The sequence below is a fragment of the Aristolochia californica genome, unplaced genomic scaffold (assembly GCF_029961685.1).
Source record: "Aristolochia californica isolate CCGP_79_NKW_82.1479 unplaced genomic scaffold, dmAriCali1.0.hap1 SCAF_16, whole genome shotgun sequence".
NCBI lineage: Eukaryota > Viridiplantae > Streptophyta > Magnoliopsida > Piperales > Aristolochiaceae > Aristolochia > Aristolochia californica.
Genome location: NW_027181837.1, coordinates 419331 through 488841, shown reverse-complemented (window position 1 = coordinate 488841; position 69511 = coordinate 419331). Strand labels below are relative to the sequence as shown.

General features: G+C 39.6%; 8 protein-coding genes across 8 annotated transcripts in view; 7 read left to right on the top strand and 1 right to left on the bottom strand.

Moving 5' to 3' along the window:
• The window catches only part of LOC137953590 (protein TUNICAMYCIN INDUCED 1), an 8725-nt gene extending 157 nt beyond the window's left edge, over positions 1-8568 (top strand). The window contains exons 1-3 of the mRNA XM_068801028.1: positions 1-12; positions 92-433; positions 7596-8568. The exon at positions 1-12 is cut by the window's left edge and continues 157 nt beyond it. Coding sequence (XP_068657129.1) covers positions 1-12; positions 92-433; positions 7596-8396 — 1155 coding nt within the window. The 3' untranslated portion in view covers positions 8397-8568. The remainder of the gene's footprint in view (positions 13-91; positions 434-7595) is intronic.
• Positions 8569-14897: 6329 nt separating this feature from the next.
• On the top strand, positions 14898-16542 carry LOC137953306 (aquaporin PIP1-2-like). The gene is made up of 3 exons (XM_068800639.1): positions 14898-15070; positions 15187-15289; positions 15477-16542. The coding sequence occupies exons 1-3, from the start codon at positions 14988-14990 to the stop codon at positions 16296-16298; spliced, it is 1008 nt and encodes a 335-aa protein (XP_068656740.1). The 5' UTR covers positions 14898-14987; the 3' UTR covers positions 16299-16542.
• Positions 16543-18319: 1777 nt separating this feature from the next.
• Positions 18320-20809, top strand: LOC137953470 (hexokinase-1-like). The gene is made up of 8 exons (XM_068800883.1): positions 18320-18543; positions 18623-18773; positions 19127-19201; positions 19271-19426; positions 19582-19680; positions 19773-19903; positions 20273-20347; positions 20494-20809. The coding sequence occupies exons 1-8, from the start codon at positions 18320-18322 to the stop codon at positions 20807-20809; spliced, it is 1227 nt and encodes a 408-aa protein (XP_068656984.1).
• Positions 20810-22205: 1396 nt separating this feature from the next.
• LOC137952531 (leucine-rich repeat receptor-like serine/threonine-protein kinase BAM1) lies at positions 22206-25970 on the top strand. The gene is made up of 2 exons (XM_068799608.1): positions 22206-24867; positions 25330-25970. The coding sequence occupies exons 1-2, from the start codon at positions 22263-22265 to the stop codon at positions 25773-25775; spliced, it is 3051 nt and encodes a 1016-aa protein (XP_068655709.1). The 5' UTR covers positions 22206-22262; the 3' UTR covers positions 25776-25970.
• Positions 25971-33474: 7504 nt separating this feature from the next.
• On the bottom strand, positions 33475-37182 carry LOC137952943 (malate dehydrogenase, glyoxysomal). Its single transcript, XM_068800073.1, has 9 exons — positions 36883-37182; positions 35265-35480; positions 34861-35175; positions 34575-34664; positions 34379-34462; positions 34235-34270; positions 34046-34135; positions 33839-33933; positions 33475-33742 (listed from the first exon to the last, which is right to left on the bottom strand). The coding sequence occupies exons 1-9, from the start codon at positions 36952-36954 to the stop codon at positions 33670-33672; spliced, it is 1071 nt and encodes a 356-aa protein (XP_068656174.1). The 5' UTR covers positions 36955-37182; the 3' UTR covers positions 33475-33669.
• Positions 37183-41842: 4660 nt separating this feature from the next.
• On the top strand, positions 41843-47636 carry LOC137953684 (pre-mRNA cleavage factor Im 25 kDa subunit 2-like). The gene is made up of 7 exons (XM_068801150.1): positions 41843-42061; positions 43248-43293; positions 45957-46050; positions 46171-46244; positions 46782-46868; positions 46943-47053; positions 47133-47636. Exons 1-7 carry the CDS (start codon positions 41940-41942, stop codon positions 47202-47204), a joined length of 606 nt encoding a protein of 201 aa, XP_068657251.1. The 5' UTR covers positions 41843-41939; the 3' UTR covers positions 47205-47636.
• A 6525-nt stretch (positions 47637-54161) lies between these two features.
• Positions 54162-57434, top strand: LOC137953284 (receptor-like protein kinase 7). The gene is made up of 2 exons (XM_068800608.1): positions 54162-56748; positions 56875-57434. The coding sequence occupies exons 1-2, from the start codon at positions 54198-54200 to the stop codon at positions 57264-57266; spliced, it is 2943 nt and encodes a 980-aa protein (XP_068656709.1). The 5' UTR covers positions 54162-54197; the 3' UTR covers positions 57267-57434.
• Positions 57435-64580: 7146 nt separating this feature from the next.
• On the top strand, positions 64581-67708 carry LOC137953285 (receptor protein-tyrosine kinase CEPR1). The gene is made up of 2 exons (XM_068800609.1): positions 64581-67071; positions 67205-67708. The coding sequence occupies exons 1-2, from the start codon at positions 64581-64583 to the stop codon at positions 67555-67557; spliced, it is 2844 nt and encodes a 947-aa protein (XP_068656710.1). The 3' UTR covers positions 67558-67708.
• Positions 67709-69511: the final 1803 nt, after the last annotated feature.

Here is a 69511-nt window from a genome sequence, read left to right as displayed (position 1 = left end):
AAGGCGATTGCTGTAAGCTATTTCACCAAAACTTGTCATAGCTTCTTTATTTTCGGTAATTAACTCTATTTTTTTTTTGCTGTGGTTTTAGGATCTTAAAGATGCTATTGTGAAGCTGTTGGGGTTTCAATCGGAGGATTTGAAGGTGAGCGGCTTTGATGTCAGGGATGCGTTGGTGGGCCAAACCCTGGCTTACGAGTTTGATATTGAAATCGGGAATAAGAAGTACCCCTTTAAACTTTTGGAGGATGTGAATCGGTGGGAATATGTGCACCTGCCAATCTTTCGAGTTGAGGAATCGATTGAGCAGAATGGCTTGGTGAAGATTGGGGAGTCAGATGAGAGAGTGGGGCCGGTGTTAGCGCCGTTTCAACTTGCTGGACCGATGGAGCTCTGGATTCAAGATGGAGATGATATGAGAGTTTCCATACCGGTTAGTTTTACTTATTTCTATGACTTTTATTGTTCTTGAATTAATTTCTGCAGTCTTAGCTATTCTTTCTTTTGAAATTGCGGAATACCAGTTGTAGTAGGCAGGCCGGAATTTAGGTGTTTAGCTATAGTCATTTGATTTAAAAAATTTGTACCATCTATCCCTCAACTCTCAACGCAACCACGAGGAGTTTTCCTTTCCCCTTTCTTTCCTCCTTAATGGTAAAAGCAATTCCCTTTGTAAGCAAGGTTTATAATTTCAATTCATAGCAGTGTGAAACATATACATAGAGGCAAACCATTAGCATACGAGGACGATTTTGTGGCTTGGACCTTTGGCTCAATGGTCTTGTGGGGGTTTCTATTGTGAGTAGCCACTTGACCAAGTATTGCGTCCTCCGGGGCTTACCCCTTTGGTGCTCCTCTCGGTTTGCAATAATATACTTTACTTTGTTTACAAAAATAGTTGATACATCCATTGGTGCCCTTGGGTCAACTATTCTCTCCGGGTCCGGGTCTTCAAAATAAGGTTTAAGGTTTGATACATGAAAAACATTGTGGAACTTAAACCTTTTCGGCAGCTGCAATTTGTAGGCTAGGTTGCCCACACGTTCAATGATAGGAAAGAGGCCTTCATATTTCTTCAAAGGACCTCTGTTTTTGCTTCTTAGGTGACGAAATTGTTCAGGTCTTAGTTTCAGAAGGACCTGGTCACCTACCTTGAAAGAAGATGCCCTCTTCTTCAAATTAACATACTTCTCCATTTTTTTAGCTGCCTTGTGTAGTAAGACTCGCGCCAATTTTGTTTTGTCTTTCCATCTCTTCGCCAGTTGATGGGCTGCTGGACTCTTCTGTGAGGTATCTTGAATGAGTCCCATATGCGCTAAGGGCTGTTGTCCTGTTGCCAACTCAAAACGACTATGCCCTGTGGATTCGGATTTCTGCAAGTTGTATGAGAACTGGGCCACGTTCAACAAGTCTGGCTAATTCCTTTGATTAGCTGCAACATAGTGGCGCAAATATTGCTCCAACAAAGCGTTTATGCGCTCAGTTTGGTCGTTAGTCTGAGGATGAAAACTAGTGGAAAAATTAAGAGTAGTTCCCAATAATTTAAATAACTCAGTCCAGAATTTTCCTGTGAACTTGGGGTCACGATCACTTATGATCATCGTGGGCACGCCCCAATGCTTCACCACCTGTACCATGAGTGCTCGAGCAGCCTCCTCCGCTGTACAATCACTTGGCACTGCTACGAATGTTTCGTACTTCGTAAAACGGTCCACCACTACCATGATAGACCCTAGCCCGTCTTTCTTGCACAAACTAGAAATGAAGTCCATTGAAATAGACTCCCACGGCCGTTTTGGAATGAGCAAAGGCTGTAACAAGCCTCTGGGCTTTCTTTGTTCGATCTTATCATGTTGACAGATAAGACATGTGCGCACAAATTCCTCCAAATTGCTCTCCAGGCCAATAATATTTGCCAGAGAGCAAGGTCAAGATCCTTCTTTGACTTGGATGTCCTGCCCACAAAGAATCATGGCATTCCCTCAAGAGGTCACGCAGTAAGTTGTCATACTTTGGCACATAGAGTCTATTACCTTTGGTCTTGAGCAGTCCGTCCTCAAGCCAAAATCGTCTTGTTTCGCCTAATGCAGCGGCTTGCACAATGCCATAGGCCTGGGCATCTTGGCAAAGACCAGTACGAATTCTGTCAAGAATAGTGGCAATGACCTGGGTTATGGCCGAAAGAGCCTGCAAACGAAAAAAAACATCTGTTTCGGTTGCAAAAACCTCACCGTAAGTGTTTTCCGCGCGCACGCTCGCCTACTTCTCACTGTGCGTGCCTGAGTCTGCACGCCCGCATGTGCCCCTGCGCGTGCCGTGCACGTATCCGTCTCGCGCAGCGGATACCGCATCGCGCGTGAAGGGCCTGCCGCATCGCGCTTGAAGGGCTTGCCGCCTGCCACATCTCAAGTTGGGGTTGTCGAGCATTGTTCGCATAGCGCCATGCGCTCCTCTGCCTCTTCCGCGGGTGCACATCTCGTTTCTATGCGCGCTCTAGCAATGTTTTTTGGTGTCTTGCACTGTATGTGCGCCGATACCCTTTTGCCCTTCTCTCCATCAAAAGGCGTAGCAGAACCCATCTTTCTGCTTAAGGCATCTGCAACAGCATTGACTTTCCCCGCCTTGTACATCATCTCAAAGTCAAACTCGGCCAAGAAGTCTTGCCACCGAGCTTGCTTCGGGCTAAGCTTTTTCTACGTCAAGAAGTAGCTAGTAGCAACATTATCAGTTTTTACAATAAACTTGGGAGCCTAATAGATAGTGCCTCCAAGTACGTAAACAATGTATTACAACAGTCATTTCCCTTTCTTGAATAGTATATCGTTGCTCAGTTTCATTGAGTTTCCTACTCTCATAGGTGGCAGGGCATTCTTCTTGCTCCAACACTCCCTCCAATGGCAAAATTTGAGGCATCCGTGTGCACCTCAAATGGCTTGCTAAAGTCAGCAAGTTGCAGCACCGGTTCAGCCATCACGGAGTCTTTGAGTCGCTGAAAGGACTGTTGGCATCTTTTCGTCCAATGCCAAGAATTGTCCTTCTTGAAAAGGTCAATCAAGGGGGTGGCAAGTGCTGAAAACCCATTGATGAATCTCTTGTAATAATTAGCAAGACCAAGGAAACTTCTTAGTTCACGCACCTTAGTGAGAGTTAGCCAATCCCTTATGGCCTCGACCTTTTTGTTGTCCATCCAAATCCGTCTTCCCCCTATCCAATGTCCAAGAAAGGACACTTCTTGCAGCCCAAATGAACACTTCTCTTTCTTTACATACAACTAGTTCTTTTTTAAAGTACGAAAAACCTTGCGAAGGTGCTCTTTGTGCTCCTCCAAGTCTTTGTTGTACACCACTATATCATCCAAGTATACTACTACAAAATGGTCCAAGTACTCGGAAAATACCTCGTTCATAAGAGTGCAGAAAGTGGTAGGTGCATTAGTCAAGCCGAAAGGCATAACCATGAACTCATAGGCCCCATACCTGGTCACACAGGTCGTCTTCCTCTCATCTCCTATGGCTATTCGAACTTGATAGTATCCACTACGCAAGTCTAGCTTAAAGAAGACCATTGCCTCCCTTAATTGATCAAATAGGTCAGCAATAAGTGGAATGGGGTATTTGTTTTTAACAGTTACCTTGTTGAGCGCCTTATAATCGATGCATAGCCTCATGCTTCCATCCTTCTTTGTTTGAAACAAAACAGGAGCTCCATAGGGTGCCTTACTTGGTTTGATGAACCCAACGTCCAACAATTCACTGAGTTGCTTGCGCAATTCATCCAACTCCTTGGGCGCCATTCTATATGGTGCTTTGGCTGGCTTCTTTGTTCCTGGTTCTAATTCAATGCAATGGTCCACCCTTCTCCTAGGTGGCAATCAGGCAGGAAGTTGTTCCAGCATGACGTCCTTGAACTCATGCAAAATAGTTTGACTCTCCTTGGGGGTGGGCGTGGACTCCACCTGTTCAACAGCACAAAGAGATGCTATGTAGGTAGAGCGACCTTACTTATGTCTTTTCTTAAGCTGGAGGGCCAAAATCATTAAGTCCTTGTTGTTTACATCTTTGGCGTCAATATCAGAAATGGTACAAGGACCTCTTTCGTCTACAATCCCCACCAAACCCAAATACGGCATAATAAAAGCCTTACAAACTGAAAAGAATTCCATGCCCAATATTACATTAAAATCGTCCATGGGGACAATAGTGAAGTTTAGAGAGCCAACCCACTTGCCTATCACAACAGGGACGTCCTTGGCAACTCCTTGGACCTCACGAGCCGTAGAATTAATAGCTTTCATCTTGCTGCCATCCTTCTCCCCTCGAAGCCTTAGGCACCTAGCTTCCTCTTCAGATAGAAAGTTGTGTGGTGTTAGTGTCCACCATTGCCTTCACTAGGCATCCAGCAAGTGTTGAGCTAATAAAGAGAAGTTCTCTAAGAGGTCTTACCGGAAGTGGAGGGTCTCATTCTCCCCTTGAACGAACAACATTCAGCAATGTTAAAGAGCCCATTCTAGGCTCAGTTCCACCATCCCCAAGTTCGGTTTGGGCAGCATTGAGGAGACGCTTCTTTGGGTAGTCCCTTGCGAAGTGTTCTCCATCACAAATGAAGCACCGAACCTTTTTCTTTGCTTTGTCCGTCTTCTTCTTCTCTTATGGCTTGGCCTTGACCTCTTTTGACCAAGACTTCTTCTCATCTTTATCCTTCTTTTTAAAATTATTCTTAACAGCACCATTGTCCTTAGTATTGTTCTTATTAACCGAATCATGCTTCCTTTCATATTCGGTTAATTTTTCAGCAATAGCCAATGCTGAAGTTAGTGTTTTCACCTTTCTCCTTCTCAATTCCTGCTCAGCCCATGGACGAAGGCCAACAAGAAAAGGGAGGAGTCGGTCTTCATCCAACATATTGGAGATGCATAGCATTAGCAAAGTAAAACACTACACATATTCTCGAATGGTACCTTTTTGAGATAGTGCCCGTAATTCCTTCCTTGCTTGGTACTCTACGTCCTCCAGAAAGAATTGTCTTCGTAGCTCTCTCTTGAAGTCGTCCCAAGTTTGGACAGGCTCTTCTCTCCCTTGCTTATATCTCCCATACGCCTCCTCTAGCAAAGAATTGCATCATCGGAAAGGAACATGGCAGCAGTACTAACCTTCGTTTGATCGTTGGTGAGCTTGCTAGCATGGAAGTATTGCTTCACTTGCCATAGAAAATTATCTATGACCTTTGTGTCTCTCTTTCCGGTAAAAGACTTTGGCTCAGGCACCTTGATCTTTGCTTGTGCGTAAACAACCCCTCCATTTGCCAAGGTTTGTTCGCACAAGGAGAGTATTGCACGCAGCTCTTCAGAGAGGTCTTTGACGTCCTTCCCCAATTGTTCCATCTCCACCCTCATGACGGCAATGGCTGAATGGACCTTCTTCAAATCCTCTCAGCCAATTCGGAGTTGGCTGATGCTCCTCAATAGTTCTTTGAACGAACTTCTCCCAGTTCATACAAAGATTTTCAACGCTGTCCAAACGATGCTCAAGAGTTGTAAAACGAAAGTTAACGTCACTTACTTGTTCTTTGCCTCTTGAAGCATTTTCTCCACTTGTGGAAGCCTTTGATTGCAACGTACGCTCTGATACCAGTTTGTCACGGGCTTAGACGAGCCTAAACTCCTTTAGGCTGGCAAAAATTCTAAACCTCGTGTGGCATGCTTTCAATCCTTCGAAAATAGTACAAGCTCCTTCCTTAAATCGTCGTCACAATGCTCCTTCCCCCCCAAGTCGAACAACAGTATAAAAATAAAGGAAACCAAGAGGATTAGAGGGGGAGAATACCTTGTATTGAAGACTTAAAATACAATGTTGGCCGTCCAAATGGGAAGACCAGAGTCTCTTTATAATTCTATCCCTCGCGTGCTATACAAGCTTTCTCTACAAGATGGTGAATGATCCACAAGGGTCGAATGCCTTGGTATTTATAGGCTTCGATCCCCCCCCTTGGATCTCTCCCTTCCATCCAATGAGAAGAGAGCCTCTTCCCAATCAAATCCCTTGATCCTCTCCCCATTCAAATCCCTTGATTTGCTCCTCTTGGACTCAATCTTGTATGTGGATGTCCTAGGTGTCTCCATTTGTGTGCCCACCCAATCAACACTCAAATCACACTTAAAATGAGTCCTAGTTGGCATAGGGGACGTCTGGGAGTGGCCAAAGAAGAATTTCCCCTGAAATGGCAACCTCCCAGATTTTGCCACTTTGCATGCGCACGCATGCACGCGTTGCAGAACCAGCATGGTAACCCCAACTGCGTTGGGCGCCCGCGCTGTTGCTTCATGCGCTTGTGCGCGCAACCCCTTTCGCTAATGCGCCCTCTGCCTGGGCCGTGCGCACACGCTCGTTCTGCTTGTTGTGTGCCGCGCGTGCGTCTGTTGCAGTTACAGTTTATGTCTCTGTCGACTGCTGGGGTTGTTGCTGCTTGGCCATCCATTTGGCATGCTCAAGTATGTCATCTTCCTCTACAGCTGATGTCGGGCCGGCCATATGCATGTGCCCCTCTGGGCCGTGTCATTGCACTTGGCTTTGGTCGTCGCTGCTGTTGTTGTGCACTGGACTTGCACAATCTTCGTCCTTGGTGTCTGACCACACCATGGTTTTATCCTCCATCTCAGTAGGGTTCTAAAAGTGGATAAATTAGGTGTAGGCCCACATACGAGTAATACCATATAAAGTTAAGGGTCATCCCAAAATGACGAACAACTTAGGAAACCTCTTTTCCAACTAATAAACTCAAGATATTTATACTCACTAATCCATGTGGGACTATTCCTTAACAAAAAAAAAAAAAATTTAAAAAGGGAACCGATTTTTTAAGATGGTCTTCTCCACCTGAAAAGGGTTAGATTAGCCAACATTACTGGGGTCAGATTTTCTTACTGTGGATCTTGGGCTCAATAGAAGTTTCTGTTCAATCAGTTTGGATTATTGTCTTATTATTGTAACCTTGTGTCTTTTCCTGACTATTCTTTACTAACTGTAACTTATTATGGACCAAGGCAGCCTTGGGTTTGCATTTTAGTTCTTCTGTTACTTAAACGAGGGGAAAAAACAATAGTTTGGTCAGATCAGATCTCAATGGGTTTATAGATAGTTTCTTTTGTCAACCTCTGGGCTAAAATTGCCATTGCCTTGCTCGAAGCTTTTTCCTATGTATGACTGCATGCGTAGTCCAATGCTTTTTTTTACCTACTTTTTGGCGGTCTTTGTTTTTCCTAGCTGCATCTGTTTTTATGGGCGTAGCTTCTATAATGGTTGTTTGTGTACATTAAAAAACTTTCTTTATTATATTTTAGTGACAAAACACATGGCAAACTTTCGAGAAGGAATTTTCTGGATATCTTTTCTTCTTGTAAAAATGCAGTAAGTTGTTTATGTTGCCCTGTTAAATCACCATTTTCAACCAAGCCCAACTCCCCTATTGTATAGTAAAGGAAATCATACTTTAGTATCAGAAGGACATTAACCTTTAATTGTTTTTCTTTACTTACCTGTACCAGTGTTAGCAAGGCAATGCTGAGGTAATTGATTATCACATTTATGTGACTTTTGCAGCATGATGTGGATGCTGGGGTTGTGAAGAAAGTAATGTTAGCTGAGGGTACCACAGTCACAGTCAAGGGTGCAAGGTCTGTTAGTATGCGACATCCCCTTGATCTCCCTCTCCCTCTCAACCGGACCCAGAACAACCTTGCTTCCGGCCTCCTAACTCTAGCGAACCATCTCCGTCTTACATCCCTGACTCAAGACAAGACCCTGCTCTCTCTCCGCATTGTTGGTCCCACCTCACTTGCTTCTCCTTCTTCTTCCCCTTCCAAGCTGAAACTCAAGCGTCTAGCCCCTGGCCTTGTTGAACTTTCCAAAACCAATCCTGCTACCCCGGCCGTCCCTATTGCAGAGGAAGATGAAGATACAATCCTTACCCCTGATCGTTTCACCACCTTGTGGCCTCTAGCATCCATCAATGGCTCTAATCCAAACCTCCAGGGCTTCGAGAAGCTGCTATATTCTGTTCTGGGAGACCAGGCAAAGAAAACAGGGTCCTTCCGGTTGGTAAAAGCAGAGGTTTCAGCTCAAACTTCAGTGAAGATGGGTTTCAGGGTGGAGAGGAGGATCAAAGAAGAGGAGATGGATTGGAGCCGGTATCCAGAGTGGAAGACGAAGCCAGAGACTATGAAGATGTACTTCGAGGTACTGGGGAAGGTGGAAGGAAATAAGGTGATCCCTGAGAGAGTGATGGAGGTACCGGACCCCGTTCGGGTTGAGGACACTGTTGCAACTAATTTACTTACAGGGAACCAGACCATGTCTACCCTTCCCATTGTTCATCCCCCGCCTAACTACTTCACCTTGTGAAAAATGGTCTTTCCAAAGTGAAAATTTTGTTAAAATTGTTTGGAAGCACCAAAACTGGTGTTTCCTGGCTCTGGGTAGTGGCCGATGTTATTGTTGTATTGGTAATGTGAATAGAAGTGCAAATAACAAATTGAACAGATTAAAATCGCAAAATTTTAACTCTTTAAGATTATTCTTTAACGATCGTTGACAATTTGTTGCTCATTTAAGTATGAAATCATGCTCCCCTACTAAATTCATGGGACTAGGGACATTTTAAGTTTTTAGTAGAAGAACCTCATGCCTTTAGTATGCGCAATAAAAAATATAATATAAAATACTTGTTTGTGTTAGTGTGTATTATGTAAAGTGCAGTATAAAGTATTTGTTTTAGTTAGTGTTTACAATAGAAAGTACGGTGTAAAGTGTAGATAAATTATTTATTAATAAAACATTTTGATATATATGATTTTAGAAAATTAAATTAATATTAGTTAATAAATTAAATATATTAAATATAATGATTAAACAAATACTTACTTTTATACTATTAAAATTGTAATTTTTTAATATCTAAATATGAAATAGTTATATAAAAAAGTTATTATAAAATATTTATTAACTTAATATCTATTTTTAATATCAAAATAATATTAATTTATTAACTTAATATATAAAATTAAAATATTGACACAAATACTTACTTTTATAATATTAAAAAACTTAATGCAATTATTATATTATAAGTGTTTAAATTCTCACTCTTAAACTAACGTATATGTGTAGTTATATTTGTTTAAATTCATTACCTAGCGTACTACGCAAACAACATAATAATAAAAATAAAAATAACACAAATATAACGCAATCACCTATTTAATATAAAAAAACCTACAACTGTACATATAAAAAACAACCAAAAAAATATTTAATACCATTAAAACATAATAGTCAATAATTTTGCCACATCTGTACGCTCGATAGTATTCCATAAAGATAAGTGTCTTTGGTTAAATAATTCTCTTTTATCTGTAGGAGTATTATCTCCAAACTCTTGCAAGTGATAATGAGACCTTCGATATGGAGCGAAAAACCCTGGAAGATTTGCATATCCAGCATCTACCAAATAATATTTGCCTACAATAATATATATATTATTAACTAATAAAAATAATGATAAATTTAAATAGACCATAGAGTGAAGTGATATTTACCTTCAGGAACACAAAGTTGATCTCATATGGTTAATGTTAACTTCAATAAACGTGAATCAGCTGTTGATCCCCAATCCAGCAAATATATAAGTGAAATGCATGTCAAATATACATGTTGCCATTACGTTCTGTGAGAGGCAACCCTTCCTGTTCTGGAATCTTGTTTGTTGATCAAACAGGATATGCGCTTAAATATGAGTAGCATCGATGACACCAATACAATCCTAATAAAAAAATTATTAATACAAATATATATTTGATATTAACTGAAAATTATTCATCAAACGATTTTATATTTACCTTAAAGTAAGGATAATATATATAATTATACAAGATCTTTGAATGATTATGTCTTGAAAGTCGCTTAGATGTAATCAAATTGTAGTTTGACAATAACTTCTAACACCTTATTCAAATACGTACTAATGGTCCAATTTGATCTTTCAAACATCTATGAGGTAACACTTTATGATTGTAATTGACCAATAGTGAGACAAAAATATGCAAGTTGTTCTTCCACAGATATTGTCCTTGTATCAAATAAGAGTCCTCTATTTTTCAAGATTTGAGCCAACTTGAGAAAAATAATTTGATTCATCCTATATACTTTTCAAAATTTATTAGGTGATCTTTTTAATGCTTTCTTTACATATCGTAGACCACCCATATGATAAGAACGTTGTACTCGCCTATTATGATTATTTAAGTATAAACTGACAAGGGCAAGTACAACTGTGTAAGCTGAAATACAAATAAATATTTTTTCCCTATCTAGTAGATTATCTATGGGTACCTGCAATACTAGATATTCAATAATGAAAACATGGTTCAAACACATTCAATAATCTATGTCTGAACATGTTAACACAACCTATACCATTAAAGAAGTCTCAACATCTATGTATTGAACACAAACAATAAATAATTTTCAACCATTTTGTCATACAAAAAACACATTTAATTTTTACTCACATTTTTTCATACTACATACACATTCACTATTTACCACAAATACTCAATAAACAACGTCATTCATACAAAATCAAATGTGTCTCGTAAATATAGGTTAAAATTGTCAACATATGTGTAAGTCTATTATATTGCATTGAAGTTACACATCAGCCAATCATACTGATCTTCTTGTGTCATCTTGATTAAAATATCCTTCTTATCTTTAGTGTCGAACAACTGTGGGGCTAGGGGAGGCATTGAGCCGAGCTGAGCCCGAACCTACCTATATTCGAGTTGAGCTTGATTTAAATATTTCGAACTCGAGCTCAAGTCGAGCCTAGCCTCGAGCCTAAAATTGTTATCGAGCTCGAGCCCAATAATTTTAACCGAGTTCGAGCCGAGCTCGAGCTTCAACATTCATTTAAAATTTTTCAAAAATTACATGTCTCGAGTTTGAGCTCCAACATACATTGAAAATTTTTCAAAAAATATATGTCAAATAAATAGTATATAAAATTATACATATATTTTACATAAAATTGGGCATGACCTCTACTTAAAATTGAGCATAAGTGTGGCATCGAATCCAGCTGAGTCTAAACCTTCCTATGTTCGAGCCGAGTTTGATTTAATGATTTTGAGCTCGAGCTGACCTAGCCTTAAGCCTAAAATTATGATCAAGCTCGAGCCTAATAATTTTAACCAAGTTCGAGTTCGAGTTCTAGCCGAGTTCGAAGTTAACCTACATTTAATACTCTACATAAAATATATGTCAAATAATGTATATATAAAATTATGCATACATTTAAAAAAAAAGAATGATAGGGGAGGTTCGGGATTGAATCTCGATAATGGATTAGAACTTACTAATATTAATCTTTTTTACCCAAAATATTGTCTAGCTTATTTTGTAATTTTTGAATTTGGCCATAAATTTATTATGACCTCCTTAGTGCCCCTCATTGAAAATTTATATTCTAGGAAAAACTAGAAATATTTTTCCTAGAATACATATTTAAAAAAAAAATTAAATAAAATCCTATTACTATTAGAGATTTACTGGAAAATTAAAAGAAATATTTTAAAATTTTCTTAGGAAAGTTAAAGGGACCTCTTATTGCCTTTCCTAAGGAAATAAATAAAAATTAATAATTAATCTAATATATTACTATACTTATCGATACAATTTTAATCAAATAAAATATCAACACAAAATTGCTATGAAAATTGCCTCATGCTAAAAGTATTATATCATCAACTGTCAAATACTTATTCAAAATTTTTTTATACGGTTTTCTAGCCCATCTTGGCAAGAAAATCTTACTTAGAAAATTATATGATTTTTAACAAGAATTTCTAATTAGAAAAATATTTTCAAAAACCATGAGGCATTAATGGTCCCTATATTTCTACTAAAAATGTATTTTCAACATTTATTGAAAAAACCACTAATAGTCTCTTGAAACGTATTTCTACTAAAATGTATTTTCAATTTCTTCAAGAACCATAAGGAAGGGACAAAGAGTTTTTTTTTCTTTTTAGTTGTTTATGATCTCGCACGTGTGACTTTCACACATGCAAAATCGACTTCGGGGGGGTGGCGGCGGGGATGTAGCGGCCGGCCAGAGCGCCCCCTTCCTCCCCTCCCCCCCCCCTCCCGTGGTCCCGATCCCGTGACTCGCCCGTTAACGAGCCAACTAGCGAGCTTTCAAGCTGAACCTTGATTCAGTCGAGCTTGGCACATTAACTCAAACAAGTTGATTTCGGATCTCAAACTCAAGAGATACCGAATCGAACCAATCCGGCACCGAGCCGCTCGCAAGTCGGCTCGGTCGGAAGCCACCCCTATGTGGGGCACGAAATTTGACTTATCTGGGCAAGTTAGGTAATGCCTCGATAGCTTCGAACCATGAAAGTTGTGCATCGGCATGTATGGGACTAAAGATCCTCGAAAGGGTTGATGACATACTGTTAATGGTATCAACGGCCATTTTAACATTGTCAGCTAATGGTTCAGATCTCTTCCTACACAGAGTAGCAGAAATTTTATCCTCAACATTTCTTGGTGATTTGCTTCTCGGAGGAGCCTCACTATAGAGTTAGATATTGGGATATCCCTAATTGCATCATCTTCATCTATGTCATCAATCATTGACCCTTCAACAATATTTGGAAGGTTTTCTTTTGACTCAACACTTGTTTGACTTGTTGTCCCCATGACAATAGAATTTTCAACAACTAGAACTATTTTTTCATATAGTGGACAACCTTCCCGCCTATGCTTATCGGCTTTTCTATACGCCTACATGAAAATTTATCGCTTAAAATACTTAAAATCTTGATTAATAATGCAAGAAACATAACATTATATGTCACATTTACAAACTTTATGTAATCTTGCCACATTGTTTTACTTGTGGTGACTTTCTGTGTTGTTGGATCCCATCCAAAGCCGCTAGTGATGAGGCATATTGTCACAATCTTATAGGTATTTTTCCAAGTCCGCATGCGGTTTTTCAATTGTTCATTTGTGTTTTAGTTAATTGTGTCCAAATTAAACATATTGTCACATTCATTGAAAACTTCATGTTTCCAGACTCCATTGGATAGACTTGCTCCATAAGCAAATCAAGCATTTTATTGTCTTCCTCACACATCCATGTGTTATATGTTCTCTTTAAAGTTTCATCCATACTGCCTTTACCTTTCCTCCTTCCAGTCATCTAATGCTCATAAAAATTAGACAATGAATCAAACATAATTTGTAAGTGCTGAAAAAGGAAAGGAGATGAAGGAAAGGTTTCTAGTATGTGGTTTGTAACCGAAAGAATGCATCATGGTTTTTAGTCTATGGTGGGACACAATCATTTGGAGAAGCTGAAATGCACTTAATAATTCTGCATTTTTTTGTTTCTCCACTGATCACCTTTGATACAAAATGAGATTGTGATCTTGACTGTATCTATAGCATCTCATGGTTGGACCTTATTGGTCTTGCCTACTGAATATGGAAGTACTAAGTGGACCATAAAAGGACAGTGCAATTTAATTCCAGACAAATCTAGTCAAGTTCCTACTTGATAGGGTTAGTCTTCACTTAGATGCTAATTTGCAAATTGCACATGATCCAATTTGCAAATCAACTAAAGAGATAAAGAAAGGATGAAAGGGCCCTAGGGGAAGAAAGAGAATATGATGAAAGCTGGAAAACCAAAAAAGCTAGAAAGAATCGAAGAATTTGGAAGAGTCTCTACAATCAGAGTATGTAGAATTAGTGCCAACTTACTCTGATTTTTCAAAATATTGCTTATATATATTCTCTCGTATTATCATCCAAAATTGCTCTCCATAGATAATTCGAAAAGATAAAATTTGGATTAAATTAGTGGGTCAGACATGATTGATATGAAATTTGACAAGTTCCCACTCTTCAACATCAAGTTGCAGCGGCTGCGTATTAACGTTTCGACCTAGACTGAGATAGACATTAATGGCGTCAACCAAAGTAGCTCAGTGAATTCTACTGGTACTTCAATGGAGCTGAGGCAGTTGGATCGGGAAGACTTCGAATTCAATTCAGCACAATAAAACGATCCCAGAAGCTACTTCTTCTTTAATCACAACAGCCTTTTATGCCCTACGTACAGCCAGAAAGTCAACCTCGTCGCCAAGAGGTCCCATGGCCAATAATGGCGGAGTTCGCAGGCTAAGCTTCACTCATCTCTACGTTTACCAGAGACATATCGTGTCTCTGCTGTTATGTGCCATATGCCACGTATCTCGACGATTATCCATCTTCCTTGCGTTCACCGCCTCATGTTATACATCTTGCTTTCTGCTTTAAGATCAGATTACTGGATGACATTTTAAGCGAAAGTACGATCATGAAAACTAAACTTAGAATCTCACATTAAGGAACAACATCACATTACATATATATTCCAAGAAAACAACAAGTAAATGAAAACTATCGTATATGCTAAGATTCATCCAACAAAGTTCCTGGTTTTGGCTTATACGTTTTCACTACAGAGTTTTCTATTGAGTTCTGAATTCAATCTACAGAGCTTTTACCCGTTTTCTGTAGTGAGGTAACTCCAAGAGCAACATGTGGCTGTTCAGGGCATTTAATTTTATATATAAAGCTGAGATTTTGAAGGGATTCTCACCAGACCGTCTTCCGGAAGCGAAAAGGCTCTACAAAGATACAGGGTCGCCATTAAATTGGGCTGATGGGTAGCTGTTGAAAAGAATACGTCTTGTCAAAATTCGGAAAATATCAGATGAGAAGTTAGATGGGGCGCATTATTTTTTGGTGACCTTTCTCCTCCTCTATATCTCTAGTTATATCTCTAGTTATCTATATGAACTCCAGTTCAACCATACAAGGGTACCAGTTAGTGGGAGGGAGACAGAGAGAGAGAGAGAACAAAATAAAAAAGCTGCAATGGCTGACACTTTTACAGGTCTGACAGATGAAGAAAACCCACATGGTGGAAGCCGAGTTCTGCCTTTCTCTACCACATCAAGGCACTGATTTACTCTATTCTTCTCTAATCTCGTTCTGGTTCAGGTTTCTGGCTTTTGTGTCATATTATCAAACACTGAAGTGTTTATTTTGCCAAATCTTCTTCTTTGTTTTTTAGATTCGAAGCTGCAGGGAAGAGAGAAGAGGCGAGTAAAGGTCCCGCTAATTGCAGGCAATTGCTATATGAGAGGTTGGGGTTAGAAGAACTTGTGTCTTTGTCGGTAGGTTCTTGGATAGAATTACAAAAAAATGCCATGGTGTTTCTCTGCTGAACTTCAATTTTCGATTATCGCGTAAACTAAGTATTAAGAAAAATTGGAGCGTACATGCAAAGAGAGTTACGGTTTTTATGAACAGTTTTACCCCGGTTGTCTTCGACTAATTCCAGTTGCGGATTCAATTTCTCAGGTGTGGCGAGCGTCTCTGGCGGAGGTCCTCGGCACGGCTGTTCTCGTCTTTCTCATCGACACCATTGTCATCTCCTCCTTCCAGACCGACACAAAAACCCCGAACGTGCTCATCTCATTTCTCATCTTCCTCTCTATTACGATACTACTACTGGCAACAGCACCGATGTCCGGAGGCCACATAAACCCAATCGTCACCTTCTCCGCCGCCCTCTTGGGTCTAATCTCCCCCACTCGAGCCAGCGTTTACATCATGGCCCAGTGCTGCGGAGGAGTGCTGGGCGCGCTAGGGCTCAAGGCCGTGGTAGGCCACACCATAGAGCAGGCCTTCTTGGTTGGTGGGTGCACTCTCAGGGTGGTGGCTCAGGGCCCAGAGGGAGCCGTGTCCGTGGGAGTCGAAACCAGTCAGGGCCTCTGGCTGGAGATCATCTGCACCTTTATCTTCCTCTATGGTTCCATCTGGATAGCATTTGACAAACGACAGGCCCGAGCTCATGGTCCAGTCATCGTGTGCTCCATTGTCGGTGCCGTGCTGGGGCTCCTTGTATTTATCTCCTTAACAGTGACGAACCAGAAGGGATACTCAGGCGCAGGGATAAACCCAGCAAGATGCATAGGGCCCGCGCTCGTTCGTGGGGGTCACCTCTGGGATGATCATTGGGTTTACTGGGTCGGGCCTGCGATCGGCTGTGCGATCTTCTATTTGTACATTAAGATCTCTCCTCCAGAACATTTCCACGCAGATTACGACTTCAAGTATGATTTTATCACCACAGTGAAGACAATCCTTTGCTCGAGGACTCCTCACAGGTCTTCGATTTAGGTCTACCACCCCTAAACGAATGGGTCGTGTGGGGGGTGGGCACATAAAGAAATATTAACTTAGATTAAAAAGGCCATGGATATTACTTAGTAAGGGAAAATATGTTGCATTTTAATTAATACATGTAGAGACATTATTGTCTAATCTATGTGGTTGAGGAGAATTTACTATTTTCCTTGTTGGTTGGAAATCATAAATGTTACTTGTTAGCAGTGTCATTATCTATGTGAATTGATTTTAATTAGACTTGTCCCCTATCTAGCTTAGTGGGTATAGTTTTAAAATCCTCATTTCACCTAATTTTGATGATAACAAACAAGTCCAGACCCTCACCTAGGAATTCTTTTGCACTCAAATAGGCTTTCCATCCTAGCTAGACCCCATGGCTGAGTTCTAGTTGCCAACTATGCTCTATGGCTTAGACCCATACAAGGCTTCTCAATTCCCAGCAAAGATCTCTGGCCTAGATCATAATATGGGATTCAACACCTCAAAATCTTTGTCTATCAATGGTGTTGAGGGGCACTTGCCCTACAATTTCCAAAGTATAAGCACCAATTCTATGTTCTCAATCTGTGTGGGTACAACTCAAATAGTCTTTAATCGACCTACGTTTAAGTTTCACAAGGTGGGCATGCTTGACGAAGAAGCGAAAGAGAGAGAGAGAGAGAGCACGTTGAGAGAAAAGAAATGAGAGAGATCAATGTGTTGTTCTTCTTAATTATAAACTAGTTCTAGTTTCCTAGTTTACCCGAAGCCCAAGATATAACTTGTAAAAAATAAAATAAAGAGACAAAACATAGCTAGAAAACATCGTCGCTCGTTATAGTTTTTCCCTTGAGTTTGTTTCATTTGTGGGATTTGTCTTGTATGAGGTTCACCTTAGACTCTATGAAACTTATAAGACTTGTTTTGCATGAGACGTGTCTTAGACCCCTTTTATGATTTCTTCAATAGATTTCAAGTAGAAAGCTCAAATTGGTTAAAATTTTGGGGACAAACTTAAGGTAGCCCAATGTTTGTTTAATTTCAAATTTAGCTCCAAGTGGTAATTTGAATATTAGCAACTGGTTAAGTCACCCTTAACAAAGATCTATTAAAGATTTCAAAGTACATGTAACAACTTGGATCTTCAAAAACTCAATCACCACTCATGAATGCTTTATTTATGCAAAACCCAATTTTTTTTCTTCCTAGAATGTTCATTGTGATCTCAATGTAGGTGTCCAATCAATTGAAAACCATTAGAAAATACTTAAAATCTTTCCTTGAGTTATTAATCACATAGATAGGTCACTTACACATTTTGAAGACCTTCAAGAGTTTCTTTTACAATGTTTTGCACAACATTGTTCGAACATTTACATTTGCCTGAACATTCATTCTCCCTAGGGGAGTACAATGGTCTCTTCACTCATCACTTGGGTCACTTATTAAGGAACCTTTTAATCTACCAGGTTTTAGAGGTTTAATGCGACAAACTTGGGAATTTTTAGACTTGTATCCCTATGTTTTGTAACCATTTAATGTTTTTTATTAATTTTTTTTTTGCATTTTCATTATTTCTAATTTGATGATGTTTCATGATGGTTTATTTCTTGAAAGAAATCCTAGTAAATTTATGGGAGATGTGGCCATGCCATATAAGAGGATGTGTTTCAAGATCATCAAAGCAACAAGGCGGTCCAGAAACCCTAAGGCTTGAATAGTTCTCTTGTTCTTGCATGAAAATTGCTTGCTTCGTTAGTGAGTTTCGATTAACATACGTGTAATTCCAATGGCCTAACAAAACTAACGAGAGAGAGAGAGAGAGAGAGAGAGAGGAGCATAGACGGTTGGAAAGAAGTGAGTTACTGATGCCCCAACTCCGTGTTTAACTCTTCCTGATCCGATAATTGTGAAATCTCCACGATCTTTGAGATTTACAGAGAAAGAGAGCACCAAGGAACGAGCAAACTGATTCAATTCAGGGAAGAAAGAGAATGAGGAAAGGCGTGGTAGTTGCCGGAGCACTGTCGGTGATGGCTCTGGTGGCATTACTAGTGCACCAGGAGCTGAAGAGGACGCGGCAATGGAGACGAGCCAACCGATTCGTGAAGAAGTTCACTAAGCAGGGTGCTACTCCAGTGAAAAAGCTATGGCAGCTCGCTGACGCCATGGCCTTCCACATGCAGATCGGGCTCGCTTCGAATGATAGCAGTGGCCTCCAGATGATTGTCACGGACATCGATTCACTTCCAACTGGGTACCCTTTGATCTAACCACTTGCTTTGCGGTTTTTTTTTTTTTTTTTTTCAAACGTTATTGAATGGCTATTATTGCAGAGATGAAGAAGGATTGTTCTACGGACTTGATCTGGGAAGGACAGATCTCCGCCTCTCTCGTGTAAAGATGGGAGGAAAGGACTCTCGTGTAATTAACCAAGAAGTCAAGGCGGTTCCAATTCCGGCTAGTTTAATGGTTGGCTCTTTGAAGGTGTAGTCCTATCTTATCTGATTATTCCACCGTGCATTCTGTGATCCGTCTTCTAGACTCTAAAAATGGAGAAACGAATTTGTGTTTGAAGGATTTGTTCGACTTCATTGCTGGCGAGCTCCTAAATTTTCTATCAACGGAAGACGAGAGCTTCCATGTCCCATCTGGAAGACAGAAGCAACTCGGTTTTGCAGTATCATTTCCTGTCTACCAAGACTCCAACAGAACTGTCATTCAGTGGAGCAAGGGTTTCCCACTCAAGGACACAGTTAAGGGAAACTCGTAACATTCGAATCCAGTAATGCCATTTCGTGTCTCAATTATGACTCTGCTAACCCTTTGAATGGAAACAGGAGGGGAAGGATATGGTAGAAGAAATCAACAAGGCCCTACAGAACAAGGGTGTGCATCTGCATGTATCTGAACTGGTAATCACTTCTTTCATTCACTTCTTTCACCTTCTTTGCTAGCTTGAGGTTAATAATCTTTGAAAGCAGGTGAACGACACTGTTGCCACTTTGGCCAGCGGAAGATACTTTGGCTTTAATGCTGTCGCTGCTGTTATCCTTGGAATGGGCACTAATGCCTCCTATGTAGAAGACGCACTCAGTATTCCCAAGTGTGAAGGGCCGCTCCCTCTCTCCGGTGAGATGGTTAGTAATCTTTCAATTATCTGCAGTGGTGATTATGTCTCTCGATTTACAGAAACCTCTCCTTGATTCCTCGATTCTCTTTGCAAATCAGAATTCTAATCAGAATTCAACTGGGATCAAAGATAACGTCGATTAAACTTTTCTGTGCTTTGCAGGTTATCAATATCGAGTGGGGAAATTTTCACTCTGGGGACCTCCCAATCACAGAATTTGATATTTCGTTGGATGTAGAGAGCTTGAATCCTGGTGAACAGGTAATTTTGTTGTTCACCCTAACTTTTGTGTTACTAATGCTTAAACAGTTTTTCATTTAGTATCTTAATTAAGCTTCTCTTTTTCTGCATAGATCTTTGATAAGCTCATATCAGGGATGTGTTTGGGTGAGATAGTGAGAAAGGCTCTGTTACGACTATCCGAAGAAACATCTCTACCAGGCGACTCTGTTCCACCGAAATTAAGAATTCCTTTTGCATTGAGGTATTCTATGCCTGAGGAATTATGATAATGAATTCTCACAGTGGCTGAAAACATCTGAATGATTTACTGGTTTCTAAAATGTTTTACAGAGCCAGCTAAAATTAAGGCCATGAATGGGTAAGAATCAGAACAGGTTATGGCGATTTATTACCCATTTCTGTTGTTGCCTATTTTGTGAGACTTTTCTTTGAATGGGAACAAATAAAAGGAGTTTAATTATCTGGTAGTTTAGCTATTTCTGTTGCCTATTAGCTCATGTTTAGCTAAATTTCTTACAAAATCAAGCTATTTAAGTTCACCACATTACTGCTAGTTTTATTTTCTTTGGGAAACGATAATTGATTTACCCGTAGTTGCTGTAATGTGCAGGACTTCTGATATGGCTGCCATGCATCAAGATACATCAGAAGGTCTTGAGGTAGTTGCAGAAAAGTTGAAGGAAAGGTTAGGGGTAAGAGCACTCAAATCTCTCCGCTGCTCTGGTTCTGTAATTTTCGACCCATTTAAGGCAACTGATCAGGACTTTAGACAACAGAGAGTCGTGGGAAGATGGTAACCCAGTTTCTTTAATGGCAGATTGCATATTCCAGTCCACAGTTACGAGAGCTGGCGGTGAAGATCTGCGACATCGTGACCAACAGAGCAGCACGTTTGACTGCAGCTGCTATAGTGGGTATATTGAAGAAGATGGATAAGATGAAAGTGCAGCAACAAATGTTAGTTGCCGTCGATGGGGAGCTTTACGAGCATTATCGTCTCTACAGAGATTATCTGCACGGTACTGTTAATGAGATGCTCGGAAACCAGCTTCGCAGCCAAGTGATGATCAAGCATTTGGACGATGGCTCCGGAATCGGAGCCGCATTGCTTGCTGCTTCTTACTCCCACTACGTAAAAGACTCTTGAAAGTTTGAAATCCCTTTTTTTGCCTTTTTTGCACTCTTGTTATCTCCATTTTTATTTTCCGGACAGCCAAAAAATGCAGAACTGATCAGAATTTCATGAGAGTTGTTGCAGCTCAAACAAAAAGAACTGAAAACAGACTTCTTCTTCCATACGAACCATGTAAACATTTACCAGTTTCTTCGAAGTGGCGACACAAGTGGAGTGAGAGGGCGCAAGGTTGTATATGTCTTGTTCTCTGTCGCACCAGTGAGGCAGCTGGAGATGGAGACAGATGTTGAGACAAAAAAGCTTCACCGCTCTCCATCCATGGAAAATAATTATTTAAATAATGTGGGGACTTTTAATTGCATTGAATTAGTTAATGGAATCGGGAATCATAATTGATAGAGATGATATTTATGGACCGAGTGGGTTAAGTGGAGATGAACATGTCCACGCACGTGCAGACTAATCAAGATTATGATGATAAATTTATTTAAGGGTTAAAATAGGGAATATTTTGGTCATTGTCACATGAAGGGTTCTAGAAGGTGGGGGTTATGGCAGCGAAAGGAACTAAAGAGAGAAAGGCAGGGTAGCATCCAAAGGCCACAGACAAAGGGGGACGATGACGCTGACGGACACCTCTCAAGCGAAAGACAAAACCACGCAAATTTAAAACCCTGATTTTCGCTTAATCAAAATAAAATAATGACCACCAAATCCGACCTTGGGAAGCTGTAATGTGAAAAGTCGAAATTGACCCCGGAAAGGCGCGAATACGACCCGGTCTGAACCGGAAAGCGACGGAGCCGCAGAACCGAATTAAATGCGAGCCAGGCGGACAGGGTAGTTTGGGTATTTTAACGAGAGAGGATTAGGCACGCACGGCGTCTTCCTCGGGAGAACGGCTGGGTCAACTTTTCCCTGGAAAAGAGAAAACATGTGGTCCCGTGAGGCAAACCGGTGGAATTTTGGAGGCAGGATGAGGGCAAAAGTGTCAGCCGGTCTTCATTTTGACTACCTTTCATCTTATCATGCTTCATCCTTCGAACTTTGGACAAAATTATTTTTACCACCTTCCAGACGCGGGCCCCGGCGTCCCCACGTAAGGCTTAATTGCAGCCGTTCATCTTTAGAGTTGGTTTGATATCTTGGTGGAGGCTCTCTACTCTAGCCTTTAGATTAGATTGCTTAGGGGACTGGGAGCAGGAACGATCATTTGGGGGCCGTATGTCTCCCTTGGGGCCCACAGGAAGGCATGAAAAAAAGAGCGGCATCCAAAGCAAAGCCCTCGAGTGGATTAAATTCGAGTATTCGTAAGGTATTCATCGTATACAACAAAGATCATTAAAAAGTTAAAATTTAAATTAAAAAAAAAAAAAAAAGCGCCAATAAAAAAGGTCTGCCTCTCGCTCTGCCTCACTCTGCCTTCCCCTCCTCGCCTCCATCGCTCTCTGCAAGGGTGAGAATAATGGAAGCACAGAAGAGAAAAATGTCTTTCTTTCTTCTACTCTTTCTCTTCCTCCATTTTCCTAGAGGGTCCGTTGCCGGACGGATGTCTGAGTTCCGAGCTCTGTTGTCAATCAAAGCCTCCATTTCCGATGACCCTCAAGCTTCCCTCTTGTCTTGGACCCCTTCCACTCCCCATTGCTCTTGGAACGGCATCACTTGCGACTCATCTGGCCGCTTCGTCCTCGCTCTCGACTTGACCAACATGAACCTCTCCGGTGTCTTGTCGACAGGCGTTGGGTACCTCACCAACCTCGTCAACCTCTCGCTCGCTGTTAATACTTTTTCTGGACCCATTCCACCGGAGATCTCCTGGATACCTAATCTCCGCCACTTGAATCTCAGCAACAATATCTTTAACGAGACGTTTCCTCACCAGCTCGCGCAGCTGAAGGTGTTGGAAGTTTTCGATCTGTACAACAATAATCTCACCGGTCTTTTGCCGTTGGAGGTCACGGAGATGTCTAACCTCCGCCACTTGCACCTTGGAGGCAACTACTTCTCTGGGAAAATACCCCCGGAGTACGGCCGGTGGGAGTATCTCGAGTATTTGGCGCTTTCTGGCAACGAGCTCGGGGGAGCTATCCCGCCCGAAATTGGAAACCTCACCCGACTCAAGGAGCTCTATTTGGGTTACTACAATGCCTATGAAGGAAGTATTCCGCCTGAGATTGGAAATCTGACGGCACTGGTGAGGCTCGACATGGCCAACTGTGCACTCTCCGGTGAAATACCGCCGGAGATCGGCAAGCTTCACAACCTCGATACTTTGTTTTTACAGGTGAACGGACTCTCCGGTAAGATCACGCCTGAGCTGGGGAGCTTATACAGTTTAAAATCCATGGATCTGTCAAATAACATGCTTGCTGGTGAGATTCCAGCTGAGTTCGCACAACTGAAAAACATCACTCTTTTGAATCTGTTCCGGAACAAGCTCCATGGTTCGATTCCGGACTTCATCGGCGACCTCCCGGGCCTCGAAGTCTTGCAGCTCTGGGAGAACAATTTCACTGGAAGCATCCCGGTGAAGCTCGGAACGAACGGCAAGCTTCAGCTACTAGATCTTTCATCGAACAAGCTCACGGGAACTCTACCGCCGGACCTATGCTCCGGTAACCGGCTCCAAACCATTATCGCGTTAGGAAATGCCCTCTTCGGACAAATCCCGGATTCCCTTGGTCGATGCGAATCCTTGAGCCGGATTCGTATGGGTGAAAATTACCTCAATGGATCTATCCCAAAGGGATTGTTGAGCTTACCCGAGCTTCAGCAATTCGAGCTTCAAGATAACCTCCTCGTCGGTGAGTTCCCAGAGATCGATTCAATCTCAGCTAATCTCGGCCAAATTACTCTCTCAAATAATCGGCTTTCTGGGTCCCTCCCGCCTTCCATTGGGAAGTTCTCGGGTCTTCAGAAGCTTCTTTTGGATGGTAATCAATTTTCGGGCAAAATCCCTACCGAGATTGGACGGTTGCAGCAGCTGTCGAAGTTAGACTTTCGTGATAACAAGTTTTCAGGGCCAATAGCGCCGGAAATAAGCAAATGCCGGTTGCTCACGTTCGTGGATCTCAGCCAGAATGAGCTCTCTGGAGAGATTCCGGACGAGATTACGAGTATGCGAATCTTGAATTACTTGAACATGTCGCGGAATCATCTTGTTGGTTCTATTCCGGCATCCATTTCCACGATGCAGAGCTTAACTTCAGTTGATTTTTCGTACAATAATCTCTCCGGTTTGGTTCCCGGCACCGGCCAGTTCAGCTACTTCAATTCGACCTCTTTCCTCGGCAACCCTGGTCTCTGCGGACCATACCTAGGCCCCTGCAAGAATGGTGAGTTAAACGGGGCCCACTCCACACACGTCAAGGGGCCCCTCTCTGCTTCACTGAAACTCCTCCTTGTCCTCGGCCTTCTCCTGTGCTCAATTGCTTTTGCCGTTGCGGCCATCATCAAGGCCCGATCGCTAAAGAAGGCCAGCGGAGCTAGAGCTTGGAAACTGACGGCATTCCAGCGATTGGATTTTACCTGCGACGACGTCCTGGACTGCTTGAAAGAGGATAACATTATTGGTAAAGGCGGGGCGGGGATCGTGTACAAGGGGGCGATGCCCAATGGAGATCAGGTGGCAGTAAAAAGACTACCGGCCATGAGCCGGGGATCCCCCCACGATCATGGGTTCTCGGCAGAGATTCAGACTCTTGGGAGTATCCGGCATCGCCACATTGTGAGGTTGCTTGGATTCTGTTCCAACCACGAAACGAATCTTTTGGTGTACGAGTACATGCCCAACGGAAGCTTGGGAGAGGTTCTTCACGGGAAGAAAGGGGGCCACTTGCACTGGGACACTCGGTATAAGATTGCAGTGGAGGCCGCCAAGGGATTGTGTTATCTTCACCACGATTGCTCGCCTTTGATCTTACACCGTGATGTGAAATCGAACAATATTCTTCTTGATTCCAATTTCGAGGCTCATGTCGCTGATTTTGGTCTCGCCAAGTTTCTGCAAGATTCGGGTACTTCAGAATGCATGTCCGCCATCGCTGGGTCATACGGATATATTGCTCCAGGTAAGAAATCAATTAATACCGTCCTTGCTTCACTGCGATTATCTATTTATTGCACTTGTTTTCATTGACCTGTTCGTTTAGGGCTGGCTATCTCGTTCTGAATTGGGTTTTCGTTAAAAGGTTTGCTTTTAAAAGGTGTGCTCAAGGTTCTAATCTCGTTCTCCTCTTCTATTCAATCTCATAGTATCGTAAAATCTTTGCTTCTAAAGCTGCTCTCTTGATTTTAACTAACATATCAAAGGGTCGTCTGTAATCTTTCTCTTTATTCACTCTGTTAGTCATACTCGCAGGTTTATTCCTCCTCCCCTGTCGCTTGCAGCTCTGTCAATTTAGAATGCTTATTTTGATCTGTAGATTCCAGTTGGTTATGAACAAAGGGGCATTGTTAAGTTTATCTGAGGATTAACTTTCAGGTTCAATTTCCAATACTTCACTTAATAGTTCCATTAATAACTCCTGCAGAGTATGCCTACACCCTGAAAGTTGATGAAAAGAGCGACGTCTACAGCTTCGGAGTGGTTCTTCTTGAACTTGTCGCAGGTCGAAAACCTGTTGGAGAGTTCGGCGATGGAGTCGATATTGTGCAATGGGTCCGAAAAATGACCGATTCAAACAAGGAAGGCGTACTGAAAATCCTGGACCCTCGTCTCCCTACCGTCCCTCTCCACGAAGTGATGCACGTCTTCTATGTAGCGATGCTGTGTGTGGAAGAACAAAGCGTCGAGCGCCCCACAATGAGGGAAGTCGTTCAGATCTTGACAGAGCTCCCAAAGGCCCCGGCCAAACAAGGGGATTCGCCGAATGAGCCTTCCCCACCATCGACGGAGTCTGCCGTTGCCGGTAAAGAAACAAAAGAACAACAAACAACACCGCCCCGGCCTCCTCCAACTGATCTCCTAAGCATTTAATGGAACATCGGGGTTTTGTTTAGATGGGCGCTTTTCTTGTTTATTGCGGGTGTTCTTTGTCTTTGGGTTGGTTTTTACTTTTTTTTTTTTTCTTTCCTTTTTCTTTTCTAACTGATTAAGGCGAGGTAAACTGGTAAAGTAATCTTTGGTCCAATTTCTGTACAGAATGCATTGGTGGGTTTCTGTTTGTTGTCTTCTCTTTCGCCTTCTCTCTCATGTTGCTACTTCAGAGTCTGGAATTTCTCTGTGAAAAACGGAAACCGGAAGGTATCGGAGATTTGTGATGGGGCTAGAAACATCATAATCTGTGTGCTGCTTTAATGAGGAGAATACCCATTGTTTCCAATTACCGAGACTGGCTCCTCAAAATGCTTCTTCACCGCTAAAATCTTTGCTTTAAAAAGCCTCTTATTCAAACGGGAGTCACTTCACATCCAAAAAATTTCAGCTCAAATGCCTCGTCGGCTTTTCCATGCTCTCGTCCTTTCATTTCACCCATTGATTTGACAAGCCACGGTCAGTCCCGACGTTGTGCACAGGATGAATCTCTGAGTTGTATTTCCCGATTTCTTCCATTTTTTTGCTTTCTGCTTTGATGCCCTGAGCTTTACGGACATTTGTGCGAGAAACGAGAGCTAGAAACCGGGAAACCGGAGACACGCCCCTTCTCTCGTTTAGGGCACTTTTGTCTCTTGTCCCATAACCTGTTTGCGTAAATGACCAAATAAACATTGCTACTCTCAGTGCCCCCATGCGCGTTCCATTCTCCAAGTCTTGTCTTTTCAACGGCATTCAGAGTAATTGCAAGCCACCTGTTGCGGTAACTGCTAACGAGGGCACCTCCTCCTGGAACTTGACGTCCACTGTGATGTCGTATAAGATTTGAGAACTGTCAACTTGACTCCATGAATCCAGACAATTATGTCGTCTGGCATTCTAGATGGATAGTTATGTCACATCTACTGAAGTTTAAAACGCAAAAACCTTCTCTTGCCTCTTCCATGAACACTCAAAAGGAAACCTTCTCTTGCCTCATTCACAAGGACGACGATACCCAGCACTGGTGCAGAGGGTTTTAAAACTGGTTGACCGTCGAGCGACAGAGTTCAGTCTGAGACGATTTTGTGCAGGACCAGTAGCTGAATCAGTAAATCGGTTGGTGGTACAGTCCTGTGGGAATCCAGCGAGAGTCACTCTAGACTCTCATCACATCTCTTCTTTAATTACACGAACAGAAATTCTGGACTGGTATCGGCAAGGCGATTAAATTCCGAGCGGTGAACGCTTATTTATGGCCACCATGGGAGCAGCTACTTCAATGTTCAAACATCGCTGTTGTAGTACTGTGACAGAGTCTGCAGTTTGAAAACGCCATTTCCCCTTCAATTACGGCGGCGACGATTGCTACCACGCACAAGACTCAGCTGACACCTTGGGTCCATCTGTTACTGGACAACAGAGAAAAGGATCAGTTTACACCAGGAGAAGAAGGGCCAATAAGCTAGCCCATGCACGTAACGTATATTTTTTTCAATTTCCTTCCATTATAACGATGAAAAGAGGATAGCTTTTGCGCAATTAAAGTGCTTCCTGTTCGCCACTGAATACCGAAGAACTCAGGCGGCATAAATTATACGATATGAGAAAATTTTCAATGTCTAGTCTGGGCTCTAAAACATAAAAAAGTAGCCATGAAGTAGACTAACTTGTCCTCTTTTGAACTTGTCTCGCATGTGCCTTGTGCCCCCTCATGCTCACACGTACGACGTTCCAAGTATCTTCAGCTTTTTGCCACTCTGCTTTCTCCTCTCCTTTTCTTTGGCATTTCAGCAAACAACAAAAATGCTTGTGACAAAAATGCAGTGTTTTGGTAACTTCAGTCATCTTCTCCGTCGTCTTTCTCATCGTCTGTCGCCGATATACACCAAAACTGGGGTGTAATCTGTGAAGTTTCATGAGGGGTAGGGCACAGGCCCAGGTTCAACTACCATCTCGTATCTGGGTAAGAAAATTTTAATGTGATGATATTGGGATGGGACAGGGTCCGTCGCACGGATCAGCTAATTGATGATGTCCAGCTTCATCTCGTTGGAGCACTCGCCATTTCAATTAACAATCTCCTCAACCCAATGAAAATTTTACCTTTTTCACTGGTGAGCACCTTCGTTTCCTCCTTCCCCATCTCTTTCTGGTTCCGTGGTGAGGCTGTTGACGAGTGAGCCTCCACGTGCATTGCTCTTGAGACTGCAGAAATGGAATAGAATAGCAATGAGAATATTGGGAAGAGATAAAAACTACTGAGTCTTGGATGGGAGATGAAGAATTTTCTATAATTTTCTGGGGACAAAGAGGATAAATTAAGTTGACAAAAAGCTGTAAGATATATACACCATTGTGCAGTGTGGGCTATCCGCCATTATTTTGAGGAAGAGGCCATTCATTCTACAGTAAGAAACCTGTGATTAGTTATTGGAGATTTCTCTACCAAATGCCTTGGTTGAATAAAACCTAGGGTTGATTCTGCCGTGTCATTTGTTTGGATTCATATGGGTCACCCCATGTGTAAATTATTCCCATTAAATCCCTACTCTCTCCAATCCGCAATCCGCAATCAGCAGTGGTGGTTGTTTGTGAAGGAAAGAGAAAAGATCACGAGTTGGGATTTTCAGGCTCTATCTTGGGTTACTCCAGTCTAATTCAGTTGAACACTATCTTGTTTTTGTTTTTGGTTTTTTTTTTTTTTGGTCTAGGTTTCTTTGACTGTAGAGGAGCAGAAGAGAACAGAAGAGAACAGCAGAAAAGGAGAAGTGACCTCCTTTCATTCTTGTCTGAGGCTAGCAATAAGTGACAAGAACATTAAAAAAAACAAGAAAAAAGGAAAAGGAAAAGTGGAGAAGACGGTGGGAGCAGATAAGAGGGTCTGTTCTTGGACCCTTTTTGAGTATTATTTAACACAAACTTGTCATAAGAGGAGATTTAATCGAATAATTGGATTGCCTTTATTGAGATCCATGACATAATTTAAGTTGATGGCAAATCGTAAGAGAAGTTGTGGCAGTTTTTTCACTGAATAGAAAGGAGAGAGAAAGGAGAGGGCCCCATGACACCCATGGCTCATGTTGTTGACCACTTTCCTTTTGGTATTTACCTACCAAGCTGAGGAAAGCAACGGATACCAAACATCCTGCCTTTCTTATTTGAAAAAAACCCAATCATGGACTTCTATGTTACCTTATTTTTATTCAATTTTCAGGCCTCCATGGACCTTCTGTTCTTGTAAATCGCAGCAAGGGATATTTCATTACCCTTATGCTTTATTCATAATGGCCTGCGGCGCCTTTTAATTCTGAAAAAACTACAGCCATGGACCTGTTCGCAGCTGTTACTTGCATCATTTCTGTAGCCACCAAGCGTAATCATGGCGAGCATACCAGAATTTACTGCATCGATCTCTCATAATACATCAACAGCACGATTCAGAGGCATCGAGACGAAAGAGATGAAAGTGGCATTGGACCAGCAGCATGGGTCTTTCTCATTTTTTTTCTTGTTTGTTGGAAACTTTTTTGGTTCTAGTTTCCTCACGGCCAAACCAATCCATGCCGACCCCTTGAGTAGATCATTTTGCTTTAACAAGACAGACAAAGATTGCAGGTTCTAATTCAAACCCATCTGGATTTCGAAGCACTGATCGTATACAGGACTCCCCTGCCATGTGAACCAAGTCGCCCGTGCTCCCTGTTCTCTAACATGGAGTCCTGTCATCCTTCTTGACTGTAATATTCTTCCAAATATCTATTTCCAAGACTCCACCTGAAAGTAGAGCATTTCAAGTTTGAAGTTTGAACCCTTTTTCTAATGAAGCTTATACTTCTACACCAGGCAAATAAAACCCAACCCAACCCAGAAGACAAGCAGAAAAGGGAAAATTCTGTAAAAAAAACTAATTAAGAACTGAAAGAGAGAGATGAATTGCATGACAGCTCGTGTGTCATCTGCCCCACATCTCAGCTTTTGTGCCTGATAAGGCCTGCCCAAGGAAGTACCCTTTAATCATTTACTGGGTTGAGACCCCACTTCGGTATCTATTGGTACTATGATTGCTGTTGTAAGTCAAAGAAAACCCACTTTGGGGGAACCATAACCTTTAGGACCGCATGGTTTCTCCTCTGTCATGAAATGAAAGTCGAAAGACACTTTATTCTTGCTTACTCCTTCCCCCATGAAAGCTAAAGAGGCTTTCCTATTCTTTTCAATCAAACTCTGCAAGCCTCTTCCTTTTAGATATATTCTTGCTCTTACCAGTAGGCAGTACTTCTTTGGATTTTACAATCTAACTATTGAGAATTACTTTGCTTTTCAAGTTTAGAATCAAAACCCTTAGTCCACCTTATTGAAAGTCATGTGCACTCTTACTTCTCATAATAATGTTTCTGCTTAAATCATTCTGTTGGATGGAACTCCCACCAGTAGTTCATTCGCTCAGGAAGGTTCTCAGTATCGGGGTTGTGTATCTGTTTGACGTATTTACACATGCAGCAAGGGGGACACAATAATTATTTATGAGATCAAAAGAAGGACCTGGAATGGAGATGACGCCGGGGGCTGTGCCCTCTTTGCATTTCCTTACTCATCATTCCCTCACCTGCTTTCCCAGTTCTCTTCCATGTCCATGATGAGATGAAGACCCACTCACCTCTCTATATTTGCTTTCTGCTGCTAATCCCGTACATACATATCAGAATGCCGTGATATTTGCGGTTTACTACAGTAATGAAATCTAGAGAAGAAGAAGAAGAAGATGATGATGATGATGATGCAGTCGCTTCCAGATTTTTCTTTTTCTTTTCCTGAAAATGCATCTCTGAAGAGTTTGGTGAGCACGAATAGGGTAGTTGGGAGTGGTTAACATCCGAATCTGGAAGAAGCAGTTCGGAGGTTCGGATTTGGTGATCAGTGTATCTTACCAGATGCTATCCTCCAAGCATAGGCGTTACCAGCTTTTCTAACAGAAAGATGGCCAAGAATTAAAATACCGTGGCTTGGTCCGGGCAATAAAAAATGATAGATGGATCATCGCCTGCAATTTCACTCCCTCCGTCAGAGTTTTGAATGAGGACTATAACGTGGGTTCCAGGTTTTAAAAAGAAATGCATGAAAACACAACTCAGATTGATTATTGATTATAGGTGAGGCTGATGAACTAAGTAACTACATTTATCAGATTAAGCGTCTTGCTGAGGTTAAAATACCCACTATTGACTTGATTTTTGCATATTAAATCTAAAAAATAAGCTTCCAAACTTCAACTAAAAAAATTATATATAAACAATTTTGTTGCGTTAAATAGTAAACATATCCAACATGGTATCAGAGTAGGTTGGTCCCGAGTTCGAATTCCGTTCCCGCCACATTTCCACGATTGTCCCCGTGCGCTTTCTACGGGCCCCGAATTTCCACGGGTTTCCTTGTGCGGGGGAGTGTTGAGATAGTTATATCGGGCCGTCCTTATATAAGATCCATGTGGTTACTTTCCTATAAGGTTCGAGCCTTTTAGCGCACTGGTTTCAACATGGTTACAATGTGGGACTCACCATGATACTCGAGCTGGTGGGACTCACTATAAGGACGTAGATCATCAAGAAGAGTCCTAAAGGACGTGGGACACCAAGAAGAGTCCTCTCCCAAAGCAAGCACGAGTTAAGGAAGCAAGAAGCACAAGCTGAATTGATTTAGAAGACTTGAAGATCAAGTAGGACCCACAAAGATCTCACGAGCTTGCACTCTTATCAAGGTGCGTTGGGAGATCATGAGGGGCCCACAAGGATAAAGCTACGAGCTGGCTTATCCATTCCCCTCACGTGAATGATAAAGGACTCTAGTTCTACTCAAGTTGGTCTTCTAGTTGTTTAGTTTAAATAGACTTACTTATATTGAAGAGTTAAAGTTGGAATGTAATTAGGATTGAATGATAAGTTGTATAAGGACTCTACCTCCTCTTCAACTATAAAGAGAGGTCTTGTAAGTCGAAATTAATCAAGTCACACATTCAATCCCTAGTTGGTTCTCTCTCTCCCTCTCCTTACTTGGCGCAACCCACTCTTCTCCTTTTATTTTTTCTCTCTTATCTACCGAGAGCTTTCCTCCCCTTTTCTCGTTTTTCTTTCTTCTTTCTCTTGCTCGTGATCATGGAAAAGGGATCCTAAATTCAACAAAGGGTTTTAATGCACCAAAATTATAGATCTTTTACTGAAACTAAAGTGAAAGTGAACTTCAGGGAGATCAATTTTTTTGGAGAGTATTGTAACTAGTTATTGCATCGAGCAGAGCAAGTTTGAACCTACATATGTTCGAGCTTGACTTGATTTGAATACTTCGAACTCGAGCTCAGCATCGAGCCTAAAATTAGAATCGAGCTCGAGCCTAAAAATTTTAATTGAGTTTGAGCTCTAGATTGAACTGGAACTTCAACCTATATTTAAAAGTAAAAACTAAATAAATTACTAAAAATAAATAAATAAAATATTAATATATAATAACTAACTTAATATCTTGATGAAATTACTATCAAAGATGAGTCCAATACTTTACAATGGAACATACTAATGTATAATAACCAGCTTAATAGACTTAAAATAAAGAACAAACACCTCCATCAATAGTGTTTATTCCATTGGCAAACAACAATATTAGATATTGAAGGACCCAAAAGGGTTAAATAATCGATTATCTTTTAGGTAAATAAGAGGGATTATCAACTAATTAAAAAGGGAATAGACGAGAGAATTTAGAGTAAATGGTATTTTCATAAAAAAATCTATATTAACAAGTCAGCTCACGAGTTAACAAACTGAGCTTGAAAAATCTTTAGTTTCACTTGTTATACTTAACGAGCCTTATTTCAAGTTTGAGCTCGTACCGAACTCGAATGGTTTGCGAGCTAGTTCGGCTTGGTGCAACCCCAAACTCTTAACTTATTGTTAGTATGTTTTTTATAAAATGCACCCCATAGAGTGAAGAAAAAATCCATTAATAAATAAATTTATGATGAGAGACCTAAGGAGAGAATGAAACTCATGCAACTATTAGATAATTTTAAAGTTATAAAATATTTTTAATTAGATCAAATGAATTTTACTATTAAATATGGTCAATTATTAAATTCATACTTATTTTATTTTATTAAATAATTTATTTCATGAAATTAAATTAAATGTACAATAGTTTAATTTTAATACTAAATAAATTTTAATTAAATAACACAACTTAGAATTTGAATATAATTAATGATTATTTCTTAACTACATTTATTTACTTAATATAACTAAAAAATGGTAAATAATTATGAATTTTATAAATTAACTGATTGTGAATAATTAAAAAATTATACAATTTAAATATAAATTAATTCTTAATGAAATAAATAGTAATAAAAATAATTATGCTAAAAAGAGGTAGGGTTATACGAACCGGGTAACCTTCTGAGAGCTTCCTCCCTCCGATCTCCCTCCAAGGACGCGCGACAGTATTGAGGGTGAGGATGGGGGGGTGGGGGTGGGGGCGGCAATCCCTGCCATGACGCCTCTAATCGGTAATTGAACAGGCAACAGAAGGAGGAAGAGGGCGTCCCCCGGCCAGTTCTCCTTTTTCATGATTTTCTTCTTCGATGGTTGAACGAAAAATCAAATAAAGACCTAACCATTCTTTGCTACAGCACATTATTCGGAGGATTTAACCTTCGAGTCTGTCAGAAATTTTGAGCCCAAATCAACCAAGAACGGGAATTATTCTGATTACAGATGACTTGCATTTGTAAGAAAGTTTGAAGCAAATATACAAATGGGGAGCAAAATGATGGAGGAGAAACTTCCTGTTTGCGAATGTATCGTATCCTTTACTGCCTAATAAACGAAACACCCTTCTCAATGCTCACTGCTAACTCCTTTATCGCTTTCTCCAAGCCAGCTCTGTCCAAAAACAAAGCCAAATGAACCAGAATTATATGAGTAACCAATTTTTTGTACAAATTGATCGATCTGAAAGAGCATAAAGTTGGAACTTACCGTTCATACTCGTTCAGTGGTCCTAGAGAGAAAATCTCCTCTGCACCACCACGGCCTAGTCGAACTTTAGTTGCAAAAAAAGGAAGTTCAGTCACCTGTGGTGAAGGAGAATTGTTATGACAAATAATTTCCCAGAACAACCATAAATGGTAGAAATTAAGCAGACACATAAATCAGTTTCCTTTTCAATTGGACCACCAATAGTACCTGGGATGCCACGAATGAGCACTCAACAATGCCTGCATCACCTCGAAGACCCCGCAAACAAGCATCAGCAAATTTAGCAGCAGCAAAAGCCTGTATTTGTAGTTATCAACGAAATTGGAAGTTAGATAAGCTCTTGCGGTTAATGTAAGCCAATCAGTATAAAAATGTCCTAAACATAAAAGAACAAACCATTGAAAGTGTTGCAGAACCAGTCCCAGCTTTTGCCTGCAATATATTGAATCATTAAGATCAATAAACAGCAAGAGTGAAGTCCCTTTTTTTCCTCAATGGTGGCAATAGTAAAGTAAACCACCACTAATCAAGAATATTCACCTCCACAACTTCTGTTCCCCCATTTTGAATGCGGTCAGTAAGATAATTAATTTCCTCAGGTGTAAAGGAGCAAGGAGGCTTGACCTGCAATGAAATAGTCAAAGCTGACAGTTTGGGATGAAAAAAAAAAAAAAAAAAAACAAGAAAGAGATCAACATAATCACCCAAAGGGTAAACAAATTTGAGGCTCTCGAACCTGTGATAGAAGGGGCAAAATTGTAACCCCTGCATGACCACCTACAACTGGAACACTAACTTCCCTGGGGTCATTACCCAATACCTCAGCCTGCATAATTAAACATGTTAAACAGTTAAAATATTCTGTCATTTGTACTTAATATCAGCCGTTCCATTTTATACTGAGCTTTCATGTTGCAGCCCACCCATGATGGCCTGGAACATGAACTACATCTAAAGCATGCTATGTCTATGATACATAAATAACTAAAATATGAAGTGGAAAATAAGAAAGAAGAACTTACCACAAAAGTATTGGCTCTGGCTACATCCAGAGTGGTTACTCCCAATAGGCGTTTGGGATCATAAGTACCAGCTTTCTTAAAAACCTCGGCTGCAATGGGAACGGTGGAGTTCACTGGGTTGCTGATTAAGTTAACAATTGCATGAGGACAGCACTTGGCTATCCCTTCACATAGAGTTCGAACAATTCCGGCATTAATCTTGAACAAATCATCTCTAGTCATTCCTGGTTTCCTAGGAACACCAGCTGGAATGATAACTAGGTCCATACCCGTAAGGGCACTTTCCAATTGCGGCTGCCCTAAAAATCCTCGGACCTAAAAAGTTTAAATATGGGTTATATCAAACTCTCAACACCATAGTAAGGAGAAAGATAACAGAACCTTAAAATAGAGAAGACACGCACCACAGCCCCTGTGTCCATATGACTGACATCTGCAGTCACCCCAGGAGCATTGACAACATCATAGAGATGAAGGACGGATACCAATGGGTTCATCTTCATCAACAGGGCAAGGGGCTGGCCTATGCCTCCAGCAGCACCAAGTATAGCAACTTTGAATCCAGAAGAACCACCTTTAGCTCGACAAGCAGAACGTCTCAGAGTGGAAGTCTCCTCCATCTTCCAATGCATAAGGCACATAATATTTTCAATCAGACAAAGAGTATACAAAAGATATCGGCAGGTTTCACTCTAAAACAACAAAAGCTAGAAGCAAAACAAAACTGATACTAGATCATGTGACAAGTACGATGACAATGGTACACACTCTGAGACTTGACTTGGTGAATGACTGGTTGAAGGGAAAAAACTAGTTATCTATTACGAGTAAAAACCCATGACATTTCCAATTTTAAAGAAGACAAAATAATCTTAAAAGCGTTTTCGTTTTCTTTTTCTTGAATGATATTTGAATTTCATAAACATGAAATGTATTCCTGCAGCTAGATCAACATGGATCAGAGGCTTCTAGCAACCAAAGATTACAGCTAGATGAGGGTTTGTCCCACGACACATAGTTCTTTTAATTGCCTATGCAATTTTATGCTTTTTTCTTCTTATTTTTATATATCCGGAGTCTTGACCCATGAAATTCAGCTGTCTATACCCAGAAATTTTTTTATCTTCTCTGGGCACATTCATGGCTAAATAAAGATTAATGGCACCAACTGCCAAACTATTCTCTTTCTATGCGCACTCATAGGACTGAGCATGTAATTGAAACATGAAAAAAATTGAATTAAAGATGCAGATTTCAATATTTACCCAATTACAAATAAGACAAAAATTGCTCTTAAACCTTTCCCTTTGTTTAGTTTGCATTATAAGGAAAACCATAGACCAAATTCAAACCTTACTGCGGTGGAATTGAGGAAACTCCATCCTGACAGGTGTGATCTCAACATACTTTTCAACAACCAAGCCTTTCCAGCTATTCACTTAGTCCAAGTAAATGCAGATAAAATCCTAGCTATCCATATTTGTTAAGCCTATTCCAGATTGTTTTAAGAAACTGTGGCCTCCGCAAACTCAACTTACTAACAGTATCCGATTTAAATTCTATCACACTTAGATTATTTATTCCGCAAATCTAAGGTTATACCAGTAACGTGAATAAGCACGCAGGAGGAGGATTCCTGTCTTTGCATTAATTCCATAAAAGTCAAATAGTTACATAGGATTTGTGGAGTGCCTGCTGATATTTGTTCGGAAATTACAAGTGACCCGTATGCTGCAGAATTAAAGGCCACCTTCAGCAAATTGCAGTATTAAGAGTAAGCTTACACCCAGAAAGAAGGCTTTGGCAAACCAATATGATTTCCAAAGTCATCATTGAGACCGGAAAATCAAACAGAATACCACAAACCCGTTTAGCCAAAGCACAAAGAAAGTCATATCTAAGCATTGAAAAAGCATATATGCAACACAAATTCCAGCAAATCCAAATCAATACATAAAAGAAACAATCGAAATATGCGGGCACAAAGCAATCGATTAAATGGAAGGGGGCAGCGTTCCGTACCTGTAGAGTTGGAGGAAGAAGATGAGCAGAAAGCCTCGTAAGACGGCGAGTGGCCTCCGGGGTCGGCTGCATCTTGCTGGAATACCGGAGACGCAGAAAACAGAGTAGGTGGACTTTTTTTTCTTGATGGGGTGGTGGTACAACAACACCGAAACTTATAGGCAGCAAGACTGACGTGAAGGCGAAATACTCAGCTGGGGATGTGTGGAAACTACTGTCTGATCCTTATCTCCCTGCTGCGGCTATCGATTTTGAAAGGATCGAGACTCTTGTCTTTACTTCCCGGAGGAACTTTTCATTTCCACCGGAAATTTTCTTATATTTGGTACGTGCCGCGGCCAAGAGTCAAAGGTGAGGCTATTTTTTGTCAATCAACCTCCTCATTTTTACATTGATGTTTACTATCGTTTTTACGTTTGAAGTACTTCCCCTGGGAAATGTGAGTGGGAAAGTAAAATACTTATTTGTGTTAGTGTGGGTAATGGAAAAGGAAAATGTAGTATAAAATATTTGTTTTTGTTAGTGTACACAATGTAAAGTACTGTATAAATTACTTGTTTGCACAATGGAAAGTGAGGTATAAAGTGTAGATAAATTATTTATTAAATAAAATATTTTAATATATCTGATTTTTAGAAAATTAAATTAATATTAGTTAATAAATAAAATATATTAAATATAATAACTAAATAAACGCTTACTTTTATATAATTAAAATTTTAATTTTGTAATATCTAAATATGAAATAATTATATAAACATCGTACTACACAGCATACTACACAAACATCGTAATAATAAAAATAAAAATAATATAAATATTACTAAATCACTTATTTAATATAAAAAAAATTACAATTGTATATACAAAAATATAACACACAAATTATTTGTCAAATTATCCTTTTTTAGCCTTTTTTTTGTCAAATTAGAAGTTGGGGTTTAAGGTTAAGAGTTCGGGGTAAAGTTGATTTCTTATAAATATAGCTCGAGGTTAGATTTAGTGTTTAGAAACTCCACTTGACCCAAACATTAAACACAACTAAAATTATTTTAAAAGGAACGAAAGAAAATAACAATAAATTATTAATTTTAATTATTCTTTATAATTAAAATATAAATTTGGGAAGTAATTAAATACTAAGTATTGCATAATGAAAAAGTCCAAAATATGAATATAAAATCAAAAACAGAAAAACGAGATTATAAAAAAATAAAACGTGTGTTGCATTGAGTTACTGTAGCTCATCTTCCTAGCTCAGCGAGGGGAACGAATAACGGAGGTTGCTATTAGGTTCTTCCTGAACTATGGATCGAGTCACCCTTCTTTCTTCTCTTTCCTCCATATTGAATCTTGACGTTGGAAGAGGATTATTGTTTCTTGAACGTGGAATGATGGAAATAGGAATGGAATGATTGAGCTTTGAAGGAAGTTCGACTTGGACCTCTGAGGGAGAATCTCACTTGTTTAATTCTAATTTCTCAATACTTACTTTCCTTCACCTTGACGTCCCCATAAATAGGGTTGAGGACGGAAATACAAATTAGACCCATGGGTCAATTGGTTCATGCCATATTACATCTAAACCAAACCAAACCAAATGGAATTACATTAAACCAAACCAAATAGAATTACATCTAAACCAAACCAAACCAAATGGTAATTTTAGCCCCATTGGCTACTGATACAGAAAGGCATGTCTATTGCTAGACTACTAACCTAAGTTGTTCGGTCACTAGCTGACTGATGAAATTATGTGTACTGCCAAAGTCAACTAAAGCAAGTAAGTGTAGATGATGTAATTGGGCTTTAACTTGCATGGTATTAGAATTGCATAGACTAGTCATGGCATGAAGTGAAATCTCTGGACCCTCTTGGTCTGTCTCCACAATCTCCTCGTCTAGTAGTATGTCCTCACAATCCTCCCATAGACATATACTGAATAATCTTTTGCATAGGTGACCCTGGACATACTGTTCATCACAGTTAAAACAAAGGCCCTTGGCCTTTCTCTGATCCATTTCTTGTATGTTTAGTTTTTTTAAGGAGCTGGTGGAGTAGAGTTAGAACTGTCTGGACGGGGTGTTGCACTGGCTCCAGAACGTGGAGACCCATAATATGGTGTTGGCGCAGTGGCATTGTGCCTTCCTGCCCAAGCTGGTTTTTCTGACCAGTGAATCCTTCAGAACACGTTGCTTATGCTCAATTGACCTGGCTAAATCCATAGTGTGGTCCAAATCTGTAGGACCATGTAATTCAACTTCCAGGCACAAAACTTATGTCAAACCAGCAGTAAAGATGTGAACATACTGGGTGTGACTAACAAACTCATTAGTGCAGGCCAAACGTTCCTGGAAGGTCTTTTGATACACCTCTAGTGATCCAGTCTGCTTATAATTAATTAATTCGCCCAATGGATTGCTACTAGATGGAGGACCAAACCTCATTATGCATGATTGTCTAAAGGTTGCCCAATCATGAACCAATTGGTCATTTCGGAATTGGTGGTACCATAGGAGCGCTTCATCGAGCATGTGGTAGTCGGCCAAATAAACCTTCTCATCTACAAGTGTTTTTTGATGATAAAAGAATTGATCACACTTGGTTAACCAAATCAAGATGTCCTTAGACCCATCGTATGTAAGCAAATCGAGTTTTAAATACCCAGGAACCTTATTTGGTCCCTGAGCGGTAGGCCCCATATGGGGGATTGTTATGGCGCATTAGTGGTGGTGGAGGAGGTGGTGGGGTGGTAGTGATGGTGGTCAGCCGAGGGAGAGTAGGCTGCCAGCGGTTGTGCTCGTATACCACTGTCATCTTGTCACCGAAGGAGGGCTTGGATGGCGGCATCCATGGATTTGATGGTTTCACATAGGTCAGTTGTGGTTTGACACACTTCTTCCAGGGATTGAGCTTGAACGTCTATCCTCTGGCGATTATCTTCAACTAATTGCCTCAAATCTTCAGGGGAAGAGGAATCCCCCAGGGTAAACCTGGCTCTGATACCAAGATGTTAGGTTCTTCCCGAGCCATGGATCGAGTCACCCTTATTTCCTCTCTTCCCTCCATATTGAATCTTGACTCTGGAAGAAGACTCTTGTTTCTTAAACGTGGAATGATGGAAATAGGAATGGAATTATTGAACTTTGAAGGAAGCTCGACCTGGACCTCAGAGGGAGAATCTGACCTAGACCTCTGAGGGAGAATCTGACCCGTTTAATTCTAATTTCTCAATACTTACTTTCCTTCACCTTGACGTCCCCATAAATAGGGTTGAGGACGAAAATACAAATTAGACCTATGGGTCAATTGGTTCATGTCATATTACATTTAAACCAAATCAAACCAAACCAAATGGAATTACATTAAAAGTAAATTGACATAATTTAATTCCTATACATGTGGATAACTCGTGATGCTATGGAGTCTATAACAGTTGCAGCGAGTGGAACGAATAACGGAGGTTGCAGAGAGGGGAGAGAAGTCGTCGGTGCAGGGGACGACGAGAGGAAAAGAGTCGAGCACCGGGGAGAGGTTGTAGAGGGGGCAACTGAAATCACCGAAGGACGCGAGTGAGAAAGGAGTCGGAGGGGTTGCAGAGAGAGGAGAAAAGTCGTCAAAGGTCATCGGTGTTGGGGACGGCGAGAGGAAGGGAGTCGAGCACCGGAGATGGGTCGCACAAAGGGCAATTGAAATTGCTGAAGGTCAGTCACGAGCGAGAGAGAATTTTTTTTTTCTTTGAAGCGCTCGTTCGACAGAGCTTCCTTCCCGATAGCCTGAGCCCAATGTAATTGAGAGAGGGAAAGTGAATTCAGAGCTCGACCCCTCTGAATTCACTTTCCCTCCCATTATGCCTAAAACAAAGGAAAGTGAAATATATTTGTATTTTACTTTCCCCTTGCACTTACACTGCGCACTAACAACTTTTGGCATATTTTACCCAGCATAAGTGAAATACATTTCACTTACACTGGGCACTAATAAGAGAGAAAAATCTTTTTTTTTGTTTTTTGTCAAAGATTTAATGTTACCAAACAAAAAAATATAACTCTCTTGTATTTTCTTATCTTTTATGTGGGTTCCAAACAGGCCCTTGGGAGACAGAGATTTGTTTTAAATTTTTATGAGTTTTGCCTTGAATTTGCATTTAACTTGGGCAAGAAGTGTCAAAAGCAAAGTCATTTGTCAACCTTTGGCTTCACTATCTAGGAATCTCAATCTAAATTGGGTACTTTACCTGGTTAGAAGTACTTGTGCCTAGAGAAAATTGTTGTTGGCGGCACATGAGATGCCTTAGATTTGAATGTGGTAATGTATAGACCGATTAATAATTTTTATTTATTTCCTTAGAAAATGAATCAAAAGTGATTTTGCTAGTAAAACACGAATAGGATTTTATACTCAAGGTTTCTTGAAAATGTATATCTCGGAAAAAATATTTTTAACTTTTCCTTGGATATATATCAAGGAATGTCCCTTCATTTCCTTGAAAGAGATGTCGATGGAAAAACAATAGAGAGAGATACTTTTCCTCTCCTTAAATATTTATTTAACTAGAGATATCGATAATAGAGGTAAATGAGGCCAAAATCGAGTTAAACCTCCCTTGTGATCCAATTTTTTTTGGAATTTTTTATTAATTATATAATATAATTTATTTTATTGAATTAATAATTAATAAAAACAAAAACCAACCTAAATTTCAATAATAAATCTAGAATTAAAAGAAATTGATTTTATGCCATTGAATTCAATTTTAGTGCAACTAACTTAGATGGTCTACACGAATGTTCCTAATCCAGGAAATAAAGGTTGATTAAATTACAGAAATGCCACCTGTTAACGCGAAAAGAGAGTGCCACTGCCGCTCGCTCCCGCAGCCCGACTTTCTCTCTCCTCTGTAGCTGCATATTAATTAGTAAGTTCTCTGACTTTTGCTGTTTCTTCTTCTGTCCCTCTTCTCTTCCTTTCCTCCCTTTCCTTCCTTCTCCGGTCTCTGACTGAACTCCGTGGCAGTTTGCTGAAGAGGAGTCTGAAGGAGCTTCAGGGAGGAGATAATGGTGGCTACGTCGCCGTTGGTGAGTGTATACCCTCTTTCAAGCTATACTTTCGGGACCAAAGAGCCGAAAATGGAAAAGGACACTTCGGTGGCGGATCGTCTCGCCCGAATGAAAGTCAAGTGAGTCAATCTGAAAGAATAAAATCCATAGATTGTGAATGAGAGTTAAAAACGTTTTCTTTGTCTTTGTCTGGTTGTTGTTTGAAGCTGAAATGTTCTAAGACGTTGAGCAATTTCTAGTAGGGTTGTCTTTCTACAGACTTACAATGCTGTGACTGCTGTTCCGTCTTTGAGCATTGAAGAAAAACATTAAGTTCCTGATATACTTGTGTTTTTTGTTACTTTCTTTATCTGATCTTATAATCTCTCTGATCGTTCCGGAATTTTACTTGCCTTTTGACTGTTGGCAACATTTAGGGTATGTTTCAGACCTTAGCCAGTGTCTTCTCTTCTTCCGTTTTATTTCTTTTTATTGATATTGACATAACTTACGATGCTCTGTGAAGATCAAATTTAATTCATCTTTTTTATATTAACCTCTACAGGAATTTTCTTTCTCTAAACTCAGATATCCGTCCTAGGCCTAGAAGTCGATTAATGTACCCTTCTGACACGCATTATTTTAACGCCGGAATAGCAAATCTATTTGAGATTTCTCTCTCAATCTAATGCCTGCTACTAACATTAAAAAATAATATCTAATGTTAGTGACAAAAGTATGTAAGTGAGGGGGAATCTTTAGCTGACTGGTGCAGAAAAATGGTGGGGAGGAGAGGGGCAGTGGACTTCTTCATCACAGATCCTGTCTGTGACTTTAGAGGAAGGTGGAGTAAGGGGGCTGCGCCACTCTCCTGCCATTTTTCTTCTGAATCAACAGGGGCCTTTGCCCTTCCTTGTTTCTGCATTGCATTGGGGAGGGACCTGTATGCCCCGCACTCCTCTCACATTTCTTCTGAATCAACAGGGGAGGGGCCTGATCCTTGGCTGACCTGTCCCTTTTTGCGGTTAAACCACATATTGGAGCTGTCCCTGATCCTTGGCTGACCTGTCCCTTTTTGCCGTTAAACCACATATTGGAGCTGCGTCAGCCGGTTATTTACCTGAATCCTGGTTTTTGCTTTTTGGACCTGGAAGAGGGACTGGGTCCAGTTGACCATGGGGGTGGTGGGCTTATATTGGTGTGTTTGAACTTTGGTTTTGGCACTTTGATACCAGTTTGTCTTGCTTGTTATCAGCATCACAGTTCTTAGTTTCCTTCATATTTATGATGTTAATGTTAATTTTTTAAAAAAATTGGGATTATCAGCTATATGAAGGAGGGTATGCGGACAAGTGTGGAAGCAATTCTACTGGTTAGTGCTTCATTCTTGCCACTACTTCACTATTTTAGCTCTTCATGTTTCGGAAGTCTCTCCCAAGAGATGCGTTTTGGATGATAAACATGACTTTGCTTACTTTTGGTACCACAAGTACATGTTGGTTTTATTTGATAATCATGGCTTCTCTTGGTACAATTTGTTGTTGTTGTTTCCCCATTGAGCTTTTAAAAAAAAATAGTTAGACATATATTTTTTGTTAAGGAATAGTTCCACATGGATTAGTGAGTACAAAGATCTTGAGTTTATTAGTTGGGAAAAAAACTTCTTAAGATGGCTAGTCATTTTGGGATGGGCCTTGGACCCAACTTCACATTTTTATTTCCCTCCAAGGTAGTTTATGGACTCCTTTGGTGGCACAAATCTAGTCTTCGCCCAAATGAGAAGCTGTCAAAAAAATTAAATGTTATGCTGAAATTTTTTTTTGGGAAAGATTAATTTTGATTGGAAGGTAGAAAATAAATTTGTCTTGAAGTGCATAAGATGAATGACCTAAGCACTTGGTTATTTCAGTACATTGTTTTAGCTATATGTACATCATTCAATTGGCAATTCTCTTTTGGATTTGTTGTTTCTGTCCTCAGTTACCTTTGTTAAGGAATAGTCCCACATGGATTAGTGAGTAATAAGATCTTGAGTTTATTAGTTAGAAAAGAGGTTTCCTAAGTTGGCTAGTCATTTTGGGATGGACTTTAGACCCAACTTTACATTGTATCAGAACAGGTATTCATATGTGGGTTTGCACCTGAACTATACACTTGTAGAGCCACAGAAGAGGGCTTACACCTAAACTATCCACTTGTAGAGCCACAAAAGAGGGCATACAGTTAAACTATCCACTTGTAGAGCACAAAAGAGGGCCTACACTTAAAACTGCGTACACCTAAGTTATCTACTTTTAGAACTACAAAAGAGGGCCTATATGTGAGGGGGAGTGTTAAGGAATAATCCCACATGGATTAGTGAGTAAAAAGATCTTGAGTTTATTAGATGGGAAAGAGGTTTCCTAAGTTGGTTAGTCATTTTGGGATGGGCCTTGGACCCAACTTTACAACCTTTATTCTGTGTAACTTGTGTGTGTTTTGGATTGATTGCATTTGCTTCGTATGTCTTACTGACTAATTTTTAGGAGCTAACGGAAGCATGTTTATGCTTTTAAATCTTCCATTTGTTGTGAGACATAGCTAATATTTCCTATGTGGTTTCTCTCCTTAATAGAAAGGAAAAGACCAAGGGTTTTTTGTTTGAAAATTTTTCATTTTTAAAGTCTTATTGTCAGCATGAAAAATGATCTGTATGAGAAACAGAAATTGATAAAATCTAGTCACAGGCCAAGTCTTTTTTGGTTTCCTTTTGAACAAATATCTGGAGTTTTTACCAGGAACAGGAAGATTTTTATGTTTAGACAAATTTCTTGGAATTTTTACAAGGAATCGGAAGCTTATTGCCTTTTCTTTATGTTTATATATTAGACTCGTGGTAACTTTACTCAAAATGAGAAGACAAGATAGAATTGTCGACAAATATGGGTGCCTCTTGACTGTAATTGACACTTGTAAGAAGTACAAGTTGTATCCAGTAATCTGTTGATAGTGAGTCGACCAAGAATTGTCCAAGAATATGGGTGCCTCTTGACTGTAATTGACACTCGTAAGAAGTACAAGATGTGTCCAGTAATCTGTTTGGTAGTGAGTGGTCCAAGAGATAGCTTGCTGTCCATAAATTGTAGAGATCGGTTCAAGACTTCATTTCAAGGTTACGTGATAGTCTGGTTCTAACGTATCATTTATGGATGCAAATCTTGATAACAATTCATAGGAAATATAGATTTTTTTATCTTATTGTTTATTAATACATAATATACATTGGGTTGATTTGTGATATGCGTGATATGTTTACCATGATATCATAGTTTATCGTGGCTTGTTGATACATGATAAATAAAAATCTGCTGATTGAATGCAATTACCTAAATCATATTTTGTATATATTTTTTTGTTAATTTAGTATTTATTTCCTTGTTTATCAAGTTCAAGTTAAAGAAAAGGCCGTTTTAATTGCTATGTTTGTTTTACAGGAAAGAGTAATCGTTTTTTTTGTTTTAAGTAGGAGCAATTCGTGAATTTAAAGTATTGATTGCACTTTATATGTTTTTTTGCTGGACAAAATATCTCTCTGCATGATCTTAAAAAAAAAAAAAAACTCTGTATGTTATACGCACGTCTATGCATACTGAATAAATTCTCTCATCTGGGTTTACTACCGTCGTAGTTCAGTGTGACATAATTTTGTGCCTCTTATTTATCATAACATTCTAAGTTTAGATGGCAAATCTAAGATACTCCTTTTCTTATCTTTTTGAGAAGGGTAAGATACATCTTTTCATCTTTCAAAGATCTATCAATATTTGTATTTGTGACATATTATGTAATCCAGTATATATTATATTTACTAATTTGTTATATCTTTTTCTATTTCTAATGAAATCCATTTATCTTGTTGTCTGCCAATGATTTCAATCATGGTTTTAGTTCAATCACATAGCTTAGCATGAGTAACACCTAAAGTTTTCTGCTTTACTTTTCATTGGACTATTTGCCTCTAATGATCTAAAAATTTGTTTCTAATGAATATTTTAGGTTCAGGAGCATAACCATCCTCACATACTTCTTCTTCAAATCGGGAATACATTCTGCAAACTCCCTGGTGGACGTCTAAAACCTGGAGAGAATGGTCAGCATCTTTTAGCAATTAGTTGAAACAAATCACTTTCCTGATTGATCTTAAGAACTATACTTTTGAGGATGTGGTTTAACTCTTCGACTATTCTGATACATCGGCTGTAATTTCCAGAAATTGAGGGCTTGAAACGAAAACTTTCTAGCAAACTTGCGGCTAATCAACATAGCCTCCGGCCAGATTGGCAGGTAATACTTGGGATTATTTTGTGGGCTGTGAATCGTCTGGGTCTCAATTAGTCTTTAGTGTAGTACTTGTAACCTGTATACCTATATGATGTTAGTCACTTTCTTGGGAATGTATTGTCACTAGTGAGTCTTTTGGACGCTCATTGCATCTGTAGGTCGATAGTTTGGACCTTTTGGGGCATATTTGAAAAAAAAATATTTGAAGAAAATATGAATGAAGTAATGATTCTATATCCCATTTTATTAATTCTAGTTTTTTTATACTTTTCAAAATTTCGGATACAGGCATTATATATTTCCCCCCCATAGAATGATAACGATTTTTGGCTGAATTCTTTACCATTGGGAGGTTATGCAATTCATTAGGTTTAAATTACTAGATAATTACGGTACATGCAATTCAATAATTGCTGATTGGTTTGCTCTGCTCACCACCAATTGGAACACTGAGGTATTTCTTTGTAACAATTAATTGGGAGGATGATAAAGCCCTCCATGCTTTTTCAGAGAAACCTTAACTGTTGCTGTTTCCTGCAGATAGGAGAATCCGTAGCTATCTGGTGGAGGCCAAACTTTGAAACCATAATGTACCCATACTGCCCTCCTCATATCACGAAGCCGAAGGTAAATGATGTTTTGAGGTTCTTTAAAATTTGTGTGAAGGACTTGTTTTATTTGATTTGTTATTCTGTATCCAGGAGTGCAAGAAGCTTTTCCTTGTTCACTTGTCAGAACGGGAGTATTTTGCTGTTCCAAAGAACTTGAAACTGCTTGCTGTACCATTGTTTGAACTCTACGATAATGTCCAGGTAATCTAGCCTTTTTCTTTTTTCCTTTGTAAATGTAAATGTTTTTTCCCTTTGGAGTTTGAGTAAGTCTCTCTTGCAGAGATATGGACCAGTTATCTCCACTATCCCCCAGCAGCTATCCAGATTTCAGTTCAACATGATCAACTCGTAAACGAAATTCAAAGTGATCCCATGGATACATATTTGGCCAACTAACTGAAGTTTTGAAGTTATGCTGGCAGAAACCAATATAATTACAACTGATCTGCCTTAATTCATATAATGACATCATCTTTATCTCTCTTTGTACTTGGATAGGGTAGTAGTATGAGGATTGATTTCATATTCTGTTACACAACTTGGTAGGTGTAAGTTACTAGTAACACATTAGCTAGCTGAAGCTGATAGAACTTGTGGTTGTGACATGGTAACAGTGTGGAATCATGTATTAGTAGTATTTATGTGGGTCTGATTTGTTCATGTCATTCTTAACCTCTGTTAAACTTGGTGTAAGATTTTGTAGTTGGGTCTGGCTGGTCAGATATTGGAAGTTTGTAGCAGTTTGTGCATGCATTTTCATGTATACTTCAAGAAATTAGAGAAAGGATTTGTCTTGGTCTTTTCGGTTGTTGGGAGGAGTTCCATTTGGCCACTCGTGCCCTAAAATATTTAACCGGAATGTGCCCTAAAGTGTCTATGACTAAGTATTCATACATGCATCACCTTTTTGACTCAACCAAATTTATAGTCTCTTTTTCCATCATCTTTAGAAATCTTCCCTACTTCAATATCGGATGCATTGAATCAAAAACGACTGTCGACAAAAGTCTTCGAACGTCTCAATCTTTCTACCGAAGCAGCATCTGTTTTTCCAGGAAAAGTCCAGCAGCATCTCTTCAACCGACGTTATGAAAGATAGGAGGCGCGTTCTCATCTTTATTTCCGCACAAAGATCCATATATCTGAACCCTTGTGTGGAGTCTTACGAGTTCTCAAAGACCAGAAACTTTCCTCATATCCCGTCAAAGTACGTCGAATCTCTCGTTCTCTCTACGTGGAGGGAGAAGTTCCAAATGGGAAATGAATCATCGGCTGTCAAGGAAACGCACCCAATAATTGAAGTACACAGATAGGAAGCAGAAAGACCTCCAAGAACGCCATGAATCTCATGGGAGAGAAAAGGAAAGGAAAAAAGTCGCTAAGAGTAATTTAACCAGTCGGATTTCCGACCACTCCTTGCATCGACAACCAAGTCAATGATCTCATCCAAAGTAAAAGAAGGAAGAAAAAGGGCAGCATCGGGGATTGAAAATCATCTTAGCCATTAGTGGAGCAGTCACCTCTTCAAGCTATATACTTCAATTATGCAGTTTGTGGGACCTCTGGATCCAAAAGCTAGTTTTCATTGCAGACTTTTTCCTCTACCGATGCTGTCTCCGTTGTTTAAATGTGGACTGGTTTGTTTTGACTCGGTGACAGTGGAGGTGGTAGCGAATCCAAACTTGAAACCTTTTCTTTTTAATCTTTTGATATGATCTACCCACTTTTGTCTGGATTTCAGGTCTTTTCCTCACCGGTTCATCGATTCATTGGATACTGACTTTCGTCACCCAAGCTGGTAATCAGGGAATTATTTCAAGCAGTCAAAACGGGAGTTCTTCGCTGATGTTTTACTCTCTTCTGCTTCTAGAATCCAGATCATTAAAGCTCACAAACAGTTTAAACAGTCATCGATCACTTCCAATGAGAAACAAATGTTAGATTATTTTTATCCTAATCGCGTTACATCAACTGTTTTTATTTAAGAAATCTTTGTCTATCTTTATCATGTCTTGTAGACTATGTCACAAAGTCTTATTATCTAATGAATATTTTACAGCAGATTTGTCTCTTACTGTTGGACTTGATTTGGATGATACTCCCTGCAGTCTTTTAAGTCTCAGATAATTTAAACGAGGGTGTCGATTTGGCTTTCTCTAAGAAGAGGGTAAGCACTCTTTTCCCATATTAAACAAGAACAACATTATTTTATATAGTTTTAAAAAAACTAGTTTTAACTTTAATAAAAACTTGTGCTTGTCAATAGGAAAGCTTTGTACTGAGCATAATGATAAGACCTGATCTGCTTAATTCTAAAATTTTATTTTTCTATTACTCTTTTAAAGTCTTTTACATGATTCTCGTGGAGAACAATTTGAAAGTCTTTTACCTGATTCTCGTGGAGAACATAGGGTGGATCATAGTTTCAGCATTCAGAATACGTCCAAAGGGATCTCCAGGCGAAGAGTTTCAGGTGTGGCAGTCTCTCTTTTGGAAAACGATATCATCAGGACTCGTGTTTCAGCCGAAACCCATTGAATGAAGGCTTCAATATCCAACGAATACCAGGGTTTCTCTGGAAATATTACTGAAATCCCATGAAAGCGTAATACAGGTGTTGCAGGAAATTTAGGCTCTCTGCCGTGAGCTTAGGGGAGTGAAAGCTTCTCACGGGGGACGAGGCCAGTTCATTGTACAGAGATGGAAAAAAACGGGAGAGGAAGCTTTTTTCGAGAGATCCGATCACACGGATGCATGGGGAGATGAAAAAGATGAAAAGCAAAAGAAGGATGGATAATGGGACTTGGTTCCCGACAATCAAAGATCTCATTCACAAGAGAACAAGAAAAAGAAAGACGAAAAGCAAATTAGACCAACTTGGGAAGAAGCTAAACGAAAGACGGAACTGGTGATTTGCATGGTCAACTTTTTACGGCAACGAGGGCGGCTGGGCCCACGCCCATCATCATCTTTTAAGGTGGAGAAGTGGGACCCTTGTATGCTCCGCCTCTCCATGATTGGTGAAGCTGGGTGGAAGTAGACAAAAATGTGGATTCGGTCTGAGTTGACTCAATCTAGCAATTGCACCTTCTATTTGCAACCATACCTACAACAATTATACCACATGAGTTTCATGAGTCACCCCTCTATTATTTGTGAGTCAAGAGTATTTTTCGTCGACTCGCCCTGAGTTTAGCTTTGGACATGGTACATTAAAGAATGGATGGCATGTGTATGGTATTTTCGCCCCAAGTTTGGTCACCGGTACATGAGACATGTAACGCATACTAATTGATATATACATCGGCCTTCTAGATGAAATAATTGCCATATTTTGAGATAAAATAAAATAAAAACTATTAAAAAATTTAATCTTATATTTTAATAGTAATTAGATAATAGCAATTATTCTTCTTATAAACAAAGGTAAGTCTCTATGGCTTCTAGAAGATTTTGTTGACTCATCGAATTGACTCGTTACTCAATTGAGTTCTTCTATTCCGGTCGAATCCCTTCTAATTCGCCCCAAGTTCGGTCACCGGAACTCGAGTTGGATTCAAGTCGGAGAACAATTTCATTCCAATGTGACTAACTTCTAGATGAAGACTAAGTGACAAAGTCCACCTGCAATGTATCATATTTAATTTTTTATTTGATTAAATAGGGCAACTAATCCTTATCGTAGTCACCTGCTGATATAAAAACATATCAAGTTACTTTTGCAATCGTGCAACTCATAGCTGGCCTTTTCTTTATTTTATGTCAACCTATTTTTATAATATACTTTAAATAAATATTATTTAAATCAGAAAAAAAAATTGGACTAGGCAAGTTGAATTATAGGGAGGGACGACTCACCCCTTTTTTAACTCGGGAGTAAGACTCATGTCTTGACTCGGAAAATCTTGAGTGAGAGAGTGGTTAGTAACAATTGGAAGTAGGGTGGCATCGAGCCGAGCCGAGCCCGAACCTGCCTATATTCAATCTGAGCCTGATTTAAATATTTCGAGTTAAGCTTCGAGCCGAGCCTCGTCTCGAGCCTAAAATTGTTATCGAGCTCGAGCTTCAACATACATTTAAAACTTTTTAAAAAATATATATCAAATAAATTGTATATAAAATTATGCATACATTTTACATTAAATTGGGCATAGCCTATATATATAATACATGTATAAAATTGGGCATGACCTCTACTTAAAAATGAGCATAATCTATGTATATAATACCTGTATAAAATTAAACATGACCTCTACTTAAAATTGGGCATAATCTATATACATAATACCTGCATAAACACTCCATAAAATTGTCTATACATTCCATAAACACTCCATAAAATTGTTTATACATTCTGTATACTCCATAAAATAGTCTAAACACTCCATACACTGCATAACATTATGAATAAACTCCATACAATAATCAAACGCAACAAAATTAAATAAAATATCACTATCAATTTATAATCACCCAAATAAAAACTATAAATCCATTATAAATTTACAAACTATAGTTGTTTCTCTTCATGCTAGAAAATAATATACGTCCATGCATGAGCAAAATCTCCACCTATCACAAAAACAAAAAAATAAAATTAGTTATTATCAGATAAAAAAATACGTTTCCACTACTAGTTACTTAATGTCGTTAAAAATATTAAAATTACCATGATGAGAAAAACATGAAAAATCATGTAGCTAGTAGCATTATCTCTACACTCTTCTTCTCAGGCTGTAATCATAAAAAAAAAATTAATAAATAAAACTAAAAAATAACTAAAAAATATCATAATAAATAATTAATCAAAGAAATTCACCTTTTGATTTTTCTTTACACCGTGAAGAGCTCGGACCCAATCACTGCCACAAATTAAAGCTTGAAGTGTATTTGGTGCCAAGGAAGAACGATACGAGTCTATTACTTTACCACCAACACTAAATATAGACTCTGAAGCTATTTGTGGATATGGGGATTACATGGATGTCTGCTGCCATCTTAGATAATACTCAAAATTTCATATGATTCACTTTCCATCATTCTAAAACTTCAAAATCATATTGTGAAGTTCACTCACAACTATATACACCTTCTTCAAAATAAATTTTCAATTCTAACCTTGGTGAATTAACTACATCCACTTGTTTCACATAATTCATTAACTTTAACCAACCATGAACTTGAAGAAGGCCTACGATTTGTGGAAGCAATCTCTTCATTTCTAATATCCACATTATATAAGGATACATATTCATCGTAGATCTCATATAAGGTGCATCGAACTAAATTTATATTCATTATAGCTTCCTCCTTAGAATATATCTCTGGAAAACACATTTCGATAAACCTTAATTTGACCCTAGGATCCAAAACTGAAGAACAACCATCAATAAACTGCATTCACCCTAGTACTTCTCAAATTTCTCTTTCATTCTACTAACCATAGTCCTAATGAAAACATTTTTATTTGTATAATGAAAATTCAGAACTTCTTTTACCCTATCTACCTCACTAAGGTACAAATTAGAAGAAAGATAATCACTCCCAGAAATTATATTAGTAAGTGCATTAAAAACTTTTAGAATCTCACACACCATGTCAACCTTTTTCCATTCATCAAGACTTGGCAAACAATCTTAAGTTAGTTCTCTAACTTTAAATTTAGAGAATGTATCTTTGAATTTTAATGCAGAAGACAACATGTCATAAGTGGAGTTCCAACGAGTTGGACAATCAATAACCGACCTTTTTTCACCAAGTTCTAGTTGTTGTACAATTTCAGAAAAAGTGTGAAGTCTAGCCTCAGACAGATTTATGAATTTGACACTTTTACACACATTATCAATGATATCCTTAATCTGAACAAGACCATCTTGGACTAATAAGTTCAAAATATGAGCACAACAATGAACATGAAACAACTTTCCACCACAAACCATTTTTTTTTCCTTGAAAAATCTTCTTTCAAAACTCTCATACAAACATCATTATATGCAACATTACCAACTGAAATACTAAAAACTTTATTTTCGATCTCCCACTCTTTCAAACACTTGTAAATAACATCTGCTATATCAATGCCACGAGGAGGAGGAAGAATAGGCACAAAACTCAAGACTCGTTTTTGTAACTTCCAATTACTGTTAATAAAATGCCCAATAATAACCATGTATTCAATCTTTTGATTTTGGGACTTCAAAAAATCCGTGGTAAGACTAATCTTGTTAATCTCTTTTAAAAAAAAAATTCAATTTCCTTTTCTCTGCCTCATACACCTCCATACACTCCTTCTTAATGGTCTTAAGGGATTTTCTTATTTATTTATATTTTTCAAAAAAATATAATAAAAAAATAAGTAACACCTTTTTAACCACATGAGTTTCGTGACTCACCCCTCTATTATTTGTGAGTCAAGAGTACTCGACTCGCCCTGAGTTTAGCTTTCGGACATGGTACATTAAAGAATGGATGACATATGTATGGTATTTTTGCCCCAAGTTTGGTCACGGGTATATGAGACATGTAACATATACTAATCGATATATACATCGACCTTCTAGATGAAGGCTAACCGACAAAGTCCACCTATTGGTATATGTTTGGTACATTTTAAAACTAGTTGCCATATTTTGAAATAAAATAAAAAAAATTAAAAAATTTAACCTTATATTTTAATAGTAATTATTCTTCTTATAAACAAAGTTAAGTCTATATGGCTTCTAGAAGATGTTGATAATATTTTGACTCATCGAATTGACTCGTTACTCAATTGAGTTCTTTCATTCCCGTCGAATCCCTTCTAATTCGCCCCAAGTTCGGTCACCGGTAACAATTGGAAGCAGGTGCGTGTGCTGGCGCATATCCGAAAAACTTCCCTGGAGGAAAGAGAAACCATTTTTTAATTCGAAAGCTAAACTAACCTGGCTTTTTTATATCTTCTTTGGGATTTCCGTTTACTTTCTCCTTGGATCATTTGCTCAGAATTTCAGAGATTAAAGACAGAGATTCAGTATTTTCTGCCGCTGGGGCCGCCGGAGTTATGGCCCACGTAGTGGAGTGACAATCATCTGGTCAACCGCGGCGGCCGGAAGCTTCCGCGCCCTTTTTAGTTTCAACGCTCTCCACTCAACCTTCTTTCCCTTCCCATAAATGAAAAACTGAATTTTTTTGCTCCGGAAGCGTGACGCAATCACACGTAGGCGGAAAGGCGGGTGGGACCAAGAGAGGAGGACTTGGTGTCTCCTTATATTAGCCGACTTTCAGACTTTCTTCGTCGGCGTTGCTTCCTCCCATTCTCTCCTCTCTTCCCAGAGGCAAAGACGAAACTGACTCTGTTCCAACCGATATGCCTCTCTCGGCCACGAAACACTGTTCTATACTTCTCTCTTCTCTGTTTTTCTTTTTTGTGATCGGCTTTGTGAGATGCGCTGACGACGAGATTCGGATCCTTCTCGATTTGAAATCCGGTATACGGAGCTCAAATGAGACTCTATTCGAAACGTGGAGAGAGGGCTCTTCGCCTTGCAATTTCGTCGGCGTTTCGTGCAATTCGGCGGGGTCGGTTACGGAGATCGATTTGAGGAGACGAGGTATCTCCGGCTTGCTGCGGGTGGATGCAGTGTGCAAGCTTCCTTCGCTTCAGAAGCTTTCTATGGGGTATAATTTCTTGTCGGGAAATCTCAGATCAGATATAAGGAATTGCAGTAATTTGCTATACTTCGACCTCTCTTTCAATGGATTTTATGGTACCCTCCCGGATCTTTCCTCTCTGACGAAGTTGCAGGTGTTGAATCTATCTAAAAACGGATTCACCGGTCCCTTCCCCTGGAGCTCGCTCAAAGGTTTAACCGATCTCACAGAGTTGATTCTCGGCGATAATCCCTACGATAAAACTGGTTTTCCTGACGAGATTTTGGGTCTTAAGAATTTGTCGTCCATCTACTTCAACAACTGTAGTTTTGAAGGGAAAATCCCGCCTGCAATTGGAGAAATGACGGAGCTCGTGCGTTTGGAGCTCTCCACCAATACTATATCCGGGGGAATTCCGGAGGGGTTGACCAAGCTGACGAAGCTCAGAACGCTTGAGCTGTACGAGAATCAGTTCACCGGAGCGTTGCCAAATGGGTTCAGTAACCTCATTAATCTTGAATATTTTGATGCATCGACGAATCAGCTTGAAGGCGATCTACAACAGCTCAAGAGCTTGACCAAACTCGTCTCCCTGCAGCTCTTTAATAATCAGTTCACCGGCGAGATTCCAGCCGAATTAGGGGATTTCAAGGCCTTGGTAAATCTTTCTCTTTATAGTAACAAGCTCTCCGGACCTTTGCCTCAAAAGCTGGGGAGCTGGGCGGAATTCGATTTCATCGACGTCTCAGACAACATTTTGACAGGTCCCATCCCCCCAGACATGTGCAAGAGAGGCACCATGACGAGATTGTTGATGCTCGATAACCAGTTCACCGGCCAAATTCCAGCCAGCTACGCAAATTGCCCGACTTTGATCCGTTTCAGAGTAAACAACAACAAGCTCTCCGGCTCGGTCCCCGCCCAATTATGGGGATTACCAAAAGCCGAAATAATCGACCTCGCCGGCAACGACTTCGAAGGACCTGTAACGTCCCATGTCCAAACCGCCGTAACTCTTGGCAACTTGTATATAGCGAACAACAGGTTTTCTGGCCAACTCCCTCCAGAAATTTCTAAAGCTACTTCACTGGTTTCTATAGATGCAAGGTCGAATCAGTTTTCCGGCGAAATTCCTCCGGAGATTGGAGAACTAAAGAAGCTTAGCGGCCTCTACTTGCAGAATAATTTGCTCTCCGCCAAAATTCCTGACGAATTAGCTTCTTGTGTGTCGCTCAATGAGATTGACCTCTCGGTCAATTCTCTTTCCGGAGACGTCCCCGCGAGTTTGTCCTCTCTCAGGTCTCTAAATTCGTTAAATCTCTCCCACAACCGTCTCTCCGGTCGCATTCCTGCAAGTCTCTCGACTCTGAGGTTGAGCCTCCTCGACCTTTCCAACAACAGGTTGTCTGGTCCAATTCCCAACGCGCTAGAAATGGGGGCTTACGAACGAAGCTTCGACGGCAATCCCGACCTCTGCAGTAAAGCCGAGAGCAAATTTCGGCCGTGCCGATCAGATTCCGTCAAGTCCGGCGAGCTACGCACTTTGCTGTCATGTTTCCTTGCGGGATTGGCAGTCTTGGTTGCTTGTCTCGCCTGTTACATCTACTTGAAGAAACGTAAAAGCGACCTCAACCGTTCTTTCAAAGAAGATTCCTGGGATTTAAAATCTTTCCAAGTGCTGACCTTCACCGAGCAAGAGATCCTGAACTCGATCAAACAGGAGAATCTGATCGGCTCAGGCGGGTCGGGGAACGTTTACAGAGTAGTTCTCCCCAGCGGGAAAGAGCTCGCGGTGAAGCACATATGGAACGTGAAAGCCAACGGCCCGAAAAGCAGCTCGCCGATGCTAGCAAAGAGGCCGGCAAAGTCTCCAGAGCTGGACGCGGAGGTGGGGGCACTGAGCGCCATCCGGCACGTTAACGTGGTGAAGATTTACTGCAGCATCACGAGCGAGGACTCGAGCTTGCTGGTGTACGAGTACCTCCCCAACGGGAGCCTGTGGGATCGAATGCATAAGAGCGGGAAGGTGGAGCTGGATTGGATGACACGATACGAAATCGCGATCGGGGCAGCGAAAGGGCTTGAATATCTGCATCACGGATGCGAGCGGCCAATAATTCACCGAGACGTGAAGTCGAGCAATATTCTCTTGGACGAGTTCTTCAAGCCTCGGATTGCCGACTTTGGACTCGCCAAGATCGTGCAATCCAACGCCGGCAAGGACTCCACCCATGTCATCGCCGGCACCCTCGGGTACATTGCCCCAGGTAAGAGCAATTAGGTTCTTTTTACTAATCTGCCAAAAGCAATTCGAATATCTGGTATAATTTGTAGTTGGTTAATGGTGAGCAAGTAATGTTAATAATGGAGGTATAAAAAATGGTGCGTTGCAGAGTACGGGTACACGTACAAGGTGAACGAGAAGAGCGACGTATACAGCTTTGGGGTGGTACTGATGGAGCTGATAACCGGCAAGAAGCCAATCGAGCCGGAATTCGGGGAGAACATGGACATAGTATGGTGGATATCGAGCAGGATGACGAGCAGAGAGAGTATAATGGGAGCGGTGGATCCGAGGATACCTGAATCACAATGGGAGGAAGCAATGAAGATGCTACGAATAGCAGTGCTATGCACGGCGAGACTGCCGGCGTTGAGACCGTCGATGAGGACGGTGGTTCAAATGCTGGAAGATGCGGAGCCGTGCAAATCGGTGAAGATAGTGGTAAAAGAGGAGGGGAAAGAAGCGGAGAAGGGGAAGCGGATGAGCCCCGCCCGACACTAACGTGTGCTAGCGACCCACTGAGTTAACGGCTGGTGAAGGAAATTATGTAGTTTCGAGTTGACTCGTTGAAGGATCGGGTTGTAACGAGTTTGTCACGTAATGTACAGAAGTTTGGGGTACCCATGTAACATATGAAAATTTCCAGTATAATCTATTAAGGGAGAGAGCTTGGAGGTATGCTAGAGTATGTTATAAACCAAATATTTAGAGTATATTTGTTATTGGACACCACTTGTTAGGTCCCACAAAAGTAAACCTAAGGGGAGGGGAGAGGAACCAGGTTCATGAACATAAGGATTTATGTGAAAACAATTTAGCACACATTTATGTGAAGATGGGCTCAAGCCCACATGACCAAGGAAGACCCACTCATCCAAGTGTGTTAGAAGACGGGTTCAAACCCATATGACCAAGGAAGACCACATATCCAAGAGATGTAGAAGATGAGCTTAAGGCCCATAGATCAAGGAGAAGACCCATATAGTAATGGCAGAATGATAAATAAAGACTCAACTCTTAGAGATAGCATTGAAGTAATTACTATTGTAGTTTCATTAATATATAAATTGAACTTCAGGGGAAGGGTTAGGATATCAGTCCACAAACTCTTATTCCTCCTGTTTTCTCTTAATGAGTATTTTTCTTTTCTCATAACAGAATTGATTTTCAGGATTCATGCTTATTTTTTTATAGTTGCTCCAACTTTGTTTTTTAATTTGTTTTTCTTCCCGTTGGAGCCCGGGATCGATTTACCAGTTTCTTGGCTCATGCGTCTGTACCGGCTTCTGAAATGGTGTTTCTTATCTAAATACAGAATCACATTATTCAATCGGCTCCAATTCCTAACTCCAAGATTTTCAATGGTTTTGATATTTTCCCTCACTTCTTTTCTCTACAACTCTCTCCCAAACCCAACCTTTAATTGAAGGACTTTTTACCAAATTACCCGTTTTAAAAAACTTATTTCGATAAACTTATTTCCAATTCTTCACTTTGAACTTATTTTGAAAAATACCCAACTTTGACCGACCGGTCTACTGTACATGTATACAGTCAAAGGTGACATGTAAGCTTTGACTGGTTACGATCATTAGATACAAATCAGATTTACATATTTATAAGGGAGTTTATCCTATTTAAATTCAAATTACAAATCTTTAAATCTTAATCATAAAATCCCCTTATCTTATTAGTTGCTGCCCTTATCTTCATATATATTTTATCTTCAACACAACCATCTCTTCTTTCGCTCATTGGATTATTTCCTCCATCGAGAATACTGATTGCTGCTGATATTCCATAATTCATGCTCTTCTCTTGCCATCTAATTGTTGCCTTTGCTCTCGTGGTTGTCCCGCGCTCCTCGGGATCCAACGCCACACGGAAGAAGATGCATATATCTTGATTAAAAGTCTTACTAAGTTAGGAAGCTCTGGATTAAACCCGAAACGAGTCTATTTTGTTCCACTTGGGTTAACCCAATGGGTTGGGTGAACTCGGTCCTGGTCTGTTTGCCTTGGTCTTCTCATCCTCGTCTCCTGATTCTGTTGCTTGTGTCTGACTGGATTATTATTTTGAGGTATTGGCAACTTATTCTTTAATCAACATATTATTTGGTGCACAACCTTCTGATGGACTCGAAGTAGATTATTTTATGGGTAGTTGTATTTTCATTATTTGGTACGTGTTATAGGGTTGAGGCCCATTTCTATTGTTGCTATTGTGTCTCTTTGGTTGAGACATTATTATGGAAGAAAGACTTTTCCGTTGTTGATTGTTGTCAACACTGGTTATTCTGATGAAGAAAAAAATCACATGGGGGCCCCAAATTTTTATCTTTAGGGTGATTACCCCTTGCCCCCCCTTAATTGGCATTTATTACTCCCACCATTAGAGAATCGATGTCCTATGGAGGAACACGGTGATGGATGAGATTTATTACACTTCTGTGCAAAGCTTATAGACTCACTACCTATAGAAGATAGGAGTGTGCCCAACATCCAACAAGAGTTTTTTGACTGGAGTATGAAGCGATATCTTACGACTAGGAGTGATTTTACTCTTACTTATATTGTGCCAGTTGGGCCTCTTGGAATAGACCACTAGCTTGAAGGAGAGTGTTAGAAGATATAGTGGACTGCCATTTTGTATAGGAAGATCCTATACACCATTTGCAGCAAGATGGGCGTTCGTGATGATCTCGCATCCCTAGTTTGAGGGGGACTGTTGGAATATGGGCCCAAACCCACACAACCAAGGAAGGCCCACACATCCAAGTGTGTTAGAAGATGGGTTCAACCCCTTAAGACCATAGAAGACCCCCACATCCAAAAGATGTAGAAGATGGGTTCAAGGCCCACAAAACAAGGAGAAGACCCGTATAGTGATGGTAGAATGGTAAATAAAAAATCATATAATAGAGATAACATTAATGTAATTAGTCAAAGTTCTAGGGGCATAATTATAATATTGTAGTTTCATTATAAATTGTGCTTCAGGGGGGTGGGTTAGGACATAAGTTCACAATCTCTTCTTCCTCCTATTTTCTTCCAATGAGTACCTTTTTTTTTCCTCTATGAGCTAAATCCATGGAGTCTTGAAAATCAACGACATTTAACACTTAATAGCCTAGTGTAATAATATCAATATCCAAATTCAATTATTTGTCACCAGTCGCTTCACTACAATTTGTGGAGGGAAATGGGCCGCTCCCTGATCGGAAGAGAGAGGGGAATAATTGGCTTTGAAATTCAGTGGGCCTCTATTTAATAAGTTGTCATTCGGGTACTTGGCCCATCTTTTTTTGGATCTTGACTTTCATATTAAAGACACAAAAAAGGGCCTCTACTAATCCCTCAAATAAAAATTAGGAATTTTACCAAAATACGGGTTTGAAACAACTTACTTATGAAAATAATGAAGACCTCAAATTATTTACAAAACTACCGAACTTTGACCGGTCCACTATATATGTAGACAGTCAAAGGTGACATGTAAGCTTTGAATGCTTACGCATCGCCCCGTCATCAGAACGGTACTGTAGATGAACAAAGAGGTTGCCACGTCATTATTATTGACATGTCATCTGCCATGTCATTACATGACAAAATTTTGAATAAATGTAAAAAAAAGTAAAATACACTTTTTATTACCTTATATCTAAGATAAAAAATTATTAAAATTTTAATAAACAATTAAAAAAATAACTCTTACTTATTTAACACCATTTAATATCAATTAAAATATTTATTAATTTTAAAAAATTATCGTTATACTTTTTATTACTTTATATTTTAAAAAATAAAACAAAATAAGTAAAATATTAGATTTAAAATATTTATAAAAAAAAAATCTTACTCTTAAGTTTATCCACATATTATAGATTTAAAATATTTATAAATTTTAAAAATATACAAAAAGTTATTTTAGAGTTTAAAAATACAATTTATTTGTATACTTTTTATCACCTTATTTAAAAAATAATAATATTTACAAATTTAAATATTTATAAATAGAAAAAATCTAGCTCTTACCCATTTATTATGGATTTAAAATATTTATAAACTAAAAAAATATACAAAAAAATTTTTAGAGTTTAAAAATACATTTTATTTGTATACTTTTATCACCTTATATAAATAATAATAATATTTAGAAATTTAAAAATATTTATAAATAGAAAAAATCTAGCTCTTAATCATTTATTATGGATTTAAAAAATTTATAAATTTAAAAAATCTTACTCTTAAGTTTTACCCATATATTATCGATTTAAAATATTTATAAACTAAAAAAATATACAAAAAAATATTTTAGAGTTTAAAAATACAATTTATTTGTATACTTTTATCACCTTATTTAAAAAATAATAATATTTAGAAATTTAAAATATTTATAAATAGAAAAAATCTAACTCTTATTACTATGGATTTAAAATATTTAAAAATAAAAAAATAAAAAAAAATATTTTAGAGTTTAAAAATAAAATTAATTTGTATACTTTTTATGACCTTATTTTCTAAATAATAAATTATTAAAAAATACATTAGTTAATTAAAAATCTTACAACACCTTTGATTATTAATTTAAAATATTTATTAACTAAAAAAATATGAATATTTAAAAATATGATTGAAACATTGAACCAAAAAATATTAAATTTTGGTCAAGGTACAAATGAAAGTAAATGTTATACAATGACGTCAAAGAGATCGTTAATGGGAGCCATGGCATCCCAACATATTTGATATAGCTTCAAAAGATTGAAATTACATTTCTTGAACAAGTTATAATAGCACACCCAATTTTTCTAACAACCTTCATAGAAGACGAACCAAATAGACTCAAGCTGTAAAGCAAACCCAACATAAAATTTATTTAGCAAGATAAAATTATGCATTCAACAAGTTTAAAGGTTATCTCAAGCTCAACAGCCAAAGGTACACCTAGCTCATTCATCACCATAATGCTCCTTTTCCTCGTCATCAGAGTCATCCTTCTGCCAAGTAGTTTCATCAATAAGAGAAAAATTAAAATCTCCCTGTAACTCTCATTTGATATCATTGCATGACTCCGTGTATAATCTACAAAGCCATTCTGGTCTGTCTCCGAGTCTATCCACCCATTACCGATCTGTACACAGTTTTCAATCTTTTTTTCTTAATTTGAAAGCTCTAAATATGATCAATGGAAAATCGTATATTAATAAATAATTTTACATCAAAATATCAAAGAATATTAAAATTCTCATTCCACTCTTTTGTCTGATTATATTAATAAATAATTTTACATCAAAATATCAAAGAATATTAAAATTCTCATTCCACCCTAAACCTTAAACTCAACCTAGTTTGAACTGGACCCAACCTACTCTTAATCAGATTCTCTACCCATCCCTAGGGACACATGGAAACTCAATCAAATATAGACAAAAAAAAATACCATGTGGTGGTTATGTATAACACCCGAATCTCCTCACCGCATGACAAAATCATTCCATAACACTTCAAAATTATTCAACGACATTCTACAACATTTAAAAATTAATCGACCTAATTCTATAACAGATGACCAGTCCTAACAATGCAAAAACACACCTTAAGTCCAAATTCACCGAACATCCCTGGTAGAGCCCCATATGACTTCCGAGTCACTACGAACCGTACCTCGTCAGTGATGGGGGTCGGGCTTCTATGGCTAATGGACGCCCATGCAGGCAACTCAGCCTAGTTTGAATTAGACCCAGCCTACTCTTAATCAGATTTTCTACCCATCCCTAGGGACACATGGAAACTCAATAAAACATAGACAACCCACTTTCCATACCCAACCTACTATTAATCAGAATTTGTACCCATCCTAGTAACTAGGGCAAACATAATAAAACAAAAACAAAATAAAAAAAACCCATGTGGTGGATATTTATAATACCCAAAGCTCCTCACCACATGGAATGATCATTCCATGACACTTCAAATTTATTTAACAACAACTAGCAACTAAAAATCCTGCAAATCTTATCTCAATAGAGTAAAATGCAACTTCATAAATCAGAAAATTAAACGAAATTAACTAAAATTAAACTAGCAACTTTAGAAAATACAACAAATTATACAGAAAATCTATAAACTAAAATTAAACTTTACAATAATTTTAATTTATCTGCAATTGACAGAAATTTCATTAATATAAAATAAAAAATTAAACAGTAAATCACAAAAAAATACAGTAATTAAACACCTAAATTCAAATCAACATTATAATTAAACACAATAATTAGATTCAATTAACAAACACCCTAAAAATCACCCTGCTAAATCGGCTTCTGAAATTCAAATTGGGGTTTGGAGGGTGAGTAGGGCTTCAGTTTTGAGAGAAGGGACAGCGAGAGAGTGAAATAATAGGGTATTAAGAGAGTGGCGCAGAGAGGAAATTATAGGGTTCGGTTTTGAGAGGGGGCAACGAAGAGATGAAATGATAGTTTTCGGTTTTGAGAGAGGGGGCGACGAAGAGATGAAATGATAAGTTTTTGGTTTTGAGAAAGGGGCGGCAAGAGGATGAACAAAGGGGAACGGAGAAGAAGAATGAGAGTCTGGGTTGAGGCAAAGAGAGAGTGGTTGAGAGGGGGGTGTCAAGGGCAAGGCCGAGGCAGAGCAGCGGCAGCAGGGGAGCGACGAGAGGAGAGCAACAAAGACGAGAGACGAGGACACAGATCGCGGAAGAGATTAGAAAGAAAAACATATGGGGGCTGACGTGGCGGGTGCTTACATGGCCCTTGATGATATGGCAAAAAGAAAGTAATATAAAATGATGTGGTAAGTTATGTGGCAGATGACGTGTCGATATTGATGACATGTCAATCTTTGTGTTTTCGTTTTGATGACGACGTGGTGACATGTAAGCAGTCAAAGCTTATGTGTCGCCTTTGACTGTCCACATATACAGTAGACCGGTTAAAGTTTGGTAGTTTTGTAAATAATTTAAGATCTTCGTTATTTTCATAAATAAGTTGTTTCAAACCGGTATTCTCATAAAAATTTAATATATTGAGAGATTGCTAGGAACCAGATGACGTGGGGAAAGTGAGTATTTACTCGTACACGTGTGAGCAGTCTACTTAAACACCTGTTTAAGGCTGACCAAGGTATTAAACTAGTACATTTGAATGACACGTGGACAGATAAAAACTCTTTATTATTAAAGATCCATGGCCGTGATGGGTCCCACATTGACTCTTTGAATCTTTGATTTTGACTGACACGTGTTCTACGTTGGCTTTTAGAGATGTGTTTTACTTTTGACTGACACGCGTCCCACGTTGGGTTTAGAGATCAGTGGTTTATCCCCGGTGACAACATCTCCACCTTGATTAGCATCATTAACAGTCTAATCCTGTTTTTCTTTAATTAATTAAACTAATGGAATGCACTTAGAATCTCTCTTATTTGTGGAAGGCATCTGCCTCCTTTTGCTTTTACACTACAAGGACTGGCCACTCGTTCTTTCCCTCTATTTCGCCTATCCGATTCAGATTCTCCTCTACTGGGCCCTCCTTGTGGGCCCATCGGCTTCACCGCCTTCCCTGGCCTCCTGAGGAGATCACTTGATGGACGAAGAGAGAGAGAGATGGGCCCACTTAGACGTAAAAGGCTACTTTTCCCAAGTGCTTCGACTCTTTAACGAGCACCGATTCCTTCTCTGTTTTCTCCCATTTATATCGTCCTTCTCTTGCTCACTTCCTTCTCTGCAACTCCAACCAAACCACTCTTCTACTTTCTTCTCTCTCTCTCTCTCTCTCTCTCTCTCTCACTGGAAATGGCTCCCCAACCTTGTTCCGTCCTTCTCTTCGTCGTCTTTTGTCTCTCATTCCTCAACTTCTCCCCCTCGCTGGAAGCTACTTACCCGGATGAGTCCCAATTCTTCACACTGATGAAACAGACTTTCTCTGGCGACTCGTTATCACGGTGGGACGTCGATCCTACTGTTCCTTACTGCAACTACTCCGGCGTTGCCTGCGATGATTTCGGTTACGTTACCAAGCTTGACCTCTTTGGTTGGTCGCTCGTGGGTAGCCTGCCTCCCAATATTTGCTCACATCTTTCCCGATTAAGAATTCTCCAACTCGGCCACAATTTACTCCGTGGAGGCTTCCCCCTGGGCGTCACTAACTGCTCTCTGTTGGAAATACTTGATCTCGGCTATACTAATCTCACCGGAAGCGTCCCGGACTTGTCCCCCTTGGAGTCGCTCAAAGTCATCAACCTCTCGTTTAATATTCTCTCCGGCCACTTTCCGGTGTCTTTCACCAATCTCACTAGCCTCGAAGTGGTTGACTTCAACGAGAATCCTGACTTCTCCATGTGGAAGCTTCCGAAGGAGATTACTAAGCTGCAGAAACTCAAAAGCATGATACTAATGACGTGCTCGCTGTATGGGACGATTCCGGATTTCATCGGGAACCTGACTTCGCTGTATGATCTTGAACTCAGTGGGAATTATCTAGTGGGCTCCATTCCTCGAGAGATCGGGCAACTCAAGAACTTAAGGCTCCTGGAACTTTACTACAACCAGCTCTCGGGAACTTTGCCGGAGGAGCTCGCGAACCTGTCGCGGCTGACGGATATAGATGCTTCAGTCAATAGACTGACGGGGATGATACCGGAGGGTATATGCAGGCTTCCCAAACTCAGAGTCCTTCAGCTGTACAATAACAGTCTCACCGGAGGAATTCCACAAGTGATCGGGAACTCGACGACGTTGACTACGTTATCTCTGTACGAGAATTCTCTAACAGGTGAGTTGCCGCCTAATCTCGGAAAATTTTCCAAGTTGATCGTGTTAGATGTGTCAGAAAATCGCCTCCGGGGACAACTGCCTCCGGACGTTTGCAGAGGCGGGAATTTGCTGTATTTTCTTGTGCTGGATAATCATTTCTCTGGTGGAATACCAGAGGAATACTCGAAGTGTGTACCTCTGCTTCGTTTCCGAGTGAGCTCCAACCGCCTCAGTGGGTACATCCCGGAAGGAATACTGGGTCTTCCCCATGTTTACATTATTGATTTGGGTTACAATAGTTTCGTGGGTTCTCTGTCGAAAACGATCGGAAATGCCAGGAACTTATCTACGCTCATCCTTAAAAACAACATGCTGTCAGGTTCTTTGCCCCCCGAAATCGCAAGGGCGACCAATTTGATAAAAATTGAGCTCAGTAACAACTTCTTCTCTGGTCCTATCCCTTCCGAAATCGGTCGATTGAGGAAGCTCAACTTACTCTACTTGCAGGGAAACAAGTTGGTTTCCTCCATTCCTGAATCACTCTCTTCCTTGAAATCGCTGAACGTCCTTAACCTCTCAAACAATAACCTCACTGGCGTGATCCCCGAGAGCCTCAGTGACCTCCTACCCAATTCACTAATTTTCTCCAATAATCAGCTCTCTGGCCCCGTCCCCATCCGTCTTCTCAATGAAGGTCTGATAGATAGCTTTTCCGGTAATCCTGGACTCTGTGTTCCGAACCGCCTCAACTCGTCAAAACAAAACATTCCTATTTGTCCAAAACCCAACAAAGGGAAGAGATTGAACCACATCTGGTTGGTTGCCATATCCATTTCCGTCGTCGTTCTTGGGCTTCTTATCTTCTTCAAACGATGGTTTAGACGAGAAAAGCAAGTCATTGATCAAGAAGGATTAACCTCATGGTCGTCTTTCTCTTATGACGTTAGAAGCTTCCATAAACTCACCTTCGACCAGAGAGAGATAGTGGACGCACTGATTGACAAGAACATCGTGGGTCGTGGAGGATCAGGTACGGTTTACAAGATCGAACTTGGAAGTGGGCAAGTAGTTGCAGTGAAGAAGCTGTGGACAAAGAAGACAAAGGATCCATTCTCGGATCAGTTGTTCCCCGACAGAGAACTGAAGGCAGAGGTCGAGACTTTGGGGAATATCAGGCACAAAAACATAGTTAAACTCTACTGTTGCTTCTCAAATTCGAACTCAAATCTCTTGGTTTATGAATACATGCCCAATGGGAATTTGTGGGATGCTCTACACAGAAGCAAGGGAGTTCTCGATTGGCCAACCAGGCATAGAATTGCTCTTGGGGTAGCACAAGGACTGGCTTATCTTCACCATGACCTTCTCCCTCCCATAATTCACAGAGATATCAAGTCCACAAACATACTACTTAATGCAGAGTTTCAGCCCAAGGTTGCAGATTTTGGAGTAGCCAAAGTGTTGCAAGCAAGAGGAGGAAAGGACTCCACAACGACAGTTATTGCTGGAACCTATGGATATCTAGCACCAGGTAATTAATCAGTTTTTTTTTTTTTTTTTCTAAGCATGAATTCTCTTCTCATTAATTCCAATCTGGGTCTAGTTCAGACTCTAGTTTTTCAGAATTTCTCGTCTGAATCATTATTCATGGTTGCATGTATTAGAATACGCATATTCGTCGAAGGCAACAGTAAAGTGTGATGTATACAGCTTCGGCGTGGTACTGATGGAGTTGATAACAGGGAGGAAGCCCATTGAATCAGAATTTGGAGAGAATAAGAATATCATCTTTTGGGTCTCACAGAAAGTTGCAAACAAGGAAGGTGCAGCAGACGTTCCTGATAAGCGATTAGTAGGGCAGCTCAAGGATGAGATCATCCAAGTTCTGCGAATTGCCATCCGGTGCACCTGTAACACTCCCTCCCACCGCCCCACCATGAAGGAGGTCGTTCAGCTGCTCATCGAAGCAGACCCCTGTCGACTCGACGCCGCAAAGTCGACCGGCGAGACCAAATAATCAATCTTAGTTACAACAAAAAACTGAGTTATGAAATCCGAACAGTATCAGTGATCACTCTTAATTATGTTTAACATCTCGTGTATTTGTTTCTCTTGGGTTTTCTTCTCTTTATCTTGAAGTGGTGCTAAGATGCTAGCTCTTTCCTGGATTTTTTTGTCTCCTTTTCTTCCACTGGAATGGATTTGCTAGAATTTGGCTTTAACTGCTTTATAGTAACGCACAGCATCTACGTTCAAAAGACCCGCACCAGGGGGCCTTTTCTTTCTCTCTTTATTTCACGAAGTTGATGCAAAGAAGGAAGTGCAAGGCTATGATTTGCCACTGCGTTATCTTTTTCACCAAAGTGGATTCTTGAATATTGAATTGAAAAGGTTGTGGGATTCTGTCTTGTGGATCCCACACCAAGGAGCCATGGATTTCAGGGATATGGGAAGAAGCTCTTCTCTACTGTTCAAAATTAGCTTTCCACTGTGATGGGTGTTTGCTTACCTGTTTTTCATGGTGAGAATGATTATTTGGTTGAAAGGGAGGAGATGGTGAGGACGAGCCACCACATGTATTGGCCATAGATAGTGCCATGAGCTCCACTTTGGGAGTAATTAATGTATTTTAGTGTTAAAGGGGTGGGAAGTGAGTGAGAGTTGAGTTCCTCCATTGACATGATTAAGCTTGCATTAACTCTATAAAGAGCATAGGCAATTAGGGCTACTCTACTTACATGCTTCAATCTCCAATTGTTACCCTAAGCTTTCACATGATAATCTCTATGACGACTGTCTAGCTCAGGCAAATCAAGCTTTTGTTACACCTCATTAAATAAGTCTTAGGGGATTTGTGTAATAAATCTTCAAATACTTGAAAGAATAAGAGAGCAGTTGTCTTGTTCAAAGGTGACAGGGTTCCATCTTAAATGTTAGATTTATGAAAAATTTTAACCAAAAGAGTATGCCTTTTAAATGGTTGTTGCTAGGCTTAGCCCTTATCTTACTAACATGAGGAGTATTGATTAAGGGCCTTTTTGAGTTTGACTCTTGGAAGCTTTTTTTTTTTTTTTTTTTTATAAAAGTCTAATATAATCATATTTTTTTTGTATTTTTATTTATTTTTAATCTTTTCATTAATAGGGAACAAACAAAAACTAAAGAAACTAAGTTTTTTATAAAGATTAAAATAATTTTTTTGAAAATAACTTTCAAAAGTCGACCCGAACAAACACCACATTTGATGAAAAGTTGCAACCCTTTTGAAGCTTTTATATAATGCGGGGAAAAAAAGGCTCGACTCAAGTCTAATCAATCTTGGTTAAAATTTTATTTTTTAAATTTGATTAAAATAAAAAAAATATAGAATAAATATGTTCTAAGAATGTAAGGGATAAATAAATAAAAATAAATTTAAAGGTTAAATTTAAGTCATTCATTTTAAATTTGACATAAAATTTATAAAGACAAAAAGTGGTCAATCCATAAAGAGGAGTGGCCTGAAATACAACAAGACAAAGAAAATGACAACTTTTTTAAAGTTTCTCCTTTTAAGTTGATTGCCACTCACAAGAGTTTGATTAATGCTTAGACACCTTGGAGGATGCAGGGGAAATTCCCTTTATTGATTGGTTTCAATTAAGGGAATTTGCATGTGGTTGGTCCAAAGGCACTAGCAAAACGAATGCCTTTTGCTAGTAGGCTTCTGATGTTGGAACTTACTCAGACCGACCTATATCTAGTGCCTTTTTTTATTTTTATTCAAGTATGAAATTTCTTTAAACATAAAATGTGGCAAACTTTTCATAGTTCAAAATATCTATTTCAAATTCTTTCCAGGCACATGAATAGTTTAAAGTTTTTTGTTATCATCAAAAACATATTGAATGAGGATCTTGAGATCAACATTGTCATAGACTATATAGGTTAGAAGCACCTTGTTGATTAAGCACTATATCATGCAAAGACTT

What these genes read in the sequence shown, in the direction of transcription:
- LOC137952531 (XM_068799608.1), top strand. Translation starts at nt 22,263, where the DNA reads ATGGAAGCACAGAAGAGAAAAATGTCTTTCTTTCTTCTACTCTTTCTC. An exon ending in ATACGGATATATTGCTCCAG is followed by an intron (nt 24,868 to 25,329) that starts GTAAGAAATCAA and finishes TAACTCCTGCAG; the next exon opens with AGTATGCCTACACCCTGAAA.
- LOC137953285 (XM_068800609.1), top strand. Translation starts at nt 64,581, where the DNA reads ATGGCTCCCCAACCTTGTTCCGTCCTTCTCTTCGTCGTCTTTTGTCTC. An exon ending in CTATGGATATCTAGCACCAG is followed by an intron (nt 67,072 to 67,204) that starts GTAATTAATCAG and finishes TGCATGTATTAG; the next exon opens with AATACGCATATTCGTCGAAG.
- LOC137953470 (XM_068800883.1), top strand. Translation starts at nt 18,320, where the DNA reads ATGGCTCTGGTGGCATTACTAGTGCACCAGGAGCTGAAGAGGACGCGG. An exon ending in ATCTGCATGTATCTGAACTG is followed by an intron (nt 19,202 to 19,270) that starts GTAATCACTTCT and finishes CTTTGAAAGCAG; the next exon opens with GTGAACGACACTGTTGCCAC. An exon ending in TCCCTCTCTCCGGTGAGATG is followed by an intron (nt 19,427 to 19,581) that starts GTTAGTAATCTT and finishes TGTGCTTTGCAG; the next exon opens with GTTATCAATATCGAGTGGGG.
- LOC137953684 (XM_068801150.1), top strand. Translation starts at nt 41,940, where the DNA reads ATGGTGGCTACGTCGCCGTTGGTGAGTGTATACCCTCTTTCAAGCTAT. An exon ending in CTCGCCCGAATGAAAGTCAA is followed by an intron (nt 42,062 to 43,247) that starts GTGAGTCAATCT and finishes TGGGATTATCAG; the next exon opens with CTATATGAAGGAGGGTATGC. An exon ending in GCCTCCGGCCAGATTGGCAG is followed by an intron (nt 46,245 to 46,781) that starts GTAATACTTGGG and finishes TGTTTCCTGCAG; the next exon opens with ATAGGAGAATCCGTAGCTAT.
- LOC137953306 (XM_068800639.1), top strand. Translation starts at nt 14,988, where the DNA reads ATGGCTGACACTTTTACAGGTCTGACAGATGAAGAAAACCCACATGGT. An exon ending in CCTTTCTCTACCACATCAAG is followed by an intron (nt 15,071 to 15,186) that starts GCACTGATTTAC and finishes TTTGTTTTTTAG; the next exon opens with ATTCGAAGCTGCAGGGAAGA. An exon ending in AAGAACTTGTGTCTTTGTCG is followed by an intron (nt 15,290 to 15,476) that starts GTAGGTTCTTGG and finishes TCAATTTCTCAG; the next exon opens with GTGTGGCGAGCGTCTCTGGC.
- LOC137953284 (XM_068800608.1), top strand. Translation starts at nt 54,198, where the DNA reads ATGCCTCTCTCGGCCACGAAACACTGTTCTATACTTCTCTCTTCTCTG. An exon ending in CCTCGGGTACATTGCCCCAG is followed by an intron (nt 56,749 to 56,874) that starts GTAAGAGCAATT and finishes GGTGCGTTGCAG; the next exon opens with AGTACGGGTACACGTACAAG.
- LOC137952943 (XM_068800073.1), bottom strand. Translation starts at nt 36,954, where the DNA reads ATGCAGCCGACCCCGGAGGCCACTCGCCGTCTTACGAGGCTTTCTGCT. An exon ending in TTTTGCCCCTTCTATCACAG is followed by an intron (nt 34,463 to 34,574) that starts GTTCGAGAGCCT and finishes ATTTCATTGCAG; the next exon opens with GTCAAGCCTCCTTGCTCCTT. An exon ending in CCACTGAACGAGTATGAACG is followed by an intron (nt 33,743 to 33,838) that starts GTAAGTTCCAAC and finishes GTTTTTGGACAG; the next exon opens with AGCTGGCTTGGAGAAAGCGA.